Source organism: Odontomachus brunneus, unplaced genomic scaffold (genome assembly GCF_010583005.1).
Source record: "Odontomachus brunneus isolate Ranch 3 - 2012 unplaced genomic scaffold, Obru_v1 Obru_scaffold_156, whole genome shotgun sequence".
Classification (NCBI taxonomy): domain Eukaryota; kingdom Metazoa; phylum Arthropoda; class Insecta; order Hymenoptera; family Formicidae; genus Odontomachus; species Odontomachus brunneus.
The window spans coordinates 47204-117438 of record NW_022639606.1 but is presented as its reverse complement, the minus strand read 5'-3'; the positions used below and the strand labels follow the sequence as shown (position 1 = coordinate 117438).

Genomic DNA, 70235 nt, shown 5'->3' with positions numbered 1-70235 from the left:
ATATTAGCTATTTTCAGACAATTCACACTTTCAAAGGACGTCCTAAGAATTTATTCTGATGACGTCCCTCCGTCTTGAAAACATCTTCAGAATGTATTTTTGAAAATTTGTATTGTTTGGAATGCACTAGTGTGCAACGGGCATTAAGTGTAAAAGTGTGAAAAGTACAAGCAACTCGACAAACCTATAGTCGAATTATAGAAGAATAATTGACTGTGATTGGTCAATTTTTTACGGTTCCGACATAAGTAAACGGATTACGGCCATTATAAACCAGTCTTTATTTGAAATTAGATTGATTGGTTCTATATCTGTTCCATTCTGTTATTTCTTTTTTTATATGCCGATATAAGGCTATATAATTATATATTTATATAATATATTTTACAAAACAAAGATGAATTCCGTCCATTTAATCATATGGGTGCGTTCCCACTTAGCGCGTCATACATCGCATTGTCCGAGTTAAGCCAATCAAATCGTCCCATTTTATTGCGTAACTTTACGCCGAATAAAATGGGACGCTAAGTGGGAACTCGGCCATATCACGATCTCAATTTCCTGTTCAAAGAAGTGGCGTCTTGCAGCGGCAATTTTGAATCTAATAGCGTGTTCGACTGACCCTAGGTTAATCGCTCCGAGAACGATTATGACATCATAAGTCTCTACTAGCCAATTATAAAGCTTATAAGTACTTGTTTGACTAATAAAGGTAGACTCAATAACCCAGAGTCAGTCGAACATGCTATGATTTGCAACGCCACTCAAAAATAACGGGTCCAGTAATTCATTATACCCTTTATTTGCTCACACTAGCGCTCGGCCGGCGTTGATTTCGTCTCGTGAATTGGCAACCCTAGTTTAGTAAATGGATCGCGACGTGGTGTAACGTACTTTGATTGTAAAAATCGTTTCGTTTCCTCGATTTTGGCTCGCCGAATGTGAGTCTCGTGCTCGAATCATCGCCGGGAGTGCTGAAAGTAAGTGTTGTGAGTTTATCGGGACGAGATATCGCCCGAAATGAGTATATACGGAAGAAGCAGTCTACACCTTTGAATAGAGCATCGTCCGTTTATGGATTGGTAATGGCCGTCGGAGATACGAGTCGTCAATCGTTGTTCTTCGCGATACCGATCCATCAAAGGAGAATAATATGCGTGAATATTGTCGCGAGTGTCGAAAGTAAGTCGCGCGTTCATCGTGACGAGATATCGTCAAGTAAGCATCGGGAGTGGCTATAGACCTGTTCTTTGTAGCTGCATTGCTAAATTGGTGCAATATATTGAAGTGAGACAAATATACATTTTCTTACTCTAACCTATTGCACTAGTTCAGCAGTGCAGCTACAAAGAACAGGTCTTATGTAGCGGTACGGGTAGTCGGTAGTTCCGAGAAATGTATGTTCGTCATATTAGTATCGCTTCAAAACGGAATTCGTCTGTCGTCTCTCGTCTCTCTCTGATCCGTTGGAGAAGAGTGATGTGCGCGAATATCGTCGGGAGTGCCAAAAGTAAGTCGCGCGTTCATTGTGACGAGATATCGTCAAATAAGTATCGGGAATGGCTATGTAGCGATATGGGCAATCGGTACTTCCGAGAAATATATCATATGTTATCGTATTAGTGGCGCTTCAAAACGGGATTCGTCTGTCGTTGTCTTTCGTCTCTCTGATCCGTTCCAGAAGAGTGATGTGCGCGAATATCGTCGGGAGTGCCGAATGTGTAAGTTTCGCGCTTTTATCGTGACGAAAGTCTTTATGTAACCGTTCAAAGTGGATATGTCGTGAGATAAGCAGTCGGCAGTTCCAAAAAAAGTATTGCGCATTATAATATCAGTGTTGCTATGAAGCAAATGTTCGGAGTGTCACAGCCGGGAACTCAGTGACAAAATGAGAAGTCAGTGTCAGTGTTAATGCCAGGATGACAATATCAGTGTCGGTGTCAATGCCAGGATGGCAATATCAGTGTCAGTGTCAATGCCAGGATGGCAATATCAGTGTCTGTGTCAATGCCAGGATGGCAATATCAGTGTCAGTGTCAATGCCAGGATGGCAATATCAGTGTCAGTGTCAATGCCAAGATGGCAATATCAGTGTCAGTGTAAAGGCTTGTATCAGAGCTAAAATCCTAAGTGAATATTCAAAGTGTCACAATGGAGCAATCAGAAGCTAAAATGTTCTACTGGAAAGCTAGGACAAAGGCTACACAACAAGATAGGATAATAGCCTGCGTAATGTTAAATTGCATGTACTTACAATTCCGTTAATTTTTTATTATTTTTATAACTTTCTCGCAATTAGTAGTCGATAACACGTATAACAACGTTAATAATCGGGTCGTACGATAATAAGTTATGTTGATTTTAGATACGATTCTTGTCGCTTATATATTCAATTGCATTTATTTGATGATCTTGCATTTTTGGGTGGGACTATTACTAATTTTCGCGCTTAAAATCTCAGCAATAGCTGGAGCTCCATCGATGCGACTATACGAGACACGAAAATTTTTTATATTTTATTTATAGACTACACAATATATTGACAGACGCAAATTGTTATTAAATAATATATTATTCTTGCATCCCACTTTATTAATTGAACTTAAACGTCAACAAGGATTACATTTTAGGTAAATACGCAAAAATCTCAGTTTTCTAATTAAACATACCCCAAGTTTCTACGACGTATAGAAACGAAGTTTTTAATTTGTATTGAGCCTAACGCTTTAGATTGATCTTCACACTTTGACCAAGCTCGACCAATGTCGCCAGCTCGTTTAAAGCCTGATCTGCAACATGCTCTTTGCATTCTGTTTCTTGTCTTCTGTCTTTTTCTGGCTTAAGCCTGATCTACAATATGCTTTTTGCTTCCTGCTTTTTCCTCTTTATCTCTTTTTGACTCAAATTTTAAGCTTTAAGTCAGAAAAAGATAGAAGACAAGAAACAGAATGCAAAGAGCATATTGTAGATCAGGCTTTAAGCTTAAGATTTGAGTCAAAAAGAGATAAACAAGAAAAAACAAGAAGCAAAAAGCATATTGTAGATCAGGCTTTAAGGTTTGGATTAGAAAGAGATAAAGAGAAAGAAACAAAAAACAAAGAACACATTGGGTGCTTTCTATTTAATAACACAAGTCGACACAAGCACCATCATATCTTAGTTAGTCATTGAATATAGACAAAGACAGAATGATGCTTATGTCGACTTGTGTCATTAAATGGAAGGCACCCAATGTAGGTCAAGCTTAAATTACTTGGCAGCTATAGAAAAAACACCTCCTATTCTCAGGCCACACATCGTTCGCCTCATGGTCCAAATAGCAATAAGCGATCAACACAGTCTAACTCGATACGATCGACGATGCTTCTTCCGTAGGTTCAAAGAAACTTCGAATAGGACCTCTTTTAAAGATGTCGTCGGCACGTTTAAATTTCTTGGAAGCTACAGAAAAAACATCTATTCTCCGGCCACGCGCCGTTTGCTTCATCGTCCAAACAGCGATAAACGATCAACAAACTGTAACTCCTTACAATCCTCGATGCTTCTTCCGTAGTAGGTTCAAATAAACATCGGATAGGACTCTTTTGAAAGTTGAAATATTTTCTTATCTGTTTAAAGACCGCATTTTAATATGCAATATTAATTAGCAAAATCCGAGAAAAATGAAATACTTCTCATAACGACATCACAAAATATTCATAATACTCAAGGATCCTCTCTTTTACATTACATTTTTGTATAATTGGAATTATATCTGCATCACTTACCCAAAACTTTTCCAGATTATTTCTTGAGACCGCAAGACACTAAACTAATGTTTATTATGACAATACAAGAGACTCATTATCAGAAATTTTTTTTAAGACTTATTATTCGAGAAGGCGTGATGGGACGGGAATGCGAACGATGACTTATTTGGATAGGAGAACAATACCATGTTTCAAATTTTTCTATCGCTCACCTGGAATCGCACCTTTTTGACACCTGACAATCTTTCGGGGCTTATTGCGCGAGAACGCGTGATCGGACGACAATACGGATTGCACCGCGATGTGTTATTTGGACAAGAGAATGTCATCATGTGTTTCGAATTTTTTTATCGCACACCTGGAATCGCACCTTTGTGACACCTGACAATCTTTCGGGGCTTATTGCGCGAGAACGCGTGATCGGACGACAATACGGATTGCACCGCGATGTGTTATTTGGACAAGAGAATGTCATCATGTGTTTCGAATTTTTTTATCGCACACCTGGAATCGCACCTTTGTGACACCTGACAATCTTTCGGGGCTTATTGCGCGAGAACGCGTGATCGGACGACAATACGGATTGCACCGCGATGTGTTATTTGGACAAGAGAATGTCATCATGTGTTTCGAATTTTTTTATCGCACACCTGGAATCGCACCTTTGTGACACCTGACAATCTTTCGGGGCTTATTGCGCGAGAACGCGTGATCGGACGACAATACGGATTGCACCGCGATGTGTTATTTGGACAAGAGAATGTCATCATGTGTTTCGAATTTTTTTATCGCACACCTGGAATCGCACCTTTGTGACACCTGACAATCTTTCGGGGCTTATTGCGCGAGAACGCGTGATCGGACGACAATACGGATTGCACCGCGATGTGTTATTTGGACAAGAGAATGTCATCATGTGTTTCGAATTTTTTTATCGCACACCTGGAATCGCACCTTTGTGACACCTGACAATCTTTCGGGGCTTATTGCGCGAGAACGCGTGATCGGACGACAATACGGATTGCACCGCGATGTGTTATTTGGACAAGAGAATGTCATCATGTGTTTCGAATTTTTTTATCGCACACCTGGAATCGCACCTTTGTGACACCTGACAATCTTTCGGGGCTTATTGCGCGAGAACGCGTGATCGGACGACAATACGGATTGCACCGCGATGTGTTATTTGGACAAGAGAATGTCATCATGTGTTTCGAATTTTTTTATCGCACACCTGGAATCGCACCTTTGTGACACCTGACAATCTTTCGGGGCTTATTGCGCGAGAACGCGTGATCGGACGACAATACGGATTGCACCGCGATGTGTTATTTGGACAAGAGAATGTCATCATGTGTTTCGAATTTTTTTATCGCACACCTGGAATCGCACCTTTGTGACACCTGACAATCTTTCGGGGCTTATTGCGCGAGAACGCGTGATCGGACGACAATACGGATTGCACCGCGATGTGTTATTTGGACAAGAGAATGTCATCATGTGTTTCGAATTTTTTTATCGCACACCTGGAATCGCACCTTTGTGACACCTGACAATCTTTCGGGGCTTATTGCGCGAGAACGCGTGATCGGACGACAATACGGATTGCACCGCGATGTGTTATTTGGACAAGAGAATGTCATCATGTGTTTCGAATTTTTTTATCGCACACCTGGAATCGCACCTTTGTGACACCTGACAATCTTTCGGGGCTTATTGCGCGAGAACGCGTGATCGGACGACAATACGGATTGCACCGCGATGTGTTATTTGGACAAGAGAATGTCATCATGTGTTTCGAATTTTTTTATCGCACACCTGGAATCGCACCTTTGTGACACCTGACAATCTTTCGGGGCTTATTGCGCGAGAACGCGTGATCGGACGACAATACGGATTGCACCGCGATGTGTTATTTGGACAAGAGAATGTCATCATGTGTTTCGAATTTTTTTATCGCACACCTGGAATCGCACCTTTGTGACACCTGACAATCTTTCGGGGCTTATTGCGCGAGAACGCGTGATCGGACGACAATACGGATTGCACCGCGATGTGTTATTTGGACAAGAGAATGTCATCATGTGTTTCGAATTTTTTTATCGCACACCTGGAATCGCACCTTTGTGACACCTGACAATCTTTCGGGGCTTATTGCGCGAGAACGCGTGATCGGACGACAATACGGATTGCACCGCGATGTGTTATTTGGACAAGAGAATGTCATCATGTGTTTCGAATTTTTTTATCGCACACCTGGAATCGCACCTTTGTGACACCTGACAATCTTTCGGGGCTTATTGCGCGAGAACGCGTGATCGGACGACAATACGGATTGCACCGCGATGTGTTATTTGGACAAGAGAATGTCATCATGTGTTTCGAATTTTTTTATCGCACACCTGGAATCGCACCTTTGTGACACCTGACAATCTTTCGGGGCTTATTGCGCGAGAACGCGTGATCGGACGACAATACGGATTGCACCGCGATGTGTTATTTGGACAAGAGAATGTCATCATGTGTTTCGAATTTTTTTATCGCACACCTGGAATCGCACCTTTGTGACACCTGACAATCTTTCGGGGCTTATTGCGCGAGAACGCGTGATCGGACGACAATACGGATTGCACCGCGATGTGTTATTTGGACAAGAGAATGTCATCATGTGTTTCGAATTTTTTTATCGCACACCTGGAATCGCACCTTTGTGACACCTGACAATCTTTCGGGGCTTATTGCGCGAGAACGCGTGATCGGACGACAATACGGATTGCACCGCGATGTGTTATTTGGACAAGAGAATGTCATCATGTGTTTCGAATTTTTTTATCGCACACCTGGAATCGCACCTTTGTGACACCTGACAATCTTTCGGGGCTTATTGCGCGAGAACGCGTGATCGGACGACAATACGGATTGCACCGCGATGTGTTATTTGGACAAGAGAATGTCATCATGTGTTTCGAATTTTTTTATCGCACACCTGGAATCGCACCTTTGTGACACCTGACAATCTTTCGGGGCTTATTGCGCGAGAACGCGTGATCGGACGACAATACGGATTGCACCGCGATGTGTTATTTGGACAAGAGAATGTCATCATGTGTTTCGAATTTTTTTATCGCACACCTGGAATCGCACCTTTGTGACACCTGACAATCTTTCGGGGCTTATTGCGCGAGAACGCGTGATCGGACGACAATACGGATTGCACCGCGATGTGTTATTTGGACAAGAGAATGTCATCATGTGTTTCGAATTTTTTTATCGCACACCTGGAATCGCACCTTTGTGACACCTGACAATCTTTCGGGGCTTATTGCGCGAGAACGCGTGATCGGACGACAATACGGATTGCACCGCGATGTGTTATTTGGACAAGAGAATGTCATCATGTGTTTCGAATTTTTTTATCGCACACCTGGAATCGCACCTTTGTGACACCTGACAATCTTTCGGGGCTTATTGCGCGAGAACGCGTGATCGGACGACAATACGGATTGCACCGCGATGTGTTATTTGGACAAGAGAATGTCATCATGTGTTTCGAATTTTTTTATCGCACACCTGGAATCGCACCTTTGTGACACCTGACAATCTTTCGGGGCTTATTGCGCGAGAACGCGTGATCGGACGACAATACGGATTGCACCGCGATGTGTTATTTGGACAAGAGAATGTCATCATGTGTTTCGAATTTTTTTATCGCACACCTGGAATCGCACCTTTGTGACACCTGACAATCTTTCGGGGCTTATTGCGCGAGAACGCGTGATCGGACGACAATACGGATTGCACCGCGATGTGTTATTTGGACAAGAGAATGTCATCATGTGTTTCGAATTTTTTTATCGCACACCTGGAATCGCACCTTTGTGACACCTGACAATCTTTCGGGGCTTATTGCGCGAGAACGCGTGATCGGACGACAATACGGATTGCACCGCGATGTGTTATTTGGACAAGAGAATGTCATCATGTGTTTCGAATTTTTTTATCGCACACCTGGAATCGCACCTTTGTGACACCTGACAATCTTTCGGGGCTTATTGCGCGAGAACGCGTGATCGGACGACAATACGGATTGCACCGCGATGTGTTATTTGGACAAGAGAATGTCATCATGTGTTTCGAATTTTTTTATCGCACACCTGGAATCGCACCTTTGTGACACCTGACAATCTTTCGGGGCTTATTGCGCGAGAACGCGTGATCGGACGACAATACGGATTGCACCGCGATGTGTTATTTGGACAAGAGAATGTCATCATGTGTTTCGAATTTTTTTATCGCACACCTGGAATCGCACCTTTGTGACACCTGACAATCTTTCGGGGCTTATTGCGCGAGAACGCGTGATCGGACGACAATACGGATTGCACCGCGATGTGTTATTTGGACAAGAGAATGTCATCATGTGTTTCGAATTTTTTTATCGCACACCTGGAATCGCACCTTTGTGACACCTGACAATCTTTCGGGGCTTATTGCGCGAGAACGCGTGATCGGACGACAATACGGATTGCACCGCGATGTGTTATTTGGACAAGAGAATGTCATCATGTGTTTCGAATTTTTTTATCGCACACCTGGAATCGCACCTTTGTGACACCTGACAATCTTTCGGGGCTTATTGCGCGAGAACGCGTGATCGGACGACAATACGGATTGCACCGCGATGTGTTATTTGGACAAGAGAATGTCATCATGTGTTTCGAATTTTTTTATCGCACACCTGGAATCGCACCTTTGTGACACCTGACAATCTTTCGGGGCTTATTGCGCGAGAACGCGTGATCGGACGACAATACGGTTTGCATCGCGACGTCTTATTTCGACAAGAGAATGCTATCATGTGTTTCAAATTTTTTTATCGCAAATTGGGAATCGCACCTTTTTGACACCTGCCAATCTTTCGGGGCTTCTTGCTCGAGAACGCGTGATCGGACGACAATACGGTTTGCACCGCGACGTGTTATTTGGGCAAGAGAATGTTATCATGTGTTTCAAATTTTTTTATCGCACATTTGGAATCGCTCCTTTTTGACACCTGACAATCTTTCGGGGCTTATTGCTCGAGAACGCGCGATCGGACGACAATACGGTTTGCACCGCGACGTGTTATTTGGGCAAGAGAATGTTATCATGTGTTTCAAATTTTTTTATCGCACATTTGGAATCGCTCCTTTTTGACACCTGACAATCTTTCGGGGCTTATTGCTCGAGAACGCGCGATCGGACGACAATACGGTTTGCACCGCGACGTGTTATTTGGGCAAGAGAATGTTATCATGTGTTTCAAATTTTTTTATCGCACATTTGGAATCGCTCCTTTTTGACACCTGACAATCTTTCGGGGCTTATTGCTCGAGAACGCGCGATCGGACGACAATACGGTTTGCACCGCGACGTGTTATTTGGGCAAGAGAATGTTATCATGTGTTTCAAATTTTTTTATCGCACATTTGGAATCGCTCCTTTTTGACACCTGACAATCTTTCGGGGCTTATTGCTCGAGAACGCGCGATCGGACGACAATACGGTTTGCACCGCGACGTGTTATTTGGGCAAGAGAATGTTATCATGTGTTTCAAATTTTTTTATCGCACATTTGGAATCGCTCCTTTTTGACACCTGACAATCTTTCGGGGCTTATTGCTCGAGAACGCGCGATCGGACGACAATACGGTTTGCACCGCGACGTGTTATTTGGGCAAGAGAATGTTATCATGTGTTTCAAATTTTTTTATCGCACATTTGGAATCGCTCCTTTTTGACACCTGACAATCTTTCGGGGCTTATTGCTCGAGAACGCGCGATCGGACGACAATACGGTTTGCACCGCGACGTGTTATTTGGGCAAGAGAATGTTATCATGTGTTTCAAATTTTTTTATCGCACATTTGGAATCGCTCCTTTTTGACACCTGACAATCTTTCGGGGCTTATTGCTCGAGAACGCGCGATCGGACGACAATACGGTTTGCACCGCGACGTGTTATTTGGGCAAGAGAATGTTATCATGTGTTTCAAATTTTTTTATCGCACATTTGGAATCGCTCCTTTTTGACACCTGACAATCTTTCGGGGCTTATTGCTCGAGAACGCGCGATCGGACGACAATACGGTTTGCACCGCGACGTGTTATTTGGGCAAGAGAATGTTATCATGTGTTTCAAATTTTTTTATCGCACATTTGGAATCGCTCCTTTTTGACACCTGACAATCTTTCGGGGCTTATTGCTCGAGAACGCGCGATCGGACGACAATACGGTTTGCACCGCGACGTGTTATTTGGGCAAGAGAATGTTATCATGTGTTTCAAATTTTTTTATCGCACATTTGGAATCGCTCCTTTTTGACACCTGACAATCTTTCGGGGCTTATTGCTCGAGAACGCGCGATCGGACGACAATACGGTTTGCACCGCGACGTGTTATTTGGGCAAGAGAATGTTATCATGTGTTTCAAATTTTTTTATCGCACATTTGGAATCGCTCCTTTTTGACACCTGACAATCTTTCGGGGCTTATTGCTCGAGAACGCGCGATCGGACGACAATACGGTTTGCACCGCGACGTGTTATTTGGGCAAGAGAATGTTATCATGTGTTTCAAATTTTTTTATCGCACATTTGGAATCGCTCCTTTTTGACACCTGACAATCTTTCGGGGCTTATTGCTCGAGAACGCGCGATCGGACGACAATACGGTTTGCACCGCGACGTGTTATTTGGGCAAGAGAATGTTATCATGTGTTTCAAATTTTTTTATCGCACATTTGGAATCGCTCCTTTTTGACACCTGACAATCTTTCGGGGCTTATTGCTCGAGAACGCGCGATCGGACGACAATACGGTTTGCACCGCGACGTGTTATTTGGGCAAGAGAATGTTATCATGTGTTTCAAATTTTTTTATCGCACATTTGGAATCGCTCCTTTTTGACACCTGACAATCTTTCGGGGCTTATTGCTCGAGAACGCGCGATCGGACGACAATACGGTTTGCACCGCGACGTGTTATTTGGGCAAGAGAATGTTATCATGTGTTTCAAATTTTTTTATCGCACATTTGGAATCGCTCCTTTTTGACACCTGACAATCTTTCGGGGCTTATTGCTCGAGAACGCGCGATCGGACGACAATACGGTTTGCACCGCGACGTGTTATTTGGGCAAGAGAATGTTATCATGTGTTTCAAATTTTTTTATCGCACATTTGGAATCGCTCCTTTTTGACACCTGACAATCTTTCGGGGCTTATTGCTCGAGAACGCGCGATCGGACGACAATACGGTTTGCACCGCGACGTGTTATTTGGGCAAGAGAATGTTATCATGTGTTTCAAATTTTTTTATCGCACATTTGGAATCGCTCCTTTTTGACACCTGACAATCTTTCGGGGCTTATTGCTCGAGAACGCGCGATCGGACGACAATACGGTTTGCACCGCGACGTGTTATTTGGGCAAGAGAATGTTATCATGTGTTTCAAATTTTTTTATCGCACATTTGGAATCGCTCCTTTTTGACACCTGACAATCTTTCGGGGCTTATTGCTCGAGAACGCGCGATCGGACGACAATACGGTTTGCACCGCGACGTGTTATTTGGGCAAGAGAATGTTATCATGTGTTTCAAATTTTTTTATCGCACATTTGGAATCGCTCCTTTTTGACACCTGACAATCTTTCGGGGCTTATTGCTCGAGAACGCGCGATCGGACGACAATACGGTTTGCACCGCGACGTGTTATTTGGGCAAGAGAATGTTATCATGTGTTTCAAATTTTTTTATCGCACATTTGGAATCGCTCCTTTTTGACACCTGACAATCTTTCGGGGCTTATTGCTCGAGAACGCGCGATCGGACGACAATACGGTTTGCACCGCGACGTGTTATTTGGGCAAGAGAATGTTATCATGTGTTTCAAATTTTTTTATCGCACATTTGGAATCGCTCCTTTTTGACACCTGACAATCTTTCGGGGCTTATTGCTCGAGAACGCGCGATCGGACGACAATACGGTTTGCACCGCGACGTGTTATTTGGGCAAGAGAATGTTATCATGTGTTTCAAATTTTTTTATCGCACATTTGGAATCGCTCCTTTTTGACACCTGACAATCTTTCGGGGCTTATTGCTCGAGAACGCGCGATCGGACGACAATACGGTTTGCACCGCGACGTGTTATTTGGGCAAGAGAATGTTATCATGTGTTTCAAATTTTTTTATCGCACATTTGGAATCGCTCCTTTTTGACACCTGACAATCTTTCGGGGCTTATTGCTCGAGAACGCGCGATCGGACGACAATACGGTTTGCACCGCGACGTGTTATTTGGGCAAGAGAATGTTATCATGTGTTTCAAATTTTTTTATCGCACATTTGGAATCGCTCCTTTTTGACACCTGACAATCTTTCGGGGCTTATTGCTCGAGAACGCGCGATCGGACGACAATACGGTTTGCACCGCGACGTGTTATTTGGGCAAGAGAATGTTATCATGTGTTTCAAATTTTTTTATCGCACATTTGGAATCGCTCCTTTTTGACACCTGACAATCTTTCGGGGCTTATTGCTCGAGAACGCGCGATCGGACGACAATACGGTTTGCACCGCGACGTGTTATTTGGGCAAGAGAATGTTATCATGTGTTTCAAATTTTTTTATCGCACATTTGGAATCGCTCCTTTTTGACACCTGACAATCTTTCGGGGCTTATTGCTCGAGAACGCGCGATCGGACGACAATACGGTTTGCACCGCGACGTGTTATTTGGGCAAGAGAATGTTATCATGTGTTTCAAATTTTTTTATCGCACATTTGGAATCGCTCCTTTTTGACACCTGACAATCTTTCGGGGCTTATTGCTCGAGAACGCGCGATCGGACGACAATACGGTTTGCACCGCGACGTGTTATTTGGGCAAGAGAATGTTATCATGTGTTTCAAATTTTTTTATCGCACATTTGGAATCGCTCCTTTTTGACACCTGACAATCTTTCGGGGCTTATTGCTCGAGAACGCGCGATCGGACGACAATACGGTTTGCACCGCGACGTGTTATTTGGGCAAGAGAATGTTATCATGTGTTTCAAATTTTTTTATCGCACATTTGGAATCGCTCCTTTTTGACACCTGACAATCTTTCGGGGCTTATTGCTCGAGAACGCGCGATCGGACGACAATACGGTTTGCACCGCGACGTGTTATTTGGGCAAGAGAATGTTATCATGTGTTTCAAATTTTTCTATCGCACACCTGGAATCGCACCTTTCCGTCGCTTTTGAATCTTTCGGGGCTTGTTACTTGAGAACGCGTAATCGGATGGGAGTACAGTTTGCACCGTGATGTCTTATTTGGTTTGGAAAATAATATCATACATTTCTCGAAGTGGAGAGGATTTTCTTTAAATCAATTTTATATCCAAAGTTTAGAAAATTTGCTTTTTTAGTTGATATAAGTTTTTTTTTTAATCAGGTTGATGATAAACTATTTTAATTGTTCTAATGTTTTAGTATTTTAATGTATTAATGGTTTTAATGGTTTTAATGACAATATCGTCATTTTATTGTGTGGTTTAGCTTTTTTTTCCGTAGGATGCCGTGAAAACTGAGGGGCCAAACGGTTACGACGAGCAGAGTCTGCACTATTTGTTTATTACGGTGAACAAGGACGAATAATGTACTGCACAAACAGATTTTTGTAAGTTTGAAGACAGTAGAGCTGTTGCAGGAGCAGGTTGGAGAGGGTTTACGCTTTTATTTCTGCATAAACAATGTGCCGATTTTCGTGAAAGTTAGCAACTTTCCCGACCTATGTTTTTCCGGTGTTGGGCGCGGAGGAAGAAAGTATTATCTTCTCCCAAGGAGAGGTATATGAACATGTTGATAGTTTGAGGTGGCATTCTCTGAGATTTGTCTAAGTTATTTTGCGATTTGTTCGACGTGTACGGCATTATTATCTGGCAGGATTTCATGTTCTATTGCACCATGTGTCTTACCAACTCGTTTTTTAAAAACGTGAAAGAGGGGGTTGTGCAGAACATAATATATCTGAGGAATCACCCGAATATCTTGCTCTGGACAGGCGATTATTATGTGATACTGCATGGGAATTGGTACGGCACGGGCTAAGGTGTACAAGACGGATTATGTGTGAAGCTTTACATAAACTTGATAGAGAAGGAAGTGGAGATACTGAATCCCATAAGGCCATTCCTTGTATTTAGTCCTGGCAACGGAGCGTACGAGGAAACGTACAATTACACCGGAGTAGTTCTATACTCAAATCTCTACGGTGACGGTAACGTATCATCAAATTGCAATTGATATTAATATTCATAATTAATATAGGATCTCGCTCCAAATAACAACAAATTTCATAACTTGAAACTGTGCGTTCTTTAGAAACATCGGAAGGTTTGGTAAAGTAGAAATAGGAAAAGTAGAAAATAATGGAAAGTGTAATTTTTTGTTTAAACTTCGTTTCTAATTATGCAGTTGTTAATTTTGTACAATCTTTGCAGTCACAGCGTTAAAGATTTTTTTTTAGTTCACTATTATAATTATCTCAGAAAATAGATGGGACGTGACTCAGTACCCCAGAACGAGATTCTGTTTTGTATACGGATTTCAATCTTGGCCGTCGATATACACGATAACAACCGGTATGGAAAGCGCGAAGGACTTTAGTACAGATAGCGATTTCGTGAAATATTGGCAACATCTGCAATTCGGCAATGAATTCATCAAAAGATGCTGATCTCGCAGAACCTCATTACACCGCAAAGTAACAACAGTTTCCGAGATTTCGCAAGTTACGTGTATCTCAGTCAGATCAATCAGGCAGTTTCTGTAAAAGTAGAAACGGAAGGGTACAGGTAACTCAAATCAGAAGTAAATTTCATAGGATTAAGGTATGACAATGGGACCTCTGTAGTTGAACGACGTGTGGCAAGCGCTTTCATGATCTCTATAGGTCCTCTAGGTAATCAAAGACACTGATATTTCAAGATTAGAACAAGAAAAATTAACCTAAATATAGTTCATGAAATTCCAACTGTACTCTATTGTTCTTATTCTAAAAACCTTTTTGTTTTATATTTGTAGATATCGAAGGTCGATGGAAAATACTTCATTACTATACTAAGGACTTCTTCACAACCATTATCGCGCTTGATGAGCGAACTCCAATGAGCTTATAATATACGTCGTATCTAACCAGTTGTTCTGGTTAACAATTGTTAGGTCGATATTTGCAGTTACAATTGGAAATCTATGACGCCTGTACACACTAAATCCTATCATAATATCATAGTAGTAAGTATATTAGACTCTATACATGCTGTCTATATGTAAATGTATGGATGTGTACTGTATTAACGTTTTTAGCCACCAAAGAACGCCATTTAAATCTCAACCTTCTGACTCTCTCTTAAGCGGGTTGTGACTCGTTGGAATCCGTCAAGAAATCTTGCATGGTTACTTTATCGTTCACGGATGAATCCAAATTTCCAATTGCACCGGTTAATTAGATCTATTTCACCGCGTTAAAAAACGTGGATATAGTAATAGCCAATGTCACTGTAAGTGAATTTATTACTAATTTATAATCACATTCAACATATCACTCTGTCACAAAATCAACTTGGGAGCAATAATGTAAAAAAAAAACACTCCTAAATGCCTATTTTTCTTTAAAAGTTGATTACTTTATTTAGATTAATTTTTTTACGTATTTATAATCCAGATTTAACTCATTTTCTTTCAGATAAGAATCGATGTTTATTTACCTGGGAAACTTTTCAATTATCCGGATTTCAAGCTCGTATTAACGACAGACAATATAGCGCTGTTTGTGTGGTTAGAAATGGGCAGCATTTTCTCCGAAAAAGGCTTTCACATGTTCGAGCAATAGAAAGAAGTTATTTTCCATGCGCATGAAGCGACCACGACGGAATTGTTGCGTGACGATATAAAAATGACCACGTTGTTTGACATTTACAATACACGTGGTAATTTTGCTGACAACTATATTGTCGAGACAGAAAATGCACATTAATCGCACGTTAACGTTTAGGATGCCCTGACGTGATTCATTATAGATGTAGTACGAGATATTATTTATGAATTTATCACATGTATCGGATTATCTCAAGAGTCAAAAGAATAAACTTTTCTCAAGTGGAACAGTACCGTCTTTCTTCAGGCTGTCCTTGATGGAAAATAATTATCATAATGCAAATAAATTTCTAATCCGATGAGAAAAATAAGCGTAATCACAGCACTACCGATTATCATAGACATCATGTTAAACATTGTGTTGTAGTGATTATACCTTGGTCGCTTAGCGCCTTCAATACAAACTATAATTTGAGGTTTAACACACGTAACGAAATGTTGAAAAATTTTTTATTGTAATCTTTGGCCGTATATCTTTGTTTTTGACGTAAAAAATAACATGTTAGATCTGTGAAGTTAGTATCATGTCGACGTAATACATACAATTTGTTCCTACATACATAAACTAATACTGGTAACTAATATAACAATTATACACATAAACTGAAACAATATACTGCGACAAAACACGTATCACTGTCGATACATAAAATAATATTCTACATAATGATTGGTAACTAGAAATAAATATAAAAAATATATATAAATATATCTCTTGCACGAGAGATATAAAGTTCACAGAAGACGATTTAAAACTCAGTTACTTGATTTCAGATTCATTAAAAAAAAGAAATAACACGTTTCGTTTTTTAGAGAAAACAAATGAAAAATATATTATTTCAAATATATACGCACACGCACCATATATAATATAAATATCCTTAAATTTAATAAACGTAACCTGAGGTTCTTCCGTTAAATACGAGTAAGTCGTACGGTAACATTGCGTGCATCTCATCACATAGAAATATAGGGTTTGTTTTCTGTTCTTGCAATGCTGAACTGGTGCAATAAGTTAGAGTGAGATATTTTTGCTCGATCTAACTTATTACACCAGTTCAGCAGTGCAGGAACGAAAAACCTATATAAAGTGCAAGTTGTACGCACTGTCGTGCATGTGTATGCTCGCTGCACGTTGATGCAGCGTTTATTATACAACGAGGAAGTCGGAGTTAATAGCTCGCGATGTTACACAGCTAAAGTATTAGTCTTATTAGTGAATAAGCGTAACGTTATTTCGATTCGTATATTATGACGTATCCAGATACACTGTTCTATTCTCCATTGCGGATGATGTATAGGTAGTGTCGATTCATGTTGATGGCGACCATGATGCAACAGAGCAATAAAGGACCGAATATTGCTCCTTGTACGCCTAAGCAGGAAATTCCATCCGACAAACCCGTTAAATAAGGATGTCCACCACTGAAACAATAAAAGAGACGTAAGAACGAGATATACGAAAGAGAGATAAGGATAAGAAAGTTACTTTTATAAAGTAACCCACTATTATTAAAAAAGTAATTAATTATTGTTGCGTCACTCATTAAAACATAATTCATACTCTATATATATATATATATATATATATATATATCATATAAGTAATTAATATATAATTAATTACTTTTTTAATGACAATGGGTTACTTTATAAAAGTATATATGTAGTCATAATATAAATATATATATATATATATATATATATATATATATATATATATATATATATATATATATATATAATCATAGACCTCTACAAATGTATGAAAGTAGGGTTTTTGAGTTAACAAAGTAGAATTTGGAATCTTGGTCAAATGACCCGTTACGGTTTATTCCTTAAGCCAGCAACACACGATGCTTGTTTTCGTACTGATTTGCTTGCTAAATGGAAATACTCTGTTCTAATTGGTGCATTTCCATCTATCTTCAGAAATGTACCAATCAAAACAGAGTATTTCCATCCAGTAAGTAAACCAGCATGAAAACAAGCATCGTCGTGTGCCGCTGGATTTATGGCTTCTGCACACAGGACGCGATAATGCTTGCCGCGCGGAGGAAATTCACGCGACAGCCAATCAATATGCTGCTTTCCGTAATAACCTTCTAGCTCTTACGGAAAAACAACATATTAATTGGTTGTCGCGCGGACTTCCGCCGCGCGGCAAGCGACCGCGTCCTGTGTGCAGGAGCCATTACAGCTGTTATTAGTTCCAAAACCTCCGCTACGAGGTGCCACCAGTCATATAGGAAAATCCAGCTCGTGATATAACTCAATAATAGGACAGCCGCAACTTTGTTTTCGAATAATAAAATTCAACAATAGGACAGAATAGCTTTCGTTCTTCAGTAGTATATGTGATCGAATAGAAAGATAGACCTAAATTGCAAAACAATTATTGACTTTTGTGTAATTCGCCGGTGGTAACATTGATAGATGTCACTCTCATGTACAACTGCAATTGGCTACAGCATGGAATAGTGACAATAGTGTCGAGCAGTAGCATTAGTCACGATTCACTGATAAGCGATTCGTAGGATTTCACATATTTTTCTTTGTTTTATAAACGACATTTATAACTATTTATAGTGAAAAGTATGTCGTTGTGTGCTTTAACGTGATTTCAATATTAAAAAATCAAGTAGCTGCGTTTTGTACAAAATATATTTCAACAGTGAGTTCTTATATTGAGGTATAACCTATATTGTCCCAATGATTTATGAGTCTTTATGTTTGTAGAACTTTGTGACACATTTCAACAGAATCTTTTACGCCATTTCTGTTATTCTCACAGACTATTTTCAACTTGACTTTACAGCTTGGGAGAATGTTGTAGTCATGAGGATTGTCATATTAGTTCCAGTGATATACATTTCATCTCTATGGCTAAAGGAAAATTAAGAGGCTCTGATTCCAACAATAAAGTGTGTTCATGTTATATATTTGTGATTAAAATTGCTTTACTTGTAGATATATCATTGCCTTTTTACATTAACATGATATTTTTCACAATTAGATAGCAGCATCAAATACAGCATTTAAAAATGGAGAAACATATACGTGGGAGTTTGAGATTAATGAAACTCCACCCAGCGCTAGAACCTTACTTACCAAAGGCTATATACAAGATGAAATTAATTCATTTTCAGGTATGTACATATTTTTTTAGTATATTTATTATATTAGTTGTTTTATCATATTGCATCGTTTTATATATATATATATATATATATATATATATATATATATATATCAGTATTCTGGCAATTCTGTCAATATTATGGCAATTTATAGGAGCAACTGTGTCAACACGTGGACGTTTTATGACAGAGCAAGAAAAACTCCGCTGTCCAAATGAAAGACCATTGTATCTTTATATACAAGGTCATACAAAACACAATGTTGATTGTATGTATTATATAACTACTTCTAATCTTATTGTTAAGATATAGCATTAATAATCTTTTATTTAATAGTGGCGATACAGAAAATTAATGAAATTATCAAGACAGAACATCAGAGTTCTTTAAATAGACCAAGCAGGTTTACAAATGCTCCACCACCTCTTATGAGTTTACATTCCGGAGTTACAACTGTGGTAATATTTTGGTCCCGTATTTTACTTACAACTGCGGCAGATTCTTTTATACAGTAATATTTAGTAACGTGTCTACAAATTTGTAGGAAAAAATTTGTGTTGGTATTGAAAATGCACCACAAGGTTTTGATCTACGGGGGCGTATATTGGGTGTTGGTGATACAAATTTAATGTATATTAGAGGCGAAACTGGCGCAAATGTAACTTTAAGAGGTAGAGGATCGCAATTTATTGATCCAGTTTTGGGAGGGGAATCTCCAGAGCCACTTCACTTGTATATAGAGTAAGAATGTCCAAAATTTTAAGCTATGAGTGATTAAACAAATAAGTCATTTGGTAGATAAAATGTTGTTTCTGTTCAGACATCCAAAGCCAGAGGCATTGCAAAATGCAAAACAATTGGCTATAAATTTAATACAAACAATACAAGCTGAATTACAAACTTATATCCAGCAACAACCACCACCAGTACAACCTCAACAAGTCATAGAACAATCACAGATACAACAAAGTATGTAATTTACATACAAAGTAGTATTTATTCGTGGAGAACTGTTTATTCGTATAAATAATGTAACAATTTTTCTTTTTATATTCACAGCCCAATTTCAGACTATGAACATTGGAACTTTAGCCCAGCCGAATGTAGTCACAATACAGCATCAAGGTATGGTCTATACCAGAGTTTGGAATTAGTTGCTCATTTCGGCCGATTCTCAGGAGCTATGCCTTCTATCTTTCCCTTGCCGCGAGCGAGTCACGAAAGTGACGGTCGAGCCTCCAAACTTGAAGCCGCGACTGGCCGCGATCATTTTCGTGGCCCGCTCGCGGCAAGAGGAAGATAGAAGGCGTAGCTCCCGAGAATCGGCCGAGATAGACAACTAATTATGAGCTCTGATCTATACGAATACTGTATAAGGCTAATAAAGCTATTAAAAATATGATATAAAAGTAAGATTTATTTCTTGTTAAAAGTAAGATTTATTTGACAGATATTATACAACATCCACAAAGTAATGTTGTAACATTACCCGCAACAATTCTTACTGCTACTGTAGCTGGTACTCCAGGGCCTGGCGTATCAGTTCCACCCCCAGGAGTATATATACCACCACACACAGGACCATTAGTTCCACCTCCCCAAGCTCAGGTGTGTAATTAACTTGAATTAAGTACTTTGTCATTACATAAATCGTTTGGAGGGAATTAATGACGTGATATATATGAACATTCTAATTGAAGGAAATACAGACATTCATGCCACCACCACCGGTCGGGCAAGTGCAGTTAATCGGTCCTCCGTCAACAGTAAGTCAAGTTCAATATCAGATACATCCTGGTCAGCCATTACAAATCCAGGGGATTCAACCGGGATCGCAGTCTTCGCCGCAGCCTGTGGCGCAAATGTATGTCATGAGTCAACCACCACCGCAAAGTCCCGCGCAGCAGAGCTTCATAACGAGTAGCAGTGCACCAGCAAGCGGGGCGGTGTCGTACGTTTATACCCAGCCAAACATACAGAGGCCGGCCACACCGTCGCAGGGCATCATCGAGACTGTCAATGTTAATTTGCAACAACCTCCTCCTCCCACGGCTCCGCTCAATATAACGCAGCAACCGCCGCCGCCGTTGTTGCATCTTCACTTCCCGCCACCGAACTTCCCGCCGAATCAACCGCCTCCTCCCGTGCCGCAAACCTACCAGATACAATACCAGCAGGTACAGGCTCCCGCGTCGCAGTCGCAAACGCAATTTGTCCTTCAACCTGGCGAGCATATCGTTCCACCTCAGTTGCAACAGAATCACGAGCAGTCTCAAGCTGTCGCCCAGCATATAATGCCGCCGCAGTTCGAGGGTCACGCTCCACCGTTCCACTTACAAGTACCTCCACCATCCGCGCAAACCTTTTTGGTCCCCAACGCTCAGTCCCCGCAGCATCATCCGCAACCTCCTCTTCCACCTGGCGGTGAGATGCAGCATCAACAAGATGGTCCTGTGGAACAAGGACCGTTGCCACAACCGGTACCGCCTCCGCAGATCGTGCCGCCACCGTCGATTGGTCAGATGCCAAATTCCATGAACATTCTTACCAGCGTGCCACCACCGACGCAACCACCACCTCCGCAGAATGCACCGTGGCTTTATCAGGCACAGCAACCGCAACAGATGCCGCAACCGCAAGGGCAATTGCAGGTATTGCGCGCGACAAAATAGAATTTTCATATTGTTTGTACTGATATTTGATGCACCGTTGTTCTCGTAAGTTGCCGCGAAGATACAATATTTGTGTTTCGTAAAACTATTTATAGATGCAAATACCACCGCAGAATATACCTCTTCATAACGTACCTCCACCGCAAGTTCAAGCTCAAATACAATATCATCCTCAGCACATACAGTATCAGAACGGTCACGTGCCGACGCAAGTACATTATACGATGCAGCCTCCGCATCAGCAATTCGAGCAGAAGCCCGATTCTCCAGAGCAGCAGAAGTCGCATGGAGTAAAAAGAAGGTTTTCAGATGTTGAGGGAGGTCAGGTAAAGTAACATTCGTGAGGAATGCGTTTAACGAACCAAAATATGCGATGGAATTTTATGATATTTATTTAAATCTTTTTTGGAATGCACGTCACAGGAACCACCGCCATACCAATGCGCACCGCTGCCCGCACAACGTCATGGCACAGGGTAAGTCGAAGAAAATACCGTTATTTTAACTTGTAGACGCTATAGCATATAAATTAACGTAACTTTACGATAGCCGTTATGCGTTTAGAGGAGCTATACTTTGGTAGATTATGAGTGAGGGAAACTTGTGTGCTTGCTTGAATAAAGCAGGTGTATCAAGTGTAAAATTCTAACTAGGTGTCTACTAAAAAAGCTACTGATAATTTCCAGAATTATAGGCTACTGTAGCGTAAACACATGATGATTTTAATCGTGGATTAAAATCTGTCGGTACGAAGAGAACTGTCGATAAAAAAGAACAACTGCTTCAAATCGCTTATGCTTCATTCATAGCAAATGCAAATTTATTAAAAAAAAAAGATTGTAGAATTACATGAAGAAAATGTAAGCCAATGTTGTGTCCAATTGTTTTTTTTTTTACAGAAACCTGCTTTTGCGTTACCTAACAAGACATTACACTAACTTCCACAATAGTGGAGGAACTCTGCTTTTGTAGTAATATTATTTTATTATAAAAGCCGAGAAACCAGTGAAAAAAGAGCGTTTGAATATTTCATGAACATAATAGATGTTTTATATTCACAGATGTGTGTTATTACTATTCCTGAGAAATCTTATAAGAATCAATAACTATGGACAAGAATCATTGGCTGCAAGATCCAGATATATCCATATCGATAAATTATTTTCAGGCTTTGAAAATAGTTTAATTCGATGGAAACTTAAGACTGTGCGAAGTTTTCGTGTTACTCATGTAAACGTTCGACAATTTTTTAATCATAGGTATATGCACATATTTGGCTCTTTTGCAAAATATTGCATTCTATAAAGTGTATGGCTGTATAGAGATACTTTTTTTTTTTAATATAAAGCAATGTTATTATCTTTGCAAATGTAATGCAAAGATAATAATAAACTTGCATTTTCCTCATGTTATCCGTGATTCCATATCGTTGGAATCTCGAAGTACAACTTTTTTCGCCAGAAAATTAACTAATTTTATGTTTTCTTAGCATAAGTGATAAGTGAAAAGAGGCGTATCGCGACAATACACTTTTACGGAACGTCAGCTAAAATAATTTATACAGATTATTTGAACGTATATTGTAATGTTCTACAGCATTACAATTACGTTCATAAGAACACTTACTAACGTAAGTCTCGACGTCATTAACTGTGTGATCTGGTATGAAGCCAGATATTTTCCATATTTCAGAAGTATCCAAGGGTGCGCATCAGGTGATTTTTGTCTTAGTGCTTGTGAAATGTCTCTCAGATAAAATATTTAATTTGGAATTAATAATTCGCACCTGCATTGTTTAAGCAGAGAAGGTGATCGACAACAGCAAGTCTTACACGGTCCATCACCCACACCTGCGGGCCTACCACATGGAGATCGAAACAAGATGCTAATGCCACCTCCACATCCAGGTCTGTAACTAAGAGTATTTAGCACGGGAAAGGTGCCGGATACCTTTTGGAAATCAAACACGCGAAGTAGAATAATGTAAAAAATGCGTTACACCAGCAAAAAGATTGTATTCTCGAGGGACTTTTGATACCGTAACCTTTTAATCTAGACCTTGGATTCCTTTCTGAATACAACTTTGACGTTGGCATGGTATTCAAACATATTTTTTACTATGTAATACACGATGACGTTGTTCATGTAGACGCAAATCTCTTGAAGAGCAAGATATATTTCGGATAGGTATCTAGCATTGTTTTCTTAATACTCTTAGACTGTAGTATATTATTATTGTAAATAATCTTTTTTGGTAATTATAATACAAACTTTCCTTGACTTTTTAATTTACATCTTAGCAAACCGCTTTTTTATGCATTTGTTGAGGATACCTGCAGAGACGGACATCCGGAAAAGTAACAAGGATTATTGTAATCTCACCGCATAGAAAATGCTTTGACAGTTATCTTTGAATTTCTTTATTATTATTATTTTACATATATAGACCCTCCCCCCAGATAAAAACTGCACTGCACGTGTTATACTGTCGCGAAGGCGTCTGAAAGTATATTCATTTTAATGCTCTCTCTTTTTTTATAGTGTCTTTTTTATTAAATATAAATGTGCATTTTTCAGATGCAAGTGTAACCTGTGATTTTCCACTTCAGTGTTTGTTTGTCCAGTATTAATCATGCTTACTATTATTAGGATTCTTTTTTAAGATACGTTATATACATATTTTTAATGTTACCGTTTTAAGTTAAATATATCTTGGACTTGCGTATTCTTTAGGCTAAACTTCGTCCACGCCCGATTATGCCATCCAGAAGGAACAGAGATGACCGTTGTGTTTGAGCAGATATATGTGTTTACTGTTATACGGATAGTATAGTATTAGGGATATGCGGAATTCACAAAAAGAAATACTAATACTTGTGTATTATGTAACATCATCAGTAATGTTTTTTGCTGTTGCAGTGGCCTGAACAATTGTGTAGTGGGAACTGTGTGAACAATTGTGTAACGGAAAGGATTTTTTAAAAAAGATATAGTTTTAATGTTATAAGTTTATACTTTACAGATAGAGAGCAAATAACTGTATGGCTTCAGATTCTTAATGGAACTGATAAAAAAAAGTGGTAACCATCTAATATAACGCGAGAATGTTGAAGACTGCGTTCCTTGCTTTCAGACTCTAATAGCGATTACTAAATCGCTCTGCTAGTTTGACAATGGTTAATGGCGTGAAATATTGTCCTAATATCTAATTTAGTTTTGTAAGATTAGACTCGAATTTAGAGAACTAAATTTCTCCATTTATCGCTACAGTATCCCCCCGAGTGGAAGATGAAGACCGGGAGCGGTCTTCTTACAGTATAGATACACACGAATTGTTTCGCAATTAGATCTGCATTTAAATTCAGAAAATATTTGTTTTTTTCCATCTTATGCTTGCGATTGACGACATCGAGATTAATTACGTTCCGCTGAACAGCGAGTTTTCCTTTTAAGTTTATTATTACATTACAATATTTCATCGCATAATTTGCCATGTTAAATCCCAACGTTACGTTACGTCTATGTAGTTACATAAGCGAATACGTCGTTTCCTTCTCTTTATATCATTTGTTTTCATCATTTAGGTGAAAAACGGAGCTTGGAGCAAAAGCCTGCAGGATTAGCATCAGGTATGTCAAACATGGGATACTGTATATCAATAAAAAAAACTTCGATTTTTCGCGCACGATTGTAATATGGTCATATTTTACAAATAGGAAATGAACAGAGTGCAATCGGAGAATCCGGGAATATTCATCCTGGAAACGGTCCTCCTTTGCCGCCTCCACCTTCACCACAGGCACCTTGGCAGAATCATCACGTGAGGGTTCCTTGGGGTAGACCACCGCCAATTCCGAGGGAAGGGGAACATCCCGCAGTCGGTCCTGGATTACCTCCTATTAATATGCCACCTCCTCAAATTAGGCCAAGAGGTAAGTGTTTGATTCATTATCGCGCGTCAGCTGTGTAATTTTTACTTGCATTGATGCATCGAATTTGAAGTGCTTGCAAATTATACTTCCTGCTACGATTAACCGATTCCTCACAGTTACATTAACCATTCCTCTGTCGTATATGACAAATGATAGATCCGATATTATCCTAATCTTTCTATATGCGCGATTAGATGTACTACTTGAAGAACGCGATGCTGTCTTTAGGCCCCGCTGACGGTAATCGGTCTCCTACTCAGAACAGCATGTTGGAACAGCCACTAAACGTCGAGTACAATCAAATGCCACCATATACGTCGAAACCGCCGCCTTACAATGCGCATCCGTTGATGCAGTCGATTTGTAATCCTCCACCACCGCCGCCGCCGCATCACCAGCAGCGGTCGCAGCATCCCTCTCAAGCGGTGCAGCATTATCAGGTGCCAATCTCTCAGACATATCAGCCACCGACATCCTGTCCACCGTGGATGAATTGAAAGTCAAGCCGCAGCCGGTGTTTCCTGCTCTAGTACCTGGACGATGACTGATGCGATGACTTACCGAGTGCGGTGTCGTTCAATGCGAATGGCAGAACAATATTAGTAAGTTATGAGGGGATCTGATATAAAAAGGCGAGATCGAATCTATTTCGCGTTTACTGCCTCACGTTATTTACACTCGATTGTTCCTCGTGATAGTGTTATGATGAATAATTTAATATATATATGACGATTAAGTAACCCTGTACAATATTACATAGTAACTGCTACATAATTTAGTGATTTGTTCCGATGACGTTATTAAACATGTAAAAATATGTAAATGTTGAAAATTATTTATACTGTACAATTTTTGAATTTTACTTATCACAAGAGATGAAACATGTGAAACGCATGATTGCATTATGACAAAAATGATATTGACGATATATAGTTACTTATCGATTGCGGAGTTTATCTTCATACGCCTTGCGAGCGTATAATACTTGTATAGTAGATGCATATCTTTCTAGTGGAAAAGATAACTACGTTATTACTCTTGCTTTCATTATTACGCATACGATGATCACTTGTTTTGTACACACACACATACACGTATGATAATCGCGTTGGATCTCTATCTCCCGGCGCGCGAATGATCGCAACAACTTTCTCTCTCCATTTATAGTTAGGTACATAACAACACATATAACGCATGTATGCGATTTTTTTATGCAAGAGCCAATAAATCGTTATTGCCAATATGTAGTAGTTTATATCGGCGACCTTTGCGTCTCATCACTCTTGCGTGTAACACACCGGTCGTTTCTCGGCTCGATGCGAACTGGCAAACAGCGGTAAAACCGCACCGTTTCCATTTGCAGCGAGCAATCGTCGCAATTAGCCCCGTTAAACGCCGCCGGGTCGGCGATAGGAGGAAGGGTAGGAGAGCAGCGGCGGCGATCAAATCCTGACCAAGGCGTCCGTATTGCAGATGGGAGAGGGCGGCGCAGGGGACGAAATTCCGCTCGATACAAATTCGATAAAGCCGCCGCCGGCCCGCAGAACTCGCTCGTTATCCGGATCCGGCGGTCTGTTAGCCGTTACGTCAGAAAACTGCTCGTCGAGTTCCGCAACCGCGTTGCCGATACTTCGGGGAAAGTTTAATTTGCCGAACAGAGCGGCGCGCTGTATAGTCGTCACCGCAGTGAATTCTTCCTTCAGACTTCTTCTTTCAGAGTGAAAGATCCGAAGGATGGATTCTCGTAGAAAAATCTTCGTCACTTCTTGTGCACGCGTTAAAGCGTCGCTGTCAAGGTTCCTGGTCCTACTGCTTGAAAACCTGGATTGACGACGTCAGAAGCGAGAAAACGTGTACCAAAAAATCTTGTGCATTATTAAAAAAAAAGATATTTATATAAAAAAATAAAATTGCTTCAAATTGCTTGCACATATTAGGATTGCTATATTCTAAAAGGTATGTAGTCAAGCCGAGTTTTCGCTAAATTTAAAAAGAAATAATTGGTAACATATAATCCTAAAATTTGTCAACAATGCCGTAATTTTTATACTATTCAAAGGCTTTTTTGCTACGTTTTGTAATATATATTACAATATTGAGAATATACTATATGTAAAACATTTGTTATAGATAAAAAACTGACAAAATTTATTGAACAAATTTAAAAATAAAATCACTTAAATATTTCTCGTATAATTTGGTATTTATGTTATTAAACGAAAACGGTAAAAACTTCTATATTTATCAACTCTTCTAAGAACGTTATGTTTATTTTTTATGATAATAATATAAAAGGAACCATTGAGTAATACTACCGTCAAACCCACCGTTGAGTAATACTACTTGATGAAATGAAGGTGCGTCCGACTTATTGTTTAGTCGTACATGACTCAATTTCTCGCTCAAGAATGTGGCGACTCGTAGCGGGGGCTTTGGAACTAATTTGTAATATACGTAGAAATAATGGGTTTAATAATCTCTTAAATCTACTTAGCTTATATTAAATAACATGTTAGAATTTCACCTATCTCGTTTACGCTGGGGCCTACTCGTTTACTCGCCCCACGTAGCACAACATTAATACAGTTTGCACGATGATCGTTTATTCTGATAGTAAAAGAACTACTTGCGTTTAAAGTTTTTTTCATGCATCCGAATTTTTTCTTGTTAAGATTGCACTGGGCTTTCTGGTAGCCTCCCTAAAGAATTTTGTCGATTATTCTTATGACTCGAAATGATACAAGAAGAAACAAAAAAATTCAGGTTAATTTTAGTAGAGAATTTCATAAAGTTGCTTCTTCCTTCCCAGATAACATGCATATATAAAAGATGTCGAAAAGATATCTAAAAGACATCTAATGCAACAAAATGTTTCTTTCAAGTGGCTTTTGGCAGCTTAAAACGCCAGAGAGAATTATTTTTAAAACTGATTGACTCTAGAACTCTCCGGAGAATAATTAGAATTTTAATTACTTTTTTTCAGATTCTTAAAATGCAGAGCTAACTTTACACACGTTTTCTTTTTAAACATCTCACTTCATTAATTTTATATGCAGAATAATCTGAAAGGAATAATGATTCATGTTAAAAAAAATCATAAAATTATCATAAAAAAATTTAGTTGATCTTCCAATCTCATAAATTCTTCCACCTATAGAAAAATGCACATGTATTATGCAACGTTCTACTCGAGAAATCATGCATCTTTTGCATATAAATCTTTTCACAAAACTTCTTCATAATGATTCACTCTACCCAAACAACACAGGAGATCCTAGAGACGTTCTGAGAACGTCCTTACGTCTTGAAAACGGCCCCAGGCCCCAGGTCATCTCTTGAAGATTTTGTGCTGTCTGAGTGTGGACGAACGGATTAAAATTTTATCAAAAAGCATCAAAAGCACACACACACACACACACAACACACATATTTTGAACAGAATACGAATTTTTATCGTCAATATTGTGCTCACATTTATGTATGATCTATGATGTAGAAAATGAATGTATATGAAGATGATCTTATCAACGCTTATTTAATATAATATTTTAATATAATCGTCTTTGCTCTGTAAATATCTATATATACAATATCTATATATACAAAATCGATAAAGTCGCAGTAATAGATAAACGCAGTAATAAATAACGTCGTTGACATTTTTAATCTAGATATCGGTGCTCATCTTCCACTTTGGTATCCTCTTAATTAACAAATTATACGCGTCAATCGCAATATTGATCGACAGTGCTGCTCTACGTGAGATATATCTCACGCACTATTGAACACGCACACGACAGGAGACGTATCTTGACTATTCGAATTTCCGGAATCGATTATCGTAATCAGAGCTACCTCCTGAACCGGTTACCACATCAGAGAGATGCTCATAGCGACCATAATCGCTTTTCAGTGATGTCGCTTTGTCCGTCGTCGTCTCATCAGCTTGTTGCAGCGGCGATTGCATTTCGACGTGCTCGTCGCAAATTTCCCAAGGACTTCGGTCTCGAGAGCTCAACTGAACGTGTCTCTGAAAGCGTAAAGGTTACCTGTCCCTAAGCTTTTTTTCCTTTTCGTTTTAAGCAAAGACACGATCACGTAATGAAGATAATGAAGTAACGGGGTGCACATTTGGGTTTGCTGTTTGAAGCTTTTCTTCATAATCACTTCCACTTGGATCATAAACTAGATTCTCACGTGATTTCGCGTCGCGACGTCGACTGATATCGAGAGCGATTTATCAATGCGCTTCTGACGGATGTGCGCCTTTCCAGGCGGAAACCGCGACGAGCCGCGAAGAGCCCATTAATCAAGCGAGATCGAGCTCCTTGCTAGTGAAACGCGCATGTAGCTCAAGATCCGATCACGCCTGTCCGGCAAGTGTACGCGGCCGCGATTATGATAATCTCTACACCGAGAATTCGATCAGCTGCAGTTGCTGCCGGAACGGAAGAAACGGCAAGGACACCTCGGCGCAGCGCGACGAGTGCAGCGGCGGAGATGCAATCGATACCGTGCCGAGCAGAGAGCGCGAGGAGGTGCCGGCGACGTCAGCTGCGGATAAAAATGAATTTGCAAGACCGGCCGAGAGGGATAGGTTTGCTTTTGAGTCCGCGACCTCCTCGTTTCGCGGTGTTTATTTGTTTATTTACGATGTCGAGGCCACGCGCACGTGAGTTTTTCCCGGTTAGTTCTACAAGAAAACTGGCGGCGTTTGTACTCGTTGTTGGCAATATTTGTGCGCTCTATGAAAACTGCATCTCAAAATATACTCCGAGGATGTGGCAACCGGTTGCAATGTTGTTACTTTTGCGCGTGTCACTTTCAAAGACACTCCGTGTCGTTCTAAAGAAAAAGAGAAAAATTCAGAAATGTAGTCGAATGCACTCTCATCTTTGAGAGTACTAGTAACACGAGAAAGCGCAAAACTACGTTGAACTGCATCTTCAGTAAACTTATCCCTGTTCTCGTTCACAGGTGCGACGCAGCGTCGAGAACAACGAACGACGAGGCGGCTGCCACGATGGAATGGATCTCGCAATCGGGACGCAGTTCAACGTTCTACCATCACCGTGAAGCCCGTTGCTCGTCGAGGCTGTGCTCGAGCTTGGCTACTGCGAGTCTAATATGCGACGCGACCCGCGAGGAGAACGACAGGGTCGCGTGCGGCGACTCTTCGGGGGACAAGGGCAAGGACTCGATGTCGTCGAGCTGTCACGGAACGTTCATCGATTTCGACGACGGCGTTGCGGAGGATGTCGTTACCGGCGATGGAGTTCGGAGTCATACTTCAAGTGTCGAGGACGCGTGGACAAAACTGGATGCTTCGACATCTGTTCCTCAACAGAGGAACACAGATTCGGCTTGGCGATGTCAGCACGAAGAGTCTTATCCGTGCGAGGAGCCCACGTTTGACCTTTTGGGATCATCGTACGGTCGTCACTGCGACGGGTGCAGTCATCGTCGTCATCGCTGTGGCGACTGTTTTCATCGGCACTGTTGCTGTCAGCGACACGACTTGTCCATGAACGCAGAAAGGTTAATGAGACATTTTCTTACGATATTAAGATACTGATTAATATATCTGTCATATTGGTCAATCTGTTGTCTGACTGTTTAGTCGTCTGAGAAGTTGTAACTTCGAAATTTTTAAATACGGAGCTGAAATCTAAATCTGATTTCTCCTACATATGATGAGAAGCATACGTTGCCGAGGAGGAAATAAAAATTGCAGCACCAGCGCTGCAAGTTCTATTTAATTCACGCTTTTCATGTCATTTGTATTGCAGATGTGAGACGCACGGGTACATCTGCGACGGACGAGCACGGCACAAAAGCTGGCGCGACCCAATGCGGGACGAGAGTAGTCGATTGTACGCGCGGCATTGCCACTCGAAAGACTCCGACACAATATCCGTCGCTCGCGAGCGCAAGAACGAAGAGCGCGAGAACGAGGACGTGGGCGATGAGGACGAGGAAGACGACGACGAGGTGGCCGTTATCAATCACAAGGACTCCATGTGCATCCTTGCTGAGAAATATAAAGCCAGCAGGAGGTGCCGCGCTGGAAGGTGCGAGGATCAAGCAACTCGATCGGCCGACAGGACGGGCAAGGACGAGTGTAACAAATCGTTGACTTCGGAAATCATCGATCAGCCGGAGTTACTGGAGAGCGCGAATGTGGCCCCACACGAGGAATCGAGCGTGAAACACGTTTGCCGAGCACATTGCGAGAGCTGCGGGACCGCGATTGCGAATACGTGTAATCGTGGACGTCGACACGTACCGTCAGAGATTGAATACGAGCGATTGAAGACTCCTTTGAGCGACCCAGCCACCTCCTCTCAGTGCTGCTCAATGCGAGCGTCTTGTAGACGTACATTCTGACTTCGAGCTTGTTTCTTAGACGGTTTTTTTTACAATTTTCCCTTTTTGTAGTTATTTTCAGAGATAAATGTTCATGTGCGCACAACATCAGCGTATCCCCGAACGGAAGAAAGAAGGAAAAGGAGAAAAAGGATTAAAAATTAATTGGAATTTATTTTGATTCGGCTGATACTTTATATTAGAGTGAAGAAACTTCATGCACAATATGCTTTAACGCGCGATATCAAGCGCTGGAAAAATTCTCTTTTCACGGGAAAGTGTGCCCACCGGGCGCGTACTAACGCGAAATAATGTAATGGGATATTAAAGCGTTAACTGTCGAGAATAAAAATTATGCAAATCAAATTTGGACGACTCGCCCCGGAACGGTTTAGCTTGCATCGGCCGAATTAAATTAACGTTACACGTAGGCGAAATAGTTTAGCTCGTTACAGTCGCACGCGCGTGCCGGGACCGTTTCGTCCGGGGGAATTTTAAGCTCGCTGCGAAAGCGCATCACGTTAACGGAATTATCGAACGTAAGCATGTGCATTAAAGTGCTGCGGTGTCTCCGGCATTCGGTGGCCTCTAGAGGCGGCGCTTTTTGCTCCAGCTACGTTCTTTGTGCGCCGAGCACTCGTTGCCGTCCCGCTTCTTTTCCCATCCCGCAGCAGCTTCCATGTTAATTGGTTCATCCGACGCACTCAGAAAAGGATTCTACCGCCGCGCGCCACTGTCACCCCTTGGTCTTCGGCTCCCCCTTATGCCGAGCCCGCATCTGTTTTTCCGTCACGTCCCGTAGCTACTTCGATTTCTCGACCTTCTTCCTGATCTCCCACCGCGGTGTCGTTCACCAGTTTCGAGAGCGATTCGTCGAGTTTTTCCGGCCGAGTGAACTCCTCCTCGTCGTATCCTGTTTACATATCCGGACACGTATAATGCAAGGGAATCGGCATAAATTAATAGGCGCGGTAAACGTTCAAAAATGCAATTCCAGAGGGACCGAATGTTGTTTTATAGAGCGAATATCATCTCGTGAGTGTGACAGAAAAGTAATCACCGTTTTCCTCCGTTATGCAAGCACGTGCCAATCGATTCCTGAACGCTCGTTGAAGTTCTTCGCCCGCTTCCGCCAATTCTTCTCGACTACCAAATTCCGCGGGAATGTTGGCGCAAGATACGACTCCGTCAAGAACTCTCTGGTGCAGATTTTTGACAATGGCTTCCACCACCATCGGCTTGGTCGATTCCAGCCGTGACACGTTATGCTTATTTTTCCTCGTGCGATATCGCTTATAAGCTCTCTGTAGAGAGTGTGCGAACATCGACACGATGCATCACTGCCGTTTCAATTGAACGAGTAATTACTCGTTAATTATGAGTTATTTACTTGTATGACCGTAGCAGCTTCATTGGCTCTCATCAACGTCAATCCCGATTCCTCGTACATCATATCTAACCATGCCACGGATTGAATGGTTCTCGTGGACTCTATCGTGTCTACTTCGCTTTCTTTTTCCTCTTGCAGCATCGTAGTCACTGTAGATAGCCGAGAGAATAATTTGTTTTATTGTACATACACAAGAAACGTGAAAACAAGCTTTAATGGTGATCTTACTCGTTTTCATTTTTAGATTTCTCCTCGTGTAGTATCCACGATAAGTAGCCTGCACAAAACTTGTGATGATTAACAGATAATAAATGTTAAGCTTCCTGTAAACCTATTCTGTAACTTCCTAAGGACAATGTCACTAGCATGATGTGTCGTTATACAGCTTTTCTACCATGTGTTATATTTGTGCAACGATATTATCATTATCGTTACGAGGTTAGAGGATCGCATAACTGCATACTCGCCACAACCATCTTGATTAGAACCAAGAAAATGCATGCCTAAAATTCCTGCAATGTCCTATGTCGAAATAAAAAGATATACTTATAATCAATTAAGCACAACTCTAAGATACTTCGAATACTTTTCTTTTGCTCTAACAGTCAATACAAGTAAATATCGTAAGAAAAATATGATCGGATAATGAGAGAATGCAAAAAGGAAGATCGCATATTAATTTTACAGTTATTTCTTGACTGTTAAAGCAGAAGGAAAGTGCTCGAAGTATTTTAGAGGTGTGTTTAATCGATTGCAAATGTCATTTTTTGGATATATCTTTATATTTTGACGTATACGGAAAAAAAATTAAGATTTGAAGAGAAGTTAAGTTCGGATTAATTAAATTTCTAATAAAATATGAACGAATTGGAAGTTCCAGTCGAAATTACTAGAATTCTGCTATTTAAGTTAACAAAATTTCTGGTTAACTTGAATAGAATTTTAGCAACTTTAAACAGAAGTTTTCTGGTTTGTTTATATTTTATCAGAAACTTGGCTAATCCAAATGCTTTTTCCAAACGTATACTCTCTAAACATATGCTCTGCAGGGCATGCATTGCCTCTGTTCTGACATCATCAATCAAGATGGCCGCGGCAAGAGAGGCCAGGCGAGACTAGGGACTATCTTAATGTAATGTTAACAGACACTTAATCACGAGCGATATTACACCTGTATTAAAACGGCCGCGTTCGAAGCCTCCGCCTGCGAAGCCCCGGCCCTCCTGAGGATCTCGAGGGTCCTCGTTGCCGCTCGTTGCCACTGAATCACGCCCTGGGACTCGTTCAGCAACATCCTCTCGTAATGTCCGCGGAAAGCGATCTGATCGACGACAATGAGAGCGCCTTAAAGAGCCGCTAAAGATCGATTAAGGAGACCATCGGGCCTTGTGTACATAACGACGGCGTACCTGTATTATCGTGGCGGCTCGCTCTGCCTGTTCCAGCGAAACTCCAGTCGCCAGCAGGATACTTTGCAGGGACACTTTGGACTCTACCTCGCAAGCACAGGGCGCGTCTGCGGCCGAAAGAGAAAAATTTGCAGTCCATTCGCACGACGCGGACGAGTTTATCTGCCATGGAATTGTTTTTCTACATAATTCACCGTGTAATTACCGTCGCACGCCTGGGCCGCTCGCGTGTCTATCGCGTCCAAGTAAGCGCCGAATACCTTCTGCGAGGCGAACAAATAGGAGTGCCTGAGATATTATTTCGCTGTGTTTCGGATCTCTCCAGATATCTAGCACGCGATAGCAAGCTGCCTCATACCTGAATCTTGGGCGCAGCGCGGGCGATCTGCTCCAAACTCAAGCCGCCGCGATAAAGTATACCCACGATAGCTTGGCTGCCCAGTAAAATATTGTTTATGACTTTCACCGCAACTGGAAGGCAATTACACGAAATTACACGGAATAGATGATTTATGATGTGCGAAGATTCACTCGTTTATGATTATCACGCGGAACGAGCAATATCATGCGTGCGCAGTAATTTTCTGCAATCTTCGGATTTAAATAATTATTTATAAAACGAGATATAAAGTATCAGACACTAGACGAATAGATGTGTGTATTGTATACAGAGTGTCCCAGACTCTCCCCCGCAATTTTTGTAGGAATAGAACGAGTTGAGTTGAATAATTAAACAAGATTGACGAATGATCATACGCCATATAGTAGACGAGTTGTAGTGGCGATATGTGTTATTGTCTGCTTGTATATTAAATCAAATTAAACAAAAAGCCTTTTATCATTTTGCAAATAACCACGTAAATTTTTAGTTATTAATGAAAAAAAATTGTTACATGATTGTGCGCGATAATGCACAAATCTTCTTTAATCAATATCTAAAAATCTATGTGGTTATTTGCAAAGTGCTAGAGAACTTTTTTGTTCATTTTGATCTAGTGTATAAATATACAACGGCAGACGGCGCCATTATAGCTCATCCACCATCGCGCGTGATCATTTCTAACCTAACCAATCTTCTTTAATTAATATTTAATTAATATTTCAAGATTTATTGCGAATATCGCTAAACGGTATAGGACTGTTCACTCCTCAATCCGTTTTATATTCCCACAAACATTGCGGAGTCTGGGACACCCTGTATATAGATAATATCGTGATTGACTCTTAACTTCGTAATTAATATACGTTCGTAATTCTTAGAACAACATTGAGATATAACGATAGAGAGAGAAATCACTACTAACGATGCGGTGGTACCTTTTGCATTTTCCCGCGTGATCAACAGCGTTTCTACATAATCAGCGATGAAGCAATAAATATTCCTCGGTTGCGAGCGCAGAACCTTTCACAGGATCAGATAATAATTTAATCGTCCTTTGACGTGACGGCGCTAAAAGGAAAGCCAAATAACAATTTCATAGAGCAAACCTCGCGTGCAATGTCGGTACATAGCTCGCGTAATCCTTCCGGGACTTTGAATGTATGTTTAGCCCCATGTTTCTGAAGTAAAACGTTCATTTTCGTGATTATTGCTTTAGCCGAGTTACCTGAATTTATCGACTTGCTCTTATCGCTTGGTTATGCGATACGCGAAAGTTGCTAACTTTCGGTGGTAACGAGCATATGCTTGCTGTATGACGAGCTATAATAGATACGAAGGAGAATAAAATCCAAGTGTAGTCGCGCGATATCGGCTTTCCCGGAAATATTGCCATAAAACTGTGAGAAATACAAAACTGCGGCTCCATCGATCATCTATCTCCAACAAATTATATAAGCATGCTTTCTTAGTATACAATCAAAATAGAAGAAAACATGATTAACTGGAAGCCGATCATGATTGTTAATGCAACAATATTCTCCCGTGATTTAAATAGTCGTACTGACATTCGCGATCGGCTCTCAATTGATTAATTACTTAATGATTAATAATTAATGGCTTAATAACAATTACATTTTCGATTATAAAATATCGGGAATGAACTAGTAAACTAGGCAACCAAACGAATAGTAACAATTAGAATTACGTACGATGCATGGAAAGTGATTTTGTAGTTTAAGGGGGACCAACTTCGCAGTTGGATATTATATTTTCCTTAACTATATTTTCGATTATCAAACGTCGGAAATGGACTACCAAACGTTGAAAGATGACCACCAAACGAATAGTAATAGTTAGAATTATATACAATGTCTTGAAAGTCGTTATCCAACTTAGGAAGGCCAACCTCACATGTATATTTTATTTTTCGTGATATCTATAGCAGTTTTGACTACTAAACGTTGGAAATAGACTACTAAACGGTACCAAACAATCACTAAACGAATCATTGTTAAATGATAATTTACTGTGATGGGAGGAGGAGGGTGACTTCACGCAACTTATCAATCGAGAGTTCCGAGGCGAAAAGTTAGGAGCTTTAAGATGTCGGAATCTTTTTCGTGCGCAAAATTACTTGACGATCATTTTTCCATTACAAGTACTCGTAATGTTTAAGTTCTATTTCGATATTGGTCCACGTGAGTCTTTCTACGAGCGCGGTTATCATCAATCCAATGCTGTGGTCCTCTCAAGTCCTTTCTCCGGCGTCGACACCAATCGTCATCATCGTTGGTGAATTAATCTGTAGTGGTTCATCGTTATATTCCGTGTGACCTTCCACGCAAAAGTGTCGATTGAGGCTTCGGTGTGGAACCCGTGGTCAGTTTCTCGCTGGCTGGGAGAGTAGCGATCGCCATGCGCCTTCAGTTATGAACGCGCGCGCTGTAATGTCGATACTTCTGTCGTTGCTGGTTTTGCTGCCATCGCGTGAGTAGCTTACATAATGCTTCTCATTCCACGCTGCTGCGCCGTTGTTCCTGACAGAACGGTCGCGAAGTTCCGTGCGAAGAATGGTCGGTAAACTGCAAAAGTTCGCGACTTTGCGCGATGATACGATTTAATTACGGATTCAAGAGTCACGTCGTGATTTGGTGCCATGAGCAATCGATCGTGTCGTCGGTTAGGCAGTGATATGGATAGTGATGTGCCGAATAATTTTCCGTATAACTGTATAATATATGTTCCGATACGTTGAATTAACGTCTCTCACGTTGGCTCTACTGTGACCTTATTTATTTGCATTTAAAATTAAAATAGATGGAGACGCGCGAGAAATTACGAGCATAGTATCCGGTTGTCGCACGGTGATTGAATATTTATAAGCCAACGTCTACGAAATTCCTCAAAAGATTATAAAGTTTTTATCGCCAAGAAGAGTCGAATAAATCACACAGACACGATGTATTATACGCGAAACCAGCTTTGAATTTTTGTAAAATTTGTGCTATGTTCTACGCATATCTCTTTCTATCTATAAATATGATTCTATCTATAAATATAGTTAAGATAGAATATGATCAACTTTTAGGATCAAACTCTGTTCTTTTTTACTAAAAAAGGATTAACATTTTATTCAAATATTTTGCTTTTTATTTTTTGCACACAATTCATTAAAGTTCTTCATTAAATAAGTGGCTTTAAAGTTCTCTTTATTCATGTGTACTACCGTTTAAAATTTTGGAGCATTCCTTCATAATGAATTTTGAAGTAAAATTCCATGACGAAATTACATTATATCTACCGATATAATTATCGTTTATTGAACATATAATGAAAATTAAAAGATACTCAAAACTTTTGAGCGGTATGTGTGTGTGTGCGCGCGCGTGTTTGTGTGTAATACGTTTTCTAAGAATTCATCGATAATATTCACTGAAAAATTGTACATTTTCAGCGTCCATACAAGATGACACTAGTTTATGGCTCGGCGGTAGTCTGCTCTCTAATCAATACTCAGCATCTGTGAATTTGCCCTCCTTGCTTTCGGGCTCCTTGTCTGTGCCTTCCGTGACTGTGGCCTCGGTGGTGAACTTTCCTAAATGGAATAAGCGCAATGATTTTTCCGGAGCAGCGACTTATAATGAAATGGTGGGTCATGGAAATGAAAGAGAACCGCCAAGTGATAAAGGAACTCTTGAATTATCAAACAAAAATCCTATAGAATCGAATAGTAACCTTTTTTCGAACAATGGAAACAATGGGAACACAGAAAGGTTGACCGAAAATGGAATGTATCCACATACAAGTAACGAAAGATTCTCTTACCAAACTGCTCCTATAAATGAGAATACAGATCGTTACGATCCAGGTAATCGCGTGCCGGCTCAAAACGAAAAACCACAAAATCATCAAAAATGCAGGTACGCTTAATCACTTTTTGTCAACAAAGTATGTTTTCTATTCAGTAAAATGCGGCGGGGAAACCCGTCTTACTAATGCCAATGGAGGGGATTAAATATATTCGATAACAATCATGTTCAAACAGGGATGACGAGTTTCGCTGTGGAAGCAGCGAGTGTCTGCCGTATAGTGTCAAATGCAATAATAAAGTTGATTGTCGCGATGCAAGCGACGAGGCATTTTGTATTGCGTAAGTTAAATATATCTTTACAATTTATGCACATGATAATCAATTGCAATCATGATTGTGATGTATCAATTTATTCGCGATGATTGACGTTCATACAAATCTACTAATCATCCAAGCATCGTTCGGACTTTGTCCTTCACTTAATAGATTTCTTTATTCATTTATTTCCTGTTGAATACTAGATTCTTTCAAAACGGCAATTTTTTTTGCATACATTCGTGGAATTGTAGAGTCAGAAATCAAGAGAACGGCTGCGTCTTACCTGAAAAGCCGGCAGGCGGACATTATGAGTTGGGAGAATGCAGCAGTCCATGTAATAAACGTCCCGGCGACATAGCTCCGAAAAACAGCATTCTCACTTACAGCTGTAAAAACAATTATGTGCTGAGAGGAAACACCATTTCCGTTTGCGTGAACAACGAGTGGTACAAGCCGCCCGCGTGTGTCAGTGAGTCACTCTTGACAATTGCTATAACTTTCGGAAACGACCGGCTGTGTAATTTCTCCGGTTACAAGAGTTGATTAATAAGGAAGTATTATCGCACAATTACTAAAATTAATGTTTTTATATGGAAGCGTCGCGTCTCTTCTTATTCAGACGTCGGATGGTAAAATTTATCGCCCACCTCGTCCGATGTTTATCTCCGCAGAAATCTGCCCGGCGCTGAGCAGCACCAGCGTAGACATTTCCTGCAGCTATCAAGGAGAAGCGGTGTCCTGTAGCGAGCGTATACTGCCTGGTACACGAGCCAGGCTGTCCTGTAAATCATCTTATAAATTACCTTTAACGAACGATCCAGCTTACAGGGAGATCACGTGTCTCGACGATGGTTTATGGGATCGTCGCATTTTTCGCTGTCTACCAGGTGAACGTTATTTGTCATTTCCCATGCTTCCGATGTGAGGCGAGAACGGAAAAGTCTCGACAAATTGAACGTTTCTCGTGTACGCGCGTGGCGCACTGCCACTTATTAATAACTCTCACCCCCGTTACACTCGTCCGTTTTTTCTCGCGGCATAGCTGACTCTGGAATTCTCCCCTTTCTTTTGGCAAGTAATCAGACGTATATACCCGATTATGTTCCCGAGACTTTTCCGGCGTGTGATTTATGATACGATGGCTCGCGTCATCGCCATCCCTGCCGTTTGTTACGGAATTACCAACGGCGTTCTGGTCAATTAGAATGCGGCACATCCATCGCGAATGGCAACACTCTAATTGTGAATGGATTCGAGGCCAAAGTGGGAACGTTTCCTTGGCATGTCGGTATCTACAGGAAGAAACGCGACAAAGTGTACGAGCAAATATGCGCCGGTTCTCTCGTTAGTGACAGTCTCGTCATATCAGGTGAGTTATCGCACAGGCGAATTTATTTTTCCGACATGTACATTTGACTTCAAGTCCTTACTTATTTAAACTCGCTACACCAGAGTGCGTTCAAAAATACAACCTGTTGGGTTGAATTGAATAAAGTATGGTTAGTCAAGATTATGTTAATAACCTGACCTAACCTAATCCAACACTTAGCTAAACGACTTTCTGAACGCATCGAGTAAAGTCAATCATTAAAGCATTTTCAATGTTGCTTTAGCTTTGATACAACAAATTTAAGATGTAAAGTCTCGTTTAAAACAAAGTAATATTGATGTAACTAAACCGAAGTACAACATATAACTTTATCATTGAATAAAGTGCGCAATAATGATACTGCTGCTTATTTTTCCACTTTTTAATGTGATAAAATAATGTGATTAAAAATAAAAACCTTTATAAACTTCACTATTTCTGAACACAACTAAGTTACCTTACTCGAGTTAATTTCTGAACGACTATGGGTTAGTCTTGTAACCCAGAGTTGGATTTCTGAACAACTGTAGGCTAATCTTGTAGTTCAGGTTTGGATTTTTGAACACAGCCCAGCAGCGTTCTGCTTTTACTCGTCTGAACCTTCTTTTTCTTCCTTTTCTTTCCGTCTTTTCCTTTGTTTCTATATTGTATATGTCACGAATCTTATATATCTTTGTTTCGAATGTATTCTCTTCTCGTCGCTTGCACTTGCTCACTTTTTTTCCTTCCTGTGTGTGTAGCGGCTCACTGTTTCTACGATGAGGGCTCAAATAAACTTAACGACGTGTCGAATTACTCTGTGGCTGGCGGAAAGCATTATCGCGATTGGGACACCGACGAGCAGTATTGTCAGAAGTCGCCGGTGGAAGACATCAAATTGGGCGGCAGATACTTGGGGTTCAGGGGTAACTTCGCCGAGGACATAGCTCTGGTAAAGCTGAAGAAGCCCTTCGAGTTGACCGCGCTGGTGCGACCCATCTGCATGGATTGGGATAACGTGTACGAGAGGGAGCAGCTGCAAGAAGGACAATCCGGCAAGGTAACACGCTAGCGAGTATCAATCGCCGGAGAGCTGACCGATCGTTTTGCTTAATTAACGCGAGGGCGTTTGCAGCCGAATGCGAGTAGAGCGCGTTCAAGAAGCTAATAGTTGTTAAATACATCATAACGACACGGTTTTGAATTAAGTTTCAGTCACACGCACATCGACGCGCGTCGTTACATTGTCCGTATTAATTAATCGTTCGTGTCGTAGATTTACATACCCGCGTTCGTGTCGTAGATTTGCACACCCGCGTACGCGAATCACAGAGGTGAATTTATATCCAAACGAACGGGTTGCCTCATTTTTAGTGCCCGGCGTATACGACGGAGGTCTCGGCGCGTGTTCGAAGAGAGGAGGGCGGAAATCAAATGTAAAGAGAGGATAAAACGATCGTGGGTTCACTTCGTGATTTCAGGTGGCCGGCTGGGGTAAAAACATCAAAGGTGAATCCACCCAGACTCTGTACGAAATTGACATGCCGTACGTGCCGTACCATCAGTGTTTGTCCGCGGTACCTATGGATTTCCGTGGATTCATCACGTCCGATAAGTTCTGCGCCGGCCGCTTGAACGGTGAGTGCCTGTGTGCGCAAATAATTGCGCGAGATCCGCTTGTGTTTGTTATGTCACGTTTAAACTTTCGTGAGATGATTGTATGTGCACTGAAGATTAGTTGAATAACGAGGTAATGAGGTAATAAGCAGACAGATATTATCTCTGATGGCATGTGTGATTGCAAGGCGTTGTGGTAAATTGAAAAAAAAGACATGTGTAAATCCGGGGAACACATAGTCTGAAATGCAATTTTTGGAGTTAGGTGGAACGCGCCCTCCCACGCGCCATACCTCTATAGTCGTCATCAGGCAATTAGGCGTCAATGAAAGGAAAGCTCGAATCATATTCATGTTTTTTTTCTGTGTTTATAAAGCGCGAAATAAAAGGACGCATTGTTTGGTTCCGTGCTGCGAGTATGGCAACTTAGGCGTTTGCTTAGGCACGCGTTTTGTAAACACAGAAGAAAAAATATTAATATGGTTCGAGCTTTCTTTTCATTGACGCTCAACCAAATGATCACGATTAAAGGAGAATAGCGTGTGGAAGAGAAAGCATTCCCCCGACCCGGCCAAGTGTGGTCTATTCCTCTTATGTATGTGTACATATTCTTAGTGTTTTGTTTATATAAACACTAAGCACGGAAATAAACTTCAGTTTAGGTAACTGAATGGAAACCACCCAGATAACATGCATGTCTAAAAGATGGAAAGATATCTAAAAGACGAGTCTGCAATAAAATGTTGCATAAGACGTCTTTTAGATATATTTTCCACATTTTTTAGACATGCATGTTATCCGGACAGACGAAAAATTGGCTGACGAGAAATAATATCTTTGTCATGATGCATTAAATGATGCAGATACATTAAAACTTGTCTCAGATTGAAATAATCGAAATCAATTAGTCGAGCAGAAGTTTTCTATAGGAATCTTTTTGTTCTCACAACCGAATTTTTCATCTACTCCCAAAGTGATTAAAAATGCAGTTGCACTAACGGTTTATTTTATTCGTGCGAAAATAATCACATAATCATCATAATCAGGTTCCAGTGTTTGCGAGGGAGATAGCGGTGGCGGTCTTTGTTTCGAAAAGAATGGCGTTTGGTATCTTCGTGGTATCGTCAGCGTGAGCCCGGCGAAGGGAAGCAGTTGCGATTACAACTCGTACGTTGGATTCACCCACATCGGTCACTTTCGTGATTGGATTCGCGAGGCTTACGTCAGCGCGTGAACATTTCGAAGGACGTGGCTTGTCCGATACACGAAATGTGTTGCCGGCATCATCGAGCTCGCAATAACGCGAGACGTATGGACGTGACGTATGAACGTGGTAATAACAGCGACAGAACTCTAAAAATGGATTGTACATGTGTCTTTCGTAAAGTACTTCAACGATATACGATCGATAGAGACATGCAAACGGAAATGAAGATGTCTGTGATTGTATTTACTTTTATCTCACAGATTAAATAAATAGTTAAGCTGAATTATCTTATACTAACTTAAATTACTTGACGTTGCCCGTTATCATAAAATATTTCATCAAGGGGAAATCAAGGATGAAATCAGGGGAAAGAGGTGGAATATTCAAACTTCATGGTAGCCTATCTTTTTCGCAAAGTTCTAGAGAGTAATTATGTAAAATTAGGCTCAGATTAGTTAAAGGGTTTAGAAGTTAATAGGAAACTTACAGACATTCTATTATATATATATATAAATTTTAGATGTATATAGATTTTAGACTTTTACAATGTAAAATGTTTGAGTTGGCTCTCGCGTTGTTGCCGCATTCTTCGTGAATTGTTTTCCGATGAAGTATTCGGAATATTTTAGAGGTGTACTTAATTGATTGCAAGTGCCATTTTGTGGATATATCTTTTTATCTCGACGTTTTATTTCGCAAAAATTTTTAGCATGCGTTTCCTCGCTCCTGACGTCATTAAAAAGAGATACCAGTATTCAAGACGATGCGAATACTCAACAGCTTTAAAAGAAAAAGATAATTCATTGGAAAACAAATGAACGATGCGAGTACCCAAGAGCCTTAATCATAATTTGCCGTTGCTCAACGATTGATTCTTCCAGACCTCCGGACAAACAAGTTTGTGCACGAGCCAACTTTGCAACCGATATAATTTTCTTTTCCGTACGAATAATAAATCTACCGTCGATAAGTCACCATAATCGCGGCCTTTAATGCGCTTTAATATTTCACTCGCGTTATATATTTTCAATGTCAGGCGCGATCAAGCGCAGATCGGGCGGTATCGAAACGCAATCGAATGACGAGCGTTGTGACGGATGTCCGCCAGGACGGTTTTATCTGACAGAGATCTAAATTAGTAACGCGTCGTTATTTACAGCAGCGCTGCGCGTCATTCGTAACGCAAAGCCTCGTCGTCGAGGACTTTTTTGTTGTCCCGCTGTATATTGCGTCTCCCGCAGGAATTTCCCAGCGGTATCGAGATTATCTTCGATGGCATCGATACCCGCATGGACTTTGTTTTACGAGCTTACTGTTTCCTCGATAAATTGAGTTCCGGAGTTTGATGACGCATCGGTCGCGGCCATTCGGGCTATTCGAGCTTCATATTTTCCGCGATTCCAACGTGATCACGTTCCTACGGTGATTATGCGCAGTGATCGAGCGTGCACGGGGAATGATTAATGCCGGCATAGCAGAGCCGATCCTCGTTGAGATAATGATTTCATGCGAACGAGCAGTTTAATATTTCAGAATAATCCTGTGCACACACGTTGCAGACAACACCTGCGCGCGGGTTATCTTAATAAGAAGGCGCATCTATATCTTACCGATTATTATACACGTCGCGCTATGGCGATGCGCTTCTAACTCATTAGCGATTAATTATTTAATTAGAGCCGCGCAGTAGCGCAGAGAGTGCATTGTGCGGATCAGGTACACACACGAATACACATGTTTGTATCTGGGAATCCGCGTTTGCTCCCTGCAAGATTCATACATTAACAGGATGTGTTCGTTTGCTCATTGGTAAGCTGTGGTATGATCATTACACTAAGGATAGGTGGGTAATAGAACGCGCACACGCGAACTAGCCCGATAAGGTTCGATCGATACGGTAAGGAAGGTAAGGAAAGCTAGTTTGAGACAAAGTGCTACGTGAACTACCGAATTGCGTAAAGGGATTCCAGTGAATCCCTTTGTGTACAAGTGAATGTTTTGCGACTTAAAAAACATTACTAATACCCCTTTTTTTGTCGATCTTGCTTTAGGAAGTGACATCATAATACAGATTTTGATGAGTCTCCGTCTCTCTATTTGTGTGATGACGTATACTTATCAAGGTTTTCTTATCTATTCAAGTAAAATCGAGTGAAAATAGAATTATATACACGAGGAGAATTTTATAGTAAAAATTGCTACACAGCAATTAACCGAGGAATAGATCGACATTCTGCCATAATTGACTATCTTTTACTTCATATATGCTACAGAAAAGTACATAGTGTATTCAAATAAATGTTATTTGTTTCAAATCAGATCGGAGAAGAATAGATTCTTCTGTTTAATATATAATGAGTTTTCTTTAAATTTGTGACGAATATTTTAAGATTCTTATCAAAAATATATTCTTAGCGTGATATTTTGGGAGTGATTATTATTTAGAAGAAAGAAAGTAAATTGAATAATCGTTTTTCTTAGCAGTAAAATGATATTTCTCTATGTGCACTTGTATTTTAGGAACTCAAAAGGGTTATTAAACGATTTTCTATGTTCTTAGCGAAATTTGTGTTCCTTGACAAGATATACCTTACTGACAGTTTGTTCCTGCACTACTAGATGAAACATAGTAAAATTGAAAAGAATTTATATGAAAGAAACTATTATTAATATTCTCCGCGTGTACGGCATCCACGGCATCCTCGACTCCCGTGAATTCCTCAATCCTGTCACGAGTTTCATGGAGTCCGATTTGCCGGATATCATACAGACATAGCTGTTGCGCAGAATGCTATCGAACGAGATAATTGAAGTATGGCGAACTTATTAGCTGAGGCGTTTCCGCCACCTTTACCTTCGCCGCCTATGCCGTCGTCGCCGCCATCGTCGAGGCGCTTTTATGCATTAACACCGTACGAGTGTTTCACACACAACGGTGGCCCTTATCCCGCCCGTCTCCGTCGCCCCGGATCGCACGCGAGTGTATTTTTCTTTGGGCTTTTAATTAGTCCGGTCATTAATTAAACACAACTCTCCTTCGGTTACCCGCCCGTCGACACCCGTGCCTTGCACACCACCACGCTCTTCACCAGCCTGCGTCTCCAGCCCTCCGCCTCTCGCGGCTAGCCGCTCTCGCCGGCGCAACGCGCTCTCTCGCCTCTCTCTTCCGGGAGTTACCTCGCTACACTTCAGGAATTTTAATTTCGCCCTAACGTGTAAACACGCCGACGCCAATTTATTTCACCACGGGGAGCGTTTTAAAAGGGGTTCGGGCCCGGCCGCTCTCTCCTTTCCCTCTCTGCCCTTTAGCGCTGCCTGTTTGCCCTTAACTCCAATTCTCTTTCTCTCTCTTTCTCTCTCACTCACTCACTCACTCACTCTTTCTCTCTTCTTCCTCCTGTTATCTCTGATGGCTGTATGCGCTTCACGATTTACACTGCTGCGGAATAGCCGCGGGCTTCGATGCGAAGGAAATCGAGAGTCGTAGGGCATCGATTGATGTGCTGATGAGTGACGGTTGGCAGAATATTGGCAGGATCATGGCTTGCGTTAAATGAAAATATTATTGCACATAGAACGTAACATGAGGATAAAATTTGGATATATATTGCATTAATTAAAAGCCACTTCTGTCTTCATTAATCTTCCATGTACACTGTGAGAGGAAAAACACGTGAGAAATAATAAATATGTATTCGGTGGGTACTAGCAACATATTTATTTATTTATATTAATACAAAATATTTTTCAAATATTTTATAAGTCTTTTCCAGAGCAATTGTTTATTCCGTTTAAATATAAGAATTTAGATTTAAGTAAATTTGTTATTAAATTAAAAATTTCAATGACTGGATACTAATAACACTTGTGTCTAACTCTGGACATTCTTATTGTGTTGGTTTTTAGACGTAAATATTTAAACTTTCCACATAGAGAGAGAATATACGCATAGAGGAAACCGGGGCTATATGGCCCCAAGGATATGTTGCTTATGTGTTTTTTTAGTATTTATTTTGAAAGGAATAGTGGGTACAAAAACGCGAAATGGTCTTTTTAGAACATAAATATTTTTCTCTGAATTTTATTAAAATCGAAATAATATTACAGTTAAGAAATAGAAAAAAACTGATTTGGTAATAGCAAAATAAATTTTCAAGCCTCTGAATTTTTGTATTAATATTCTTCATTGTGAGTGAATAAAATTAAGCGATATGTTGCTAGGTAGAATGTAATTTCTTGCAAGAGTGTATGCTATACTGTTTGGTAATAAATACAATTTTTATTCATAAAATGATTGCAATAAAACATATAGGCAAACGAGATAATATTGACCACTAATTAAGGCCCGACAGGAGGGCTGTGGAGATCTCTCGAAGAGATTTTGGAACTACTAATCAGACGCTATTTTGAAATTCTCCAGAACTCTTTTACGAATGTTGGTTAGCAATCGAATATTTGTTTGGATCTCACAGATCCAACATGGTACGCGTAGTGGGTTAGAAAAAGACGAAAGATTACTCTATATGATCATGGAAATAATCGATCTGCAATTGTTCGCCGATGGTCGACCATTCACCAGACTTATTCTACTGAACTTTCGTTTCCCGCTTATAGAGAAGATAAAGCGAAATCGCTTCACGTCGGATGATTAGTACCGAGCTTAACAGCATAGAATAATGCGCGGGATTACGGTAATTAAAGAGCGTAATTAATTTTATTGACTAAACGGGCCGTATATATAAATAAAACAAGAGGGCAGGATCTCGTGCGGCAGTTGAAGCAAATTTTGTTTTATTTTATGAACATATTTCCGTATTATTCGCTATACGCCTGTCGTCCCTTCTCGTCCTTTCGACGCCGCGTTGCCGAGCGAAATTCCTCGCGAAGCGGTACGATATATTTCAGTCCCCGATAATCGTTATGAATCACATCGCGTCGTCGCTTAATCGCGACGTGATAGGATAACCTGTTTAGTGCCCTTATTTAGCGTCATTATATGAGGCTAAAATGGCGGACCTCCGGTATTCAGGTCAAAAGGCTGCTACGCTCCTTTCAGCTTAGCGGTGCCTGCAGTAGATGGAACAAATACACTTTGCGATAATTTAACCCGAGTTCTCAACGTGGAATCTTCTCTCACGACCCCTTACCCTTTGAAATCCTTTAATGGGAATTCTTTGCGACGACTGCGAGATGACTTAACTCAGCGATAATATTATTGTACACTTGGCGAAGCTTGGGAAGGACTCTTGATACGCGACAGAAACGGGAGCTCAGCTGTTTCAAGAAACGGCAAACGGTCAATGCGGCTTTTCCAGCAGTGAACGAGCAAGCATCTGGAAATTAATCAACTGAAGATATCCTAGTTTGGACTTCAAATTAGTTTTGTCTTTTATAACGTAGACAATATATTTATTTCAAATAGCTATTAGAGCAGTTAGAAAATTTATTCTTTTCGATCTTTTTCGATGTTTTATGGCCTTTTTCCGCTCCTCTTGGTCTTCTGGGGTCCGGTTTTTCCGGTTTTTGTATTTTATTTTCACTTAATGCAGGAAATAGAATTTTTTTATCGTATCTCTAATTTACAACGATTTCTAGCAGGGATTAAACGAGCAATATATCCTTGAGACGCTGGTTGTTGCGCGGCGAGATTGATCGTGACAAACGACATGCGAAAGACGAAGGAGCAGGAGACATTACGACACAGGCGAAACTGGCTCACGCAAAAATAAGGATGAAAGATAAGGTAATGGAAAATGGGAAAGAGCACCCCGACTCCCCGTCGTCCTCTCGCCCCCGCCGGAGACAGGTGGAAATGTAGAATGGCAATACTTCAAATTCATTTGCGCGACAATCTCCGGTTCCTTTCGCCTGGTGGTTCCTGCGCAGCTCTCTCGACCCAATAAAATCAGAAGTTCACCTCACTGGAAACAACGACGCTAACCACGCTCGAGGGAACGACGGAAGACAAGAGCAGGGAGATAACTATAGGCATTACCGAAAGGAGAAGGACGGCGAAGGGGAAAGAGACGGGGATGTGGGCGTTTATCGCGGTGTTAGAGCAGCGAAATGAACTGAAACGAATACAGCGAATATTTGGATCTAGGGTGTCGACCGCGCGAACAAAATATCTCGGGAGGAGGGGGAAAAGGGGGGTCGATCGCGGTAATTGAGTTCGCTGTCGTTTCTTCGGGAGAAAGAAGACAGGGAACGGACGGAAGGGAAACTTGAAATCGCCGGCTTCGACAATTTGCCGTCGAAATTCATCGGCTAGCGGCGGACGGGAAATGAGCCCTGCTCGTTCTTTCTCTCTCTCTCTCTCTTTCTCTCTCGCGCGCGCGTTCTCTCTTTTGGTTTACACCCCGTCGTTCGCCGTTTTGTCTCCCTTTCCGCTCCTGTCGACGGGACGACGCTCACGACGCCCGGATAAGCTCGGCAGTGGGCGAACGCCTCCTCGATAACTTATCGCCTAATTATGAAGCCCACGAGTCCGCACGTAAACCCCGGTGACTATAAAGCGCACGTTGCAGTCGTTTCTCACAGTTGAAAAATTTCTACGGGGGTATGAGCGTTAAAGTGGTGCAGGCGAGTGTGCACGTGGTGGCTCTTGATACTCTAAGCAAATTTGACGACGAAGCTCGTTTATCTGCGGGAAAAGCCCAGTGTCCGGACTGTCCCTAACAGATTGACTCGTGAGGAGGAAGACGAGGAAGAGGAGGTGGTTAGGGTGCGGCATGCTGCACAATATCGAGGATTAAGTGGCTATAGTCATGCGAGAATGACACAATCTACAAAATTAAGACGCGAGTTTTTGTTACCAATATATAGACTATATGTCTTTTTATATCAAACAAAAACTATCCAAGTTTTATGGGTGCCTAAAATTAATTAAAAATTGTTTTCCTCGAAACAGCCTCGGTTTTTCACTCTTTGTTTCACATTTTCTCGAATGCTATCCGAGATACTGATTTGTCCTAGACTTTACTGGAATATTTACCTTACTCACTAAACACTGAGGGAAATTATTCGATAAAAAATTAACAAACGAATATTTCTGATCAAATTCCGATCAATTTTTAAATTCGATCAGGATATTCGATTAAATTTAATCCGATGTTTCCAATCATAATACCATTCCATCAGATAAACCGATCAAAAACTTATGACCCGATATTTCTCATCGGGTATTTTCTGATTGGATACAAAAATTCATCGATATTTTGATCGAAAATATCTATTTGTTAATTTTTATTGGATAATTTTTTTCTGAAGTAAGTAAAAAATACTAAACAGAAATTATAGAAAGCTCCTTTTTAGAATAACTAACAGTAAGATTTGAAGAGGCAAATAAGGAACAAGCACGGATGTCTTAGTGCTATTAAATACTAATATTACTTTTATATAAATTTTAAATATATATATTTTAAATATAATATATAATATATATATATATATAATATATAATATATAATATATAGTATATATAATATATAAAATATAATATATATAAATATAATATATAATTAAAAAAAAAAAAATATATATATATATAATTGGGATCGGTCTAAGTATGAAAGGTAGATTCGTCGCATACGTTAATCGAAGAAAAATTTCGATACGTGCGTTTGATATGCTGGACATAATTATCCTTCCACTATCATATTAATATTATATAAAAATAATATTAGTATTTAATAGCACTAAGACATCCGTGCTTGCTCCTTATTTGCCTCTTCAAATCTTACTATTAAAAAATACTACTTCTATTTCTACATTCAATTTACATATAATTCACTCTTATTTTAAAACTAATTTATAATCTTAATAAAAATGTAATAAAAATTCTTAAAAAATTTGTTGCAAAAAGTCGCATAAAAAGACTTCGAAAAATTGCATGAGAAACTCGTATATTATTATCAAAAGCGCAAATGAGAAATCGATTAAAATTGACAAGTAATTGATTCGTCTTATCACTTCATCCTGGAATTGATATTCTATGACCTGCGATCTATGATTACGCATAAGACATTTTTAAGTGATCTTGATCTCCTTCCCTCCACGCATTTATGAAGCGTTCCGGATTGAGGGGTTGGGAAATGTGGCCACCTTATTATTCGATTTACTTTTCCGCCATGGTAACGGATAACAGAAGGCGTCGCCGTCGCAGGCACGGATGGAGTAACAATGCGAACAACTGGCTGCAACGACACAGCCATTTACACGCACGACGCAAAACGAGAGCAGTGACAAAGTGGATCGATCAAAGCGCATTAGACGCGGCGATTAATCGCCGCCGTTATTCCGCTCTTTCGCCACTTCGCGTCGCGCGTCGCGTCGCTCGATCCGGTACAGCCGCGCCCCGGCCTGCCCCGGGGCCGCGTTAGCCTTTCATATTTTCATTAACCGTCATTATTCCGCCTACGCTTTGCGGCGGTCACCACCGGGCGTAGTCGTGCGCTCGCTCTCTCGCGCGCGCGCGCGCGCGACGTTTTTCCGAGCGCAAAGCTGAAGCGGACGATGCACACGGACGTTCGCTACAAAGGCGGATCAAATTACAACCGGCGCGGAGATTAAAGCGGTAGGGGGAAAAAAGGGCAGCGTTTGCGTTACCACGCATAAAGGTATTGCCATTCGCGAATCCGCCTCTCATCGGTTCGCTGTACGGCTTCGTCCAGGCTTCATTCTTCCTCTTTTTCTCGTCCCTCCCCCTTGTTCCCCGTTGCGCCCTTCTTCTCTTTGCCCACTTACACCGGTTACCGTTTCCCCCCGTCTTTCGGTTCTCGTTCTTCTTTTCCGTTTACCATTCCGCCCGACGATTCTCTTGGCCGCCGCCGCTCTCCCCTCTCTCTTTCTTTGTCTCTCTCTCTCTTTCTCTCTCTCTCTTGTTCTCTTGAGCTCTTCGGCACGAATTAACGTCCCGCCCATGAATCCGCTAATAAATCTCGCGAACCGCTATTACCGCCGGTCCGCTCCGAAGGAAGCTAAATCTTCGGATAAGAGCAAATGGCCGCGACCGGTCATCGGTTGACGAATTTATACGGCTCGAAGAGCGCGGGAGAGCGAACGATTTCGGCGCGGCGCAACGTGGCGCAGCGCGCGGAGGAGGAGAGGCGCGGCCGAGGCGAATCCGCGAGGATAATATTGATTTTTGCGATTACACACACACACATGCACACACACGCATGCACACACAGCGGTGCGGCGAGTTTGCCTACACGCGCGAATACGTATCGTATGCATCGAAAGTATTATTTATTTTATAAACACGCGATATCCCGCGTATACCGTATAACCGTGTAACCGCGCGCACGCATTCCGTGTCGCTTCGTGCCTCGGGCGGTAATCCCGCGTTAACGCTTTGCTTCATTAATATGTTTATAATCGTAATGACGCATCATTGCTTGTTAAAGCATTCTATTGTGCTTGCTCGATTTTAAATCATTATCACGCAAGGGGGAGGGAGAAGAGGGTATCAAGGGAATTATTAATTAATTACGCAGCTTGATGCCGATAACGAGCCGATATTGTGTCGACGATAGCAAAAGGATATTCGTTCCTCGCATTGTCGCGCGATAACAAGCGGGCATTGTTTGAAAAATAAAATGAGACGCGCGCGATATGCAGAAATTCGCAAAATCATCCTCGGCTTGGTCAGTAGCCGGGAGAATATTGTAAAAAAAATTCGGACGGTTTCCGCTTGTCTCGGATTTGTTTCGCCGGACCTCGGGTGTCTGAGATGACACCGTCGAAAAGTTTGGCGGAAGGCGACGACGACGACGACGTTCAATTACGAAGTACAAAAGGTCGGACGACATCGCCCGTTATTCCCGGTTGCCCGTACATTTGTTTGCCCTCCATGAGACTGTCTGGGATAGATCACCATTGTTCTTACAGATTGGGGCTTTTGCAAGGATTAATGAGAATGGCTCGACCGTTCACTGGAATCCGATTGGGGAAAGCCCACTCGGACCGCTTAAACCATGTTCTTTTCTCACGCCCGAAGTGTGTGCACGTGACAATCGGTATCTCGGCGAATTTTTCGAAGAAAATTAATAGATGATGGACAGAAATTGTAAAGATGCAAACCTGACGACGTATATATAACCAGCTTAGCACACTGAGGAAAATTATCCAATAAAAAATTAACAAACGGATATTTCCGATCAAAATACCAATGAATTTTTACATTCGATCAGGATATACGATTAAAATTTACCGGATACTTCCGATTATAATAGCATTTCATCAGATAAATCGATGAAAAAATCATGAACCAATATTTCTCATCGGATGTATTCTGATCAGATACAAAAGTTTATCGGTATTTTGATCGGATCTATTTGTTAATTTTTTATCGAATAATTTCTTTTAGTGTAGAATTTAATGCAGTTTGCGGGCAATTACTGGACAGTTGTGTTAACTTTTGTCCATATATAGAAAATTATATTGTCCACATACTGCATTTCAAGTTTCTCTCTTTCTCTCGACGGGAGAAGCGAAGACAACGTGCACAAGGGCTGAAATTTCGCCAGAGAGAGTAAGTTACTACGGGTAATAAAGGACGAGATCGAGAGATATTGCCGTTAGAATTCTTCGGAAGCGCAATTGGCGGGGAACGTTTCTCGTCTTTTTGTCCTCGGTTTCAATGAAACCATAGTTTCCACGAACTGGACGACGCGTGGGCTAGAAGGTCCACGACTTTTACGCCCTCGCAACTCTTTTACTGTTATTTTACGCGGCGCGGCGCCGAAAACGTCGACACACTTAGCCAGCTAGACACGTATCTATCTACCTACCTTTGCAACTAAGGATCTTTCGCGGTATCTCTCGTGTTTCGGGCACCCCTCTTCCTCCCGCCTGCAACTTTTGCTCCGAGCGGAACGGAGAATAGGTGCGCGCGTTCGTTCGCACGTGAAACACAGATGTACAATTCGCGTCGTGTGTCTCGCACGACGAGACGCGTAGTGTGTGCGGTTTGGCGAAAACCGAAATTACGGGGTTAATGGAAGCCCGGGCGAAGCTTGTTCGGTGCGTAGCGAGGAGAGGGCCCGGAGGCGGCGACGTCTGGCAGGAATTCGCAAAGGGTCTTGCCTTGCAAGTCGCACTGGAAAAAGGGTGGCCCATTTCTCTCGCCGCTGAAAACAAAATGTTCTAAGCCGTCCGTCGTCGTGGAGCGCGATAAATCTGTAGGCTTGAGAGGGTCTTTAGTCTCATGTCATCCGAGATTCAACGCGATGTGCTGCTGGCTGAAGCTACTATACCTTTACTTATTCTTAAACTGTGAACACGTTAACTGATTTCTTTTACGGTTGCAGGATAAGAAATAAATTGGTTTGTCGCAACGCACACGCTCAAGATGTGATACAGGCTGAAAATAACTGTGACATTTATTGCAAGAAATACGTTTCAATGGGTCGATTCCAGGCCATATCTCGAGGGTCGTGATATTGCCATCATATTGAAGAGTAAGCAAGAGACTGATATTGAAAATTATTCATTTTAATTTTATAACTTTAGAAGCTTAAACAGCTGAATTAATATTTACCCAAATCAACTTCTCAAATTATGGTTTTTAAAAACCATAACAAAACATGTTTTTTATGTTTTTTATTGTAACTTTCCTCAAGTTTGTTAAGTTTAAAAGACAGACAAAGAGAATTTTATAGCATAAATTTACCCATATTTAAAGTTCATATAACTTTTTAATGTTTAATGTTTAAAATTATTTGTAATATAAACACGATACAATTTAAGGTCTAGCGTTTAAAGCCCGGAAACTCTGTGCTCTAACAAGCTTCTTTTTTGTAATTTAAAATAAGTAAGTGTAATTTAAACTCGAAATAGACTAGATTAGATTAGCACGAAGCAATTTGATTTACGTTATCGTTAATCCTTTATGATTATCGTTTCGACAGACGTTTTTGCTTGGTTAAAGCAGTCCTCTCTGCTTGACGGGGACCAGAATGTTGCGGTGATATTTGTACAACAATTCGCCAGTTTCTTCCTCGCTGAGTTCTCTGCCAGTCGCCATGGAGACGAGTGTTTGAACGGTCACGGCGGGCTGATAATTCATCGCTCTGTACTAGGAGGGAGAGGCCGAGCTCGTGCAGTCGCGGGTGCCCGAGGACCGGATCGTGCGCTCCTGCAACGCTGGTCGTCGACCTGGATCGCCAGGACGATCGTGCTCGCCGTCAAAAATTCACCCATGAACACCTAGAAGCGCGAGCGACGAGCATTATCGACCGGCACCCCCGGCGTGGAAACGTTGTACATCGGTCCTAACCTCGTTTAACGTCAGCCAAGGCAAAATTCTCCGACGAGCCTGGGGGGCATTCTCTATTTTCCTCCTCCGGCTGGATCTTACGAGTACGCTGCGAAGATTTCATTTGTTTAGCGCGCCTTTGGAGAACGCGTCGCGCGACTCGAAAGGAATTAATGGGGCGCGAGAGAGCGCAGGCTACACGACGGTGCCGTAATGGAACGTCAAGTGTGCAACGAACGGCCGAATTATTTTCCGTCGAGAGTACCGTCGTCCATAATCGCCAAAATTAAATCCTCCCCGAATCCTCCCGTTTCGACTAATCGATTGGCGTAAGTTTAGGAAATTCCGTCGCGCGCATCGCGTCGCGCCGCGTCACCTCGTAAAACTCACCGTGTTGCGCGCTAATTCGGAAGTTACGATCTCCTTGTGTGAGTTCGTAACTGCGCTCGGCCCTTGCAATTTACAAGTTATAACTGCCGAAGTTATAAGGCACATAAGCTATAGTTCGGAACTCTAAGAGAGAGTGGACCGCGCAGGGCAATGAAGACGCATTAGAGCGTCCTCCCGAAGACGATACCCGTTGTTTATTTGAAACTTCGTACAACGGACTGTTGCGACGATGGCGACGAAGATTGCGACGGCAACGATGGCTGCCGCTAAATAAAAATTTAGCGCCGAAAGACTCTCTCTCTCACTCTTTTTCTCTCTTTTTCTCTCTCTCTCTCTCTCTCTTTCTCGCAACGACGCTTTAATATTTCTCTACCCACGCGGACGCACTTGCCTTTCACGGGGCCAGCTATCCGCTAACGGAATTATACGAGACATTTCTCTCGCCGGTTTCCCGCACGTGGAGAACGCATCTCTCTCTCTCTCTCTCTCTCTCTCTCTATATATATATATATATATATATATATATATATATATATATATCCTTCTCTCCCTCTCCCTCACTCTCCCCCTCTCTTCTTTGTCAACCTTATTATTTTTCGTTTTGCTATGCAACATTCGCGCGAAGCCATTCCCCGGCTATCAAAAAGCGTTCAAGTCTTTATCCTCTGTTTTTTTCTTCTTTTCTAGCGAGCGCTACGTTACGTCACGTTACGTTGCGTTACGTTAATGCGCGCCCCGGAGGAACTTCCCTCTCAGACATTCCACGAATAAAGGAGCCGCTCGTAAGTCCTTTCACACGCCCGGTTCTGTTCGCTTCGACACGCCAGATTTATTAACACTATTATTCCATAATCTACTCCAGCTCGCTTTCGCGCTGTATTTCCGAGCGGGATAGTTCTCCAAGCTTCGCGAACGAGCACCGCTTACAAAGGGGCGCTCGGGAATTTTGTACGTAAAATGCGAAGCGCAAGCGTGCGCAAGAAAAGCGAGATAAATAACAGCACGACACGGGCTCTCCCCCTACTAGGGGAATAGCAGTTATCCTCAACGATTAGCGAGACTCAGGCCACGCTGGTATATAGAGCGGAAAGATTACGTAATCGGGCATTTGTGTGCTTCTGCGTCGAAGAAAATGATATTAGACGCCAATATACTTACTCGGTACTTTCTTTATCCTTATCCTTATCCTTTTTCTAAAGGCTCTGCAGCCTTTTTGTGCACGCGCCACAGCTACCGATCAAGTCTTTCCCAATAATTATCGTGCACGGAGAAAGAGATTTGATTGAATTAATCCGACAATGAACGAACCAAAAGAGTTTCGATTAAAGGAAGCAGAATTTTTTATTCTTGGAGATGAAATTTTGTTTATAAGAGTCAGAGGAGGAGAAAGCTTTATGATAACGATAGGTTCGTTACTTGAGTTACAAAGTATCTCGTTCGCGAGCAGCGTTGCTATCTTCTTATGATCCGATAACTGACGTCAGGATTATACATGGAACCTGCGCAAGTTCTTTTTCGTAGGCGAGCTACGTAGACGATGCTGCTCGTGCAAGCATCTCGCAAGGGTCTTTACCTTGCTCCCACAGCCGATCCAGCAACTGATTATCCGATAGATCAGGATGTGTGCTCTCAAGAAACTCGAAGGCGAATCCCAAGCACGTGCTGCGGTCGATACGACACGTTTGGTAAACAACTTGGCAGTCTCGTCTCTAGCGTCTCGCGATTGCACGCTTTATTTTGTACGCCACTGTTGAACGTTAATTTTGGTTACGTTTAGGTAGGATGATTGTCATTAACTTTAAGCAGCCATTGCGGCCTCGTACTGAGCGAACGAGAATTATAGTATTATCGGTAAGTTTCGCGTTCGAAGACAATCTGTGCGCTTCTTCTCCCGGGAGGGGAGTGAAACTGCCAGTTACGTCGGAAATTGCTTTATTAATTAATTTCTCGAGCGTAGAGTCTTTGAGGCGGTGAATCATTAGCAACATCCGCAGCTTGGATTTCCAACGCTCGTAGCAGCACCCGAATCCAAAATTGTTTCTCGACAAGCAGCTCGTTCCGCCGCCGCCGGAACCCGCTCCACTATGTATCCTTCCGCACGATTGACCGCGGCATCCCCCGCAAGAAGGAATACTTTTGCAGCTCGAGCGTTTACATTTAATGTATCAGCAAAATTCGTATATATACGGTGCGGTTCTGCTTCAAACCTCCACGTATTACATAGATACTCTCTCTGAATTTCTTAGAGGAAAACTTCACTCGAAAAGTCGACTGAACGATTTTTTACTCGTACAGAGTTCTTCACTCTCAATCGTCTCAGCGAATATTTTCACTCGAAATTGAAGCGTGAATCTGATGTACTGTCAAATAAATTGTCCGCTCTTTTTGTGTAAGTTTTAGAACGTTTAAGAAAATTGGACAAAGAATATTCTTGATAAAGTTTACAGAAAAATTCGCTTGTATAAACTCAGAATCCAGTGTAAGTTTGAGTGAAGCATTTATTCTTACGATTTCGAGTATTTCCACTCTCGCTTTGAGTGAAAACACTACCACTTTTCTAAGAGAGATTTCTCTTCACGGAATTTAGAGAACACGCAAGAAAAAGAAAAATACTCTGACCTAGGGAATATTTTCTTTAAGAAAGAGGAACACATATAGTGGCCTGATAAATCATTGCACACGTTGCGAGGAAGATTATCCACATGGTAGATTTCCCCAGCGCGACAATCCACGTTCAATCCTAGACTAATTGCAATTACGAATAGTCCTGGCCGCAGCTGTCACGCGAATGACCTCTCCCATCATCATCGGTGTACTCGCGTCTTTCTGTTGCTGGCCGCATGTGTCTCCACGAATGGCACGGAGCTGTCGAACACGAGCTGCCCAGGTTGGCCGGAATTGGACGGTTCGAAGACGCTGTACACGGAGACGCACCGCATCGCGGAGGCGGCGACGGCGACGTCGGCGGCGGACAGGCCGATGGCGCTGGACATGGCAGTGATTTACACGCGGACAGTTTACACGAGGGTGGTTTACACGCCGGCGGATTACACGGCACCAGATTGCGCGGAGGTGGGTCAGACAGAGGTGGATACACGGCCAGGTTGCGGCACGGCGGAGGCACGATGGGGCACGGATACACAGAAGGCGATACTACGACAACGGTGTTGTACGGAGGCTGACAGGGGGGAGGGAGAAGGAGGAAGCGTGTTGTCGTCCGTGTTTAATCAACTTAACGTGATAACGCGACGGATGGAGATGTCCAAGGAGGTATTATGGGACTCTTCATATCCTCCTCGATTTCTCCGGGCTTACAATCTCTTCCTCTCTGAGGAAGCTCGCCGTAACCTTCACTCTTCGCACAGTCCGACGCCACGAAGTTTTTCCTGTTACTTCTTCGCGTGATCCAACGCGAGTCTCGCGTCCCCACGAGTCTTCACTGTCCACCGTACACTTCATCGCGTTACCATAGCTCGTAAGAACGTTCGTTGTCGAGATCAATGTTCCTGAATGCCGTACTTAAGACTCCCCCAGGTACTCGGTGCGGAACTCTTGATTGATGACGTCAGAAACGAGAAAACGCATGTCTAAAATTATTCGTGCGCGCCATTTCCAGATAAAAGATATTTGTATGAAAGAACACTTTTCATCGTTTAAGCATACTTGTAAAATACCCCAAAAACTATCCTTTTCTCTTGACAGTCGTAATAAATAGCCGTGACAAATAATTTTCCACTTTAACCTATCTTTCCTCAAAATTCTCCCATGTTCATTTTACGGCTATTTATTGACTACTAAGGTAAAAGTATAGTTTTTGGAACATTTTGCAAATATACTCAAATTATCTGAAATATTCTTTCATAGAAAAACAATACAAATATTTTTTATTTTGAAACACCACGCAACAATTTTTAGCGTGTCATTTCTCTCTTCTGACGTCACTATCCACCATGGCCGCAGCGAGTATCCAAGAGCCTCAACACGAAAGATGGCGCACAATGTTGTGTCGAAGCACATATGGTATATCTTCTTCTTGTCTGGAAAACTTTCTATAATATCGCGATGTCAAGATCGAGTCTTCAGATGCTACCTGACAGACACATTCGTCAAGATAATATTAAGTCTTGTCGTTAGATTGAAGCTATTCGGAATTACGATTGCGTATACCAACGACTGTAATGCTGGCGTTGTTGTTGTACTTGGTCCTCTAGAGAAGACTATTTTGGGCCCCATCCATCCCCCACCCTCTCTCCCGTTATATCGGTCACTCAGGAAGTTTGCGAAGCAGATTGCCGCGAACTTGGGTGAAGTTCTTGTCTCGATGGACTCCAAAGTACAAAGGCTGCTTAAGACGTGAGATCCTCTCGAGGTATCTTCCTGCGCGCGTTCAGCCTTCGCGTTGCGAATCCCTCGAGTGACTGGCTGTATCACGCTGGATTCGCTGGTAGGAAATGCGTAGAAACAATTGAATACCGTCGCGCGACCCGTGAACCCTTCAAACAGTCGGAAACTCGCTATCACTCGCGTTATTCCTCCTTCAACTTCAAAGTATCGTGAGATATTTAGACCTTTGTGAGAGGATTTAATATAAATTGTAAACTCGAGCGTTGACAGCTTCTAATTATATGTTGACGTATTCAACGATAGTATCAGTTTGTATATTAGGTCGCAAAACGGTTTTTGACACTTTTTGTCGAATAAAGTTGCAGCGCAAGTTGTCACCATTGAGAGCTGCTGAACTTGCATCCAACACACCATATCATGTCATCATGTCATTATTTCAAAATATATAAATTCTTCTTTTTAAATTTATTGGCACATCCTATACTGTCACTTCGGTTCCTATCTATTTATTCATTTCTTTAAAACAAATTCGTAAAAACTTGCTACTTTCCAGCTACCTAACCTATAACTTCCCGTTAATTGTGACAACTTGAAGCGCTGCAACTCCCTTCGATGAAAAGTGTGCAAAACGTTTCGCGACTGAACATATTTGTACGGTGACGTCTGAAAATGTGACAACGCAAGGAAACGCGCGGAACGTACGGTGTCGCTCGCGCATTTTCGGACGGCTTTTGGGTTTTGCTAAGCATCCGGTATGGGTATCCAGCAGTTGGGCTATCAAGGAACTTTATGACGAACTTCCGCGAGGCTCCTTTCCTCCGCAATCGCCGACCGCGAGGGCCGCTCAAGATACAACAACGACGATGACGACGTACCCCCGGGACCCGTTGATGCAAACTTCTTGAGTGGCCGCGAGCTCTTTTCGACGCTGTTTGGCGTTTCTTGCGGAACGGCGACGCTTTCTCACGTATGCGGCGGTTTATACCCGCGGACGCTCGGAAGCAGCGGAGAACGGTGGAGAGGCTTCGTGCGGAGACGAAAAGGCGATATTAACCGGCCTCCTCCGAACGTCGCTGCGTCTGACTTCCGTTGTTGCGCAAACCCCCTTTCCTCTCTCCTCCCCTTCTCAAGCCCCTGTCATATCGACCACGCGCCGCAATTTCACTCGGTTTTCGTGTGTTCTCGAATTGCCGAGCCCTTTGTCATTATTAGCGAATTTAGTTGTCGCAACGCGGTCTGCCGTGTGTCGCGACACGTAATCGCTTTGTCCGCATTAATATATCGTACGATACATTATCTTGTGTCGTGCGACATCAGTGTGCCGAGTGTGTTGCGCGAGTGCGCGCGTATGCTGTAGCTATACTTAGTTATTAATTTTAATTATTAATATATGCACGGTTGCGCGCGTCGGACCGCTCGAAACTCCAACGGTTATTTGCGCACGCGAGTTCATAACTAACATTAGTACGTGGCTCTATAATTAGGAGCGACGCGTCACGTCACGAATTGCGATGCGCGGTATTACACGAGCGATATTTATTATCAATTTTAATTTGCGCCCGGTGAAAAAAGGGCCTGATAAACTGCGAGCGGTGATTTTGGTATCACCGCTCGGCCCGGCAATTGGTCTCGAATTACTCGGCCGGGTTAAATGTCGCGCAATGCCATTGTCAATATCAATATCACAGAAAATGCCGGGGCATCCAGCAATGCATGAAATATAAATTTTCATCTGCTCGGTAATGTGATCAGCTCCTTCCGTAATACCGGTCGTTATTCCATACTGAGCGGCCGTCATTCCAATGACAATATCCAGTCCGACAGTTGTCAATAGCATTTAAATGCGGGCAATAATGTCCCGTGTCGCCGTTACAGTACGCATGAGCATGCAACGAATTTCCGACAGTCGCACCATATTTCCTGTGGCTGGTGGTGTCGCAAGTTTCCCCCCACCACCAGTAACCACCATGGCATCTGCTCATACACGGATCTTGCAGGAAAGGATAACAAACGTGATCTGAAGCAGCGTTCCGCGTAACTCCGTTCTGCAAGCTCGGACGTGAAGTATCGTGGTATCTGGATCTTTCGCAGCATCTTGGCTGGAGGATTCTCAGCTGCCGACAATCTTGTCTGATTCCCGTTGTCGATCTCTCGAGGTAATCGCACGACCTCTTGGTTGTTTTAGGCCAGGCGAACGAGACGAACGTCCTTGTCGAACAGCTCTCGATACTTTTGGTCTTTTGATTCCTTCTAGGACGCGCTGCGTTGTACATGGTCTGTTGTATAGGTTGTATAGACTTCCGCAACACGTCGTTGGTTAACGGCATAGGCTCTCCCGCCGGCGAAGTTTCGTTCCCGATATCCTTGATCGTGCGTGTCTTCTTAAATCGCGATGCTTTATACTTGGTTTGTGCAGAATCCTGGAATGTATCTTTCGTTAACTGTGTAGATTCTTCTCCCGCCGGCGAAGTTCCGACCGCGGTATCCTTGATCGTTCGTGTCTTCTTAAACCGCGGCATTCTGTACGTGAATTGTACAGATTCTTGGAACATATCTTTCGCTAGCTGTGTGGGTTTTCCTACCGGCGAAGTTCCAACCTCGTCAGTTTTCTTGGCCGCCCATGCCTTTCTACGCCGTGGTATTTTGTGCTTGATTTGTACAGATTCCGGAAACATATTCTGCCCTGGCGGTGTGGGCTCTCCTGTCGGCGAATGTTTGACCTCGGCTACCTTGATTGCTCGTGTCTTCTCGGACAGTGGCATTTTATATTTGGTGCTTACAGATTCTTCTAACGTATCTTCTGCTGGATATGCAGGCTGTTGGGTCTGTGAAATTTCGATTAGGCAATCAGGAATATTGTGTGTATACGAAGCTCTCTCTCTCTCTCTCTCTATCAACTTGTTTTGATTCTATTTAATCTACTAGCTTTGCCGAGAGATCTTCTTTAGAACCTACGAGTAGCACATTTTGTGCGTTTTTTGCCACTTAGAGGCGCTAAGTAGAATTTTAGTTTCCATGGATATTAAACCTTCACCACCGATCCTTCAGAATATACAGATGTTAAAAAGTTCAGGTCAACAGTAGTGCCAGAATTTCGGATTCAGAAGAATCCTCTTAAGGGCATATAAGAGGATTCCGCCATGGAGGAGATTATATGTTTTTTGAGTATAAGGTTAAAAAGGATAACATGCTTACTGTTGAGTCCTCCGCCAAATCCGTAACCGTAGAACTAACAGTGACATCAAGAGCTGTTTTATCGACAACAGGAATGTCTTTGTCTATCATCAGCTGTAAAGAAACTTCATTCGATGATTCTTTCTTCTCACTTGTAATAACGGTCGTAATCGCAGCAATATCTAGAGAATCATTCTTTTCTACATCTTCTATCGACATTACGTCACCATGCGTTCTCATTTCTTCTATAGGCAGAAGCATTGGGACATTTGCATCGAGCGACTCATCGAGTCTCGATATTTGAAATGCCTCATCCGATAACGCTGAGGAGTCTTGTGGTATTTCTGCACTGCGAATCGGGGAAAACTCTCGTCGCAATGCATCTGTCGCAACATCTGTTGCCGCTGCAATATCCGATTTCTCTTTCGCGTCGATGACGGGAGATATTAATGATTCCCTGCCCCTAGATGTTTCCTCTTCCGTTCCGTCTGCCATCAGCATTACCGATTTGCGTGCGTGGAGCACTGTGTCCTCGGTCACAGCGTCGTAAACGAGACGCGGTTCCGCTGTCAAAGTGTCCGAGACTTTTGCAATTTCCTCGGGAATAAAGTCCACGCGCCGTTTCTTTCCGCGTGCTTTCTCAGGAGCATTGAGGCTTGTTTCCGAACTGAATTCCCGGTTCGCGGTATTGCTTTGAGTCCCGGTGCCAATGCTTCTCAGGGCGCAACCGCACTCCGGGATGGTGTTATCCGTATATATTCGAATAAGTACACGGGGGTGAGTGAAATCCTTCACGACGTATGGGAGGCTTGTGCAACGAATCTGATTGAGAGCTGCGACGAAGTGCGTTGCGAATGTGATTGCGTTCATTGTTTCTCTCGTGATTTTATCAAGCGCTCTCATGTCGATAATTAGTTTACCTCTGATCTGCGATGACGAGTCACGAGTAGAAAGTTTTCCTCGAACCTCACGCAGCATTTCGATACTCTTTGTGGTTTTTGTAACAAATTCCACTTGCTTGCTTTGTCTCTTGCACTCGGTGAAACGCATTAGATCGCCTACATCGTTGAAGAACGTATGAATTTTTAACATGCAGTTGTGATTGAGCTGCGACAGTAACTCGTCGGTCGCATTTAGGATAATGCAGTACATAATACGATCCGTTTTCCAGCAACAACTTTTTCGACAATCAATAATTTCGTTTCGGCCACTCTCTGCCATGTCTGATTGATTCACATTGATTAATATTGAATCGATGTTTATAACGTTTGTGTTATAATATGATCATTGTACTAATATTGAATAGGTGAAATTGCTATTTTATTTCACACCGAAGAAGAGGAAATTATTCCGAGCGTGTGAATGTGTTTTGGGCTTTGTGAATTGCATGTGAGGTTATTCATGATTAACGCTTATTTGTTTTCATCGGCGTTAATGGTCGAAATTCCAATTCGGAGATAAATTTCGGTGAGATGCAAATATATCCGACGTATTTTCGACATACATTGTCAGAGATTAACAAATGGGAAATACGAGCGCATATATGTGCGCGTGTGTGGAAAATGTTGTCAGGTTACTGAAATTTCAGAGAAATATTGCCTGAAGTTCCTCAAGTTTCTTGACTACGCTTATCGATCTCTATGAAAAATCCATATATACTTACACTTGGTTTCACTTGGTTTCTTGATGCACTTTGAATCGCAGTCGCAATTTCTCTTTCAATGGTCCAGACATTCTTATGTCAATGGTCACTGCTCCTTCTTATGTTGATGCTCTCTAAAATACAATCAGTGTATTCCTCATTGAAATACTATAATATAACAGGTGACTCAATTACGAGTACAGCACTGTAATCAGTAAAGTCTCGCTAAAAGGATCAGTTAACAATAGCGACTATTCCCATTATTGATGCACTTTGTGGACACAATGTCACTGTATATATAAAACCCGTTAATTCCATCGTCACAAACGCTGAAAGTTGGATTTGGTATAACAAACTTTTACAATTTGTATTATAAATTTTGCAGTGAAATCTTTCTTCCATTGAACCAAATCAATGAGATATAAGACAGAACAATAAAGTGTATTTTCACTAAAAATCAGTTAATATTCATCACTGATCATTGAAATAGTCCTTTTACTGATTCAATTAGAAACATTTTTACTGATTCACTTTAAGAGAGCGGTTAATACTTCAATTGTCGCTCAAGAGAACTACTTTGTGGCAAGCATGCGTTTGTGTGGATTTTTTCTTGGTTTAAAAAGTATCAAAATTCGCAGGATCGTTTGATTTGGATCTTTACTCCGTGTACTTAATGTTTCTTGCAAAGAAGTTATCGGAACACTTCATTTCGTAACAATCTCCTTTTCTGCAGACTAACGTTGCACCATCTTCGACGTCAGGACCGTAATTTGAGATTTATGTCCATTCGAACTAAACGCGTCAGTCTCCATGGAAGTAATGCTATTCGACAGCATCTACGTTTTCGTCTCTCCCGGCGGGACTCCCATTCGAGACGTCGTGATCCGATTCTGATTGTAGCGTTATACTCATCAGCACCCTCTTCTTCTTCTTCTTCTTCTTCCCCTCCTCCCCTTCCTCCTCCTCGCCATCGGCAAAGAGCTCCGATAAAATCCTCGTAACAATCGCGTCGGCTGTTTGCACTTGAACGTTTACGTAGGTCCGCCTTTTATTGCCTTCTCGAGCAGTTTGCACAGTAGATGGCTCTATTTGCGTAATCTTCATTCCGCTATCACGAATAGTGGCGGATAGCCTCCCCCGATGCTCCTTCTCCGTTTAAACACAGGCGCGATGGCTTTATTACCGATAGCCGATCGCTTTCTCCAGAATTTCATCGCCGTCACGCAGCTCGGAAATCCGGCAGCGGGACGATCTCGCCGCACTTCTTCCGACGTTACAAACGCCGTCACCTAGGTTCAGAGGTTGATGTTATCGGCTTGTTCGGCTCGTTTCACGAAAGACGAATATATATATATATATATATATATATATATATATATATATATATATATTATAGTTAAAAGATTAATGAAAGTTGCATCTAATCAATAATTGCGTTTCAGATATAAAAAAATATTTTATAAAAAAGATTTTCACTCTTCTTGGAGTCCAAAATGATCGTTAATGCGCAGTCGATTTCTTGGCCATTCTAGGCAGATTATAATACACGTATATAACAGTTATATTATTAATTAGAAAATTATAATTAACAGTTATATAACTATTATTTAATGTTTCTTAAGAACATATTAATATTTGTAACAAGTAACATTTTTATTTAAATGCAGTATATATTTTTCTGTGCGTAGTATCAAAGGATGTACAATAGTCAATATAAATGTTCTACCTTGAGATTTTTAATTGATTTACAAGTTCGACGATATTTGCAGGCTTAACAAAGAATCTAAATTTTGACTCCGGGCTGCATGGTGCTCAATATAGACGAAGGACACACTCAAAAGAGACTGAGAATACATATCCCCATCGTGGTCATATGTCTCATTTCGTAGGGATTCTATAAACAGATACCTGTCACGTTCACGCTCTGGAAAAGTAATTATTATTTCCGTATCAAAGGGGCAGAGGAAATTCATATGTGCAGAAAACGAGAGAATATTTCCCGATATTAAATATTTTACAAAGACATTCGTATCTAAATGCAAATTTTCGTATAAAAAGGTTAATATAAAATTTAAATATTAATAATATCCTGTGTCTTCGCAATATGTGAATTTGGAAATTTTTCCAGAGAGAAGTATATATATATATATATATATATATATATATATTTATATGTATATATATGTATATATATACACACATATATACATACATGTACACACACACATACTTTTATAGCATATGTTATATATATATGTTATAAAAGGATATTATAAAATTAATTGTATAAATTTATATCGCGATTGCGATGCAACAGTGTAAAAATTTACATCGATTTGTAAAATTAAAGAGTTCCATTGTTGATATTTACTGAAAATAAAAAATAGATTTTGATCGCTATTCGCGAGATCTATATATCACGCGCGCGGGGACGGCGTAGGAAAAAGTGAAAGATAAATCAACAACCCGACAGAATTGGAAAGCAACGCTCTCGGTATAAAAAAAAAAGTGGATTCTTCGTTGTTGTATTGTGCCGGCGTAAAATAGCAACAAGTTCCTCGAAAAACGTTACATGTATTTTGTAAGTAAACTCGGTTCACAGGATGGGCGTGTTGACTGTTAAACATAGATAGCTATGAATGTCGATAGTTTTGTCAGTGCAACAGGTAGACGGGGAGGGGGGGACGACGATTGATTACTATTAATCGCACCATCGCAAAATACACAAGACTTTTCGTCCTGCCTGTTTCCGGCCTTTTTGTACGTTAGCTTCCACCGCGGAGACGCGGTCGCTCGCGCGTTCTTTTGCATCGATGCTTCTGGCGTATCTTCGCGATATAACCTCCGCGTTCTCAATTGTGCGTTCCTGACGTGCCGTCGATTTGCCTCCAGCCTTTCAGCGTATTAAATTTTTACGACATGTTTCCTCGCATATTCCGCCGGCGTACGTGGGCGAGCGTGTGGAGTCGAGTGTCGTGTCAGCCACTTCGACGGGATTTCTACGCGAACGTTCCGATTTAGATGCATTCTTCGCAACACGTCCGATACTCGTCGCCAGGGAGCCTTACAACGTTCTTGCGCGCGTCGCGCACTTACGACCAAATTTTGCCTATCTAAGCTCGTCCAAAGGGAGTAATCGCGCGAATCGCGACGTTTGCCGTCGGCGTTTATACTGTCGCTTCTCGTTTGAGACTTGCGAAACATTTGTGGAACTTGGCTGTGTAAAATCCTCATGTCTCTCCCGGTCGCGCTACATTGAACGTCGACGGATCTAATGTGTTCTCTTTTTACTTCGATTTTGAAGGAAAAATCAACTTCAAATTGAACAAAGAATCTTTCTCTCTTTTTCTCTTCCTCTCTGTCGAAGGGAGAAGCACGGCAGATTCGATGCATTCTGTGCGTGACAATTCTACTATCGAATAAATTGTTGTTAAATCGCGCTGTTTCGGAAATGTTTTAGTAGTGACCCTGTTAAAAACTCAAAATAAATTGAGAAAAACAGCGTTAATTTTCAGAGTGTTATTTCACGCGATCACAATAAAAAAGTGACATATATATGAAACAGATATAATTAAAAAATTCATGTTTGTCTTAAAAAGTCAATGGCTATCTTATATACAATATTCCTCTATAATATTTTTACAATTTATTTAATTAGAGGCAGGAAAATAACTGCTCTAAAGCAACACGACAGAGCCCTGGTAGAAGTTTAGTGCAAGTTTCGGGCAATTACTTAAAACTCATGTTAACTTTTTTCTAGTAACTGAAGAGTAAAACTACTTGGGATCTCAATTAAGATGTAACGAAAGATGCGCAAAGTCCGAATCTTTTGGTTCAGATTTTGCTGAACGAAAATAGAACACTAAATGGGTAAAATATAATTGGTTAATAATCAAGTTGGCTACTTATAAAATAGGCAGTTTTACTCTCGTAATATTCTATTTTTCACGCTTGCTTTTTAGTTCAAATATTTTAATGTTAATGAGAATCATAATGCAGGGAATTTTAGATACTTAATATATTTTTTTAGATATCTCTTTTTAGATATCTTTTACGTGACATCTTCCACAAATATCAAATAACATATGTCTTTTTATTTATTTTAATAATTTTATTATATCAAGTTCTCTCTCTCTCTCTCTCTCTCTCTCTCTCTATCTATCTATCTATCTATCTATCTATCTATCTATCTATCTATCTCTCTTTCTCTAAGTCTCTGACTTTTCATGACAGTTTTTATTTGAATCATTACTATTAGAATAGTTTGATGTGTGTTATCATATTCTTATCGCGCGCGTGCGTATTATTAACATCTATATTATTATAGTATGTCTCATTTGTATCTTTTGCTCGCTTTTATTTCTAATTTTTATTGTCATTTCTGTCACAGGACTTAATATCACCAAGTTATATCTCATTTCCTCGAATTTTTTTTCTTGCTATATGCTTTTCAACACGTTTATTCATTGTTCATGGAATTCTCTTTTTTGACAATATAAATATGTTTTACATTTATTCACGACAGACATTATGTACATTATAAAACTGAATTAATATTACTGATTATATTTTGTTATATTATGATTATATTTTGATTATATTTATATGATTATATTTTGTTATATTGATTATATTATGTTACTGACTATATTTTGGAATGAATCGGACCACATATTGTACAATAAACTGCTTCACTGAATGAAATTCTAACAAGTTCTTGTCCAATTTCTACGCAGTATTTTTACTAGTGAGAATACATTAATATTAGGCAATAATTTAGGAGGGTTGTCTACGTAAACTACATACCTTTTTATCAGGAAGAGAGAAAGAGAGAGAGAAGAAGAGAGAGGCATAAAAATTCTGTTCTCTTTTTGTGGGATGGATAAGTGGGATTTTGTGGGTGCGCGATGCAGCGTCGAAACTAAGCGAAGGACTAACGTTACCTCGACCATTTGCGGGCTCTCGTGTTTCCTTATCTCTGCGCTTTCGCGCAATTGGACACGAATCGTTTCTTCCGATTTATATCTGTTGAACGTAGCGCAATGCAACGAGGAACAAGAGAGAGAGAGAGAAAGAGAGAGAGAGAGAGAGAGAGAGAGAGAGAGAGAGAGAGAGAGAG

The 70235-nt window shown here is 41.3% G+C and overlaps 5 protein-coding genes and 1 long non-coding RNA gene across 21 annotated transcripts; 4 read left to right on the top strand and 2 right to left on the bottom strand.

Moving 5' to 3' along the window:
• The first annotated feature begins 12898 nt into the window (after positions 1 to 12898).
• LOC116850807 lies at positions 12899 to 15675 on the top strand. 6 transcript variants are annotated; one of them, XR_004379442.1, is made up of 5 exons: positions 12899 to 13114; positions 13352 to 14741; positions 14864 to 15073; positions 15146 to 15339; positions 15525 to 15675. It is a non-coding gene; the product is annotated as an uncharacterized LOC116850807 (long non-coding RNA). The 6 variants fall into 6 exon arrangements; XR_004379443.1 differs by having other exon boundaries at positions 12899 to 13457; positions 13842 to 14741; XR_004379440.1 differs by having other exon boundaries at positions 12899 to 13626; positions 13842 to 14741.
• A 2296-nt stretch (positions 15676 to 17971) lies between these two features.
• Positions 17972 to 26702, top strand: LOC116850799 (extensin-like). Of its 7 annotated transcripts, none has more exons than XM_032829470.1 (16): positions 17972 to 18389; positions 18534 to 18639; positions 18732 to 18864; positions 19010 to 19123; positions 19192 to 19313; positions 19400 to 19596; positions 19676 to 19824; positions 19915 to 19980; positions 20306 to 20463; positions 20556 to 21506; positions 21704 to 21853; positions 21951 to 22003; positions 23331 to 23434; positions 25112 to 25156; positions 25244 to 25459; positions 25688 to 26702. In XM_032829470.1, exons 2-16 carry the CDS (start codon positions 18598 to 18600, stop codon positions 25954 to 25956), a joined length of 2769 nt encoding a protein of 922 aa, XP_032685361.1. In that variant the 5' UTR covers positions 17972 to 18389; positions 18534 to 18597; the 3' UTR covers positions 25957 to 26702. The 7 variants fall into 7 exon arrangements, with proteins under 7 accessions (XP_032685361.1, XP_032685362.1, XP_032685356.1 ...); XM_032829471.1 differs by having other exon boundaries at positions 21623 to 21853; positions 25654 to 25840; XM_032829465.1 differs by having other exon boundaries at positions 17973 to 18389; positions 21623 to 21853.
• A 2572-nt stretch (positions 26703 to 29274) lies between these two features.
• LOC116850819 lies at positions 29275 to 32000 on the top strand. Its single transcript, XM_032829519.1, has 4 exons — positions 29275 to 29503; positions 29734 to 30056; positions 30437 to 30997; positions 31249 to 32000. The coding sequence occupies exons 1-4, from the start codon at positions 29375 to 29377 to the stop codon at positions 31844 to 31846; spliced, it is 1611 nt and encodes a 536-aa protein (XP_032685410.1). The 5' UTR covers positions 29275 to 29374; the 3' UTR covers positions 31847 to 32000.
• A 17-nt stretch (positions 32001 to 32017) lies between these two features.
• Positions 32018 to 34987, bottom strand: LOC116850800. Of its 3 annotated transcripts, XM_032829472.1 has the most exons (7): positions 34830 to 34987; positions 34625 to 34731; positions 34387 to 34536; positions 33444 to 33492; positions 33216 to 33364; positions 32886 to 33129; positions 32018 to 32738 (listed from the first exon to the last, which is right to left on the bottom strand). In XM_032829472.1, the coding sequence occupies exons 3-7, from the start codon at positions 34507 to 34509 to the stop codon at positions 32587 to 32589; spliced, it is 717 nt and encodes a 238-aa protein (XP_032685363.1). In that variant the 5' UTR covers positions 34510 to 34536; positions 34625 to 34731; positions 34830 to 34987; the 3' UTR covers positions 32018 to 32586. The 3 variants fall into 3 exon arrangements, with proteins under 3 accessions (XP_032685363.1, XP_032685365.1, XP_032685364.1); XM_032829474.1 differs by having other exon boundaries at positions 34387 to 34731; XM_032829473.1 differs by having other exon boundaries at positions 34625 to 34847.
• Positions 34988 to 37346: 2359 nt separating this feature from the next.
• Positions 37347 to 43600, top strand: LOC116850806 (modular serine protease-like). 2 transcript variants are annotated; one of them, XM_032829485.1, is made up of 9 exons: positions 37347 to 37493; positions 38461 to 38926; positions 39052 to 39156; positions 39387 to 39604; positions 39807 to 40022; positions 40340 to 40504; positions 41245 to 41543; positions 41965 to 42121; positions 43147 to 43600. In XM_032829485.1, exons 1-9 carry the CDS (start codon positions 37436 to 37438, stop codon positions 43332 to 43334), a joined length of 1872 nt encoding a protein of 623 aa, XP_032685376.1. In that variant the 5' UTR covers positions 37347 to 37435; the 3' UTR covers positions 43335 to 43600. The 2 variants fall into 2 exon arrangements, with proteins under 2 accessions (XP_032685376.1, XP_032685375.1); XM_032829484.1 differs by having other exon boundaries at positions 37470 to 37579.
• Positions 43601 to 61818: 18218 nt separating this feature from the next.
• On the bottom strand, positions 61819 to 65056 carry LOC116850820. 2 transcript variants are annotated; one of them, XM_032829522.1, is made up of 4 exons: positions 64806 to 65056; positions 64395 to 64697; positions 63496 to 64307; positions 61819 to 63125 (listed from the first exon to the last, which is right to left on the bottom strand). In XM_032829522.1, exons 1-4 carry the CDS (start codon positions 64861 to 64863, stop codon positions 62049 to 62051), a joined length of 2250 nt encoding a protein of 749 aa, XP_032685413.1. In that variant the 5' UTR covers positions 64864 to 65056; the 3' UTR covers positions 61819 to 62048. The 2 variants fall into 2 exon arrangements, with proteins under 2 accessions (XP_032685413.1, XP_032685411.1); XM_032829520.1 differs by having other exon boundaries at positions 63496 to 64697.
• Positions 65057 to 70235: the final 5179 nt, after the last annotated feature.

What these genes read in the sequence shown, in the direction of transcription:
- LOC116850799 (XM_032829465.1), top strand. Translation starts at nt 18,598, where the DNA reads ATGGCTAAAGGAAAATTAAGAGGCTCTGATTCCAACAATAAA. An exon ending in AACCGCAAGGGCAATTGCAG is followed by an intron (nt 21,507 to 21,622) that starts GTATTGCGCGCG and finishes AACTATTTATAG; the next exon opens with ATGCAAATACCACCGCAGAA. An exon ending in AATGCCACCTCCACATCCAG is followed by an intron (nt 23,435 to 25,111) that starts GTCTGTAACTAA and finishes TTCATCATTTAG; the next exon opens with GTGAAAAACGGAGCTTGGAG.
- LOC116850819 (XM_032829519.1), top strand. Translation starts at nt 29,375, where the DNA reads ATGTCGCTTTGTCCGTCGTCGTCTCATCAGCTTGTTGCAGCGGCGATT. An exon ending in GTGTCTCTGAAAGCGTAAAG is followed by an intron (nt 29,504 to 29,733) that starts GTTACCTGTCCC and finishes GCGCCTTTCCAG; the next exon opens with GCGGAAACCGCGACGAGCCG. An exon ending in AGACCGGCCGAGAGGGATAG is followed by an intron (nt 30,057 to 30,436) that starts GTTTGCTTTTGA and finishes TCTCGTTCACAG; the next exon opens with GTGCGACGCAGCGTCGAGAA.
- LOC116850800 (XM_032829474.1), bottom strand. Translation starts at nt 34,509, where the DNA reads ATGTTGCTGAACGAGTCCCAGGGCGTGATTCAGTGGCAACGAGCGGCA. An exon ending in ACGCGGCCGTTTTAATACAG is followed by an intron (nt 33,493 to 34,386) that starts GTGTAATATCGC and finishes AGTTTTGTGCAG; the next exon opens with GCTACTTATCGTGGATACTA. An exon ending in AAGCTGCTACGGTCATACAA is followed by an intron (nt 33,130 to 33,215) that starts GTAAATAACTCA and finishes CACTCTCTACAG; the next exon opens with AGAGCTTATAAGCGATATCG.
- LOC116850806 (XM_032829484.1), top strand. Translation starts at nt 37,510, where the DNA reads ATGCTTCTCATTCCACGCTGCTGCGCCGTTGTTCCTGACAGAACGGTC. An exon ending in GAAGTTCCGTGCGAAGAATG is followed by an intron (nt 37,580 to 38,460) that starts GTCGGTAAACTG and finishes GTACATTTTCAG; the next exon opens with CGTCCATACAAGATGACACT. An exon ending in CATTTTTCGCTGTCTACCAG is followed by an intron (nt 40,023 to 40,339) that starts GTGAACGTTATT and finishes CTGGTCAATTAG; the next exon opens with AATGCGGCACATCCATCGCG.
- LOC116850820 (XM_032829520.1), bottom strand. Translation starts at nt 64,863, where the DNA reads ATGCAATTCACAAAGCCCAAAACACATTCACACGCTCGGAATAATTTC. An exon ending in GAATAATTTCCTCTTCTTCG is followed by an intron (nt 64,698 to 64,805) that starts GTGTGAAATAAA and finishes TGAATCAATCAG; the next exon opens with ACATGGCAGAGAGTGGCCGA. An exon ending in ATTTGGCGGAGGACTCAACA is followed by an intron (nt 63,126 to 63,495) that starts GTAAGCATGTTA and finishes GAAATTTCACAG; the next exon opens with ACCCAACAGCCTGCATATCC.